We start from the raw sequence: 72,089 nt of genomic DNA on the forward strand, positions 1-72,089 counted from the left end.
AGGTCATATGGAAATAAAGGTCATCACCTCCAATCCAACGATGAGTCCCTTGTTGGCTGGACAGTCCGGCTCATACAGTATGTATGGGCTTCTATAAGGAATGGGTTCCAGGTCATGCAAGGGGATCCATCATGGGTTGAATGTGTGTATATGTTTTCATTTTACCCATTAACCACTCCATTGTATTTATTGTACGCATGTTTATCACACAAAAGCCCCCATTGGAGGCAGTAGAACAGTTCCATAATCAGGCTGTATAATCAGCTGTCACTGCTAGCAGCCGCCCTTCAGCAGGACAGGTTGCACCGCAATCTTTGCCCCTAATTGATTATAAATGCAGTTGTATCTGTTCAATAAAACACGAACAGTGCTGAATGCTACTACAAAACTTGCAGTATTAGGGCTCTGGCACACGGGGGGATTAGTCGCCCGCGACAAATCTCCCTGTTCGCGGGCGACTAATCTCCCTGTGTTGCCATCAGTTGCCATCCCACCGGCGAACATGTAAGTCGCCGGTGGGATGGCACACGCGGCGGCGCGATTTCGGCAAATCGTCGAAAATGCCTCGCGAGGCAACTTCGGCGATTTGCCGAAATCACCTGCGCAGCGTGTACCATCCCACCGGCGACTTTCATGTTCGCCGGTGGGATGGTAGATCGGGGAGATTAGTCGCCCGTGACAAGGGAGATTTGTCGCGGGCGACTAATCTCCCCGTGTGCCAGAGCCCTTAGGGTGAAGACACACAGAGCTACTAGTAGGCTACTAAACACCAGAAAATCCCCTGCCATAGACAATACTGAGAATTGCCTCTGCTAAAACACACGTAGAGACAATTATCAGTAAATGATCAGCATTGTCTATTTTAGTAGCCGTAAGAAGTAGCTGCTACTAGTAGCTCCGTGTGTCTTCACCCTTACGTCAATAGTTTATCTGAAGGGGGCAAGTTATCAGTTAGAGCGGCCTCATACGGCCTGTCTGCTCAGGTACCTCCAGAAAATAATGTCTTGTTTTTCTACTCTGTATAGGACGCCCACCCATGTTATAAAATATCTATCATAGCAGCAGTTTGCTTGTATAATGGCATAAATATGGGCCAAAATGAACACTGGTCAAGTGGACTTGCCGACAAATCTGGATACCTGATGCTGAGAAGATTCAGATTGGAAACCAATGCATATGTACCTAACCACATGGGTCATGTTGTGTGTACCCCATTTTTCTCCAAGCCTTAGAGAGAGTTAGCCTGTGATCCTCTATTTAATGCTTCATTGTACAACGTAATAGTGGTTGAAACATAAGGTCCGTGACACACAGGATATTTTACCACCTTATTTTCTGGGTCCTAAAAGCATTTGCATTTCAAGTTGACTGCCCCCCATGTTGATATTTTGCCTGTGTAGATTCCTATAAAGTACAATGACATATCTGTAGTCACCTTACTAGCAGCACCAAGATGACAGAAGGCCACCAACCCTGGCTCTGTGGATAATGGACACAACCAAAACAATTCCTCAGGTCAGATCACAGATGTTACAGTTCAGTAGACCTTCAGTAATGTGTTCTTTGTGCTAAAGAATTGGCTTGTGACCTGCCTAGTATTGTTAGTGTTGATGGTGGGGTTCCTTCAACAAATGTGGTTACTGTAGGGATGTCCAAGTGGCTTCTTGAACTGCAACCCCATGTGCCAAATGCTTCCAGTCCTACAGCGGGGCTCATCCTAAGCTCCATAGTGACCCCTACTTAGCATTGAAGCCTTTTCATTAGAATTCTCTATTCAAACACTACGGCCACAATGCACTGCCAAGTAGGAGACCATGGGGATGCCCCGTCCCCCGAAAGGCCCTGTATAGTGAGATTGTTCAGGGTTATTTCGTTGCTGTCCCCGTGCTCAGTGACTGTATAGGTGACACAGCAGAACGGTCACTTTGTCACTTAAACAACAAATCCTTACCTCCTAAACTGTACGACGTTCAGTGGCTGTCTCTGCCTGGGAAAGTGAAGGTGCAGGGTAATTACTGGCACCTCTAGGCAGGACAGGGTGTGCCCCTGGGGATGGGCTGTTGAGGAAACTTAATGCCATTTTTTGGTTCACTGCCCAGTGTCAACAGCGGTCAGGTGTTCCCTAGCAACAGAGTTACAGCTTCCTTCTCTGAAACTGGCTGGATACGCTAACCTGGCCTATGGAAAGCTAGATAACTCCGCCTACAGAGCTGACCGCTCATACCTTATTGTGTCGGTCTTTAAGTATTTCCTGTGGCGGTTCCGGTGCAAGCAGTTCATTGGGCGCCCTAACACCTCTGTAGGCAGCATGGTGAGGGCAATGATTAGTGAGTTGGCCAAGCTGTGCGTCCCAGTGCCTAATGGTTAGTGAGTCAGCCAAGCTGCACGTCCCAGTGCCCAATGGTTAGTGAGATGGGCCAAGCTGCGCGTTCCAGTGCCCAATGGTTAGTGAGTTGGCCAAGCTGCGCGTTCCAGTGCCCAATGGTTAGTGAGTTGGCCAAACAGCACGTCCCAGTGCCCAATGGTTAGTGAGTTGGCCAAGCTGCACGTCCCAGTGCCCAATGGTTAGTGAGTTGGCCAAACTGCACGTCCCAGTGCCCAATGGTTAGTGAGTTGGCCAAGCTGCACGTCCCAGTGCCCAATGGTTAGTGAGTTGGCCAAACTGCACGTCCCAGTGCCCAATGGTTAGTGAGTTGGCCAAGCTGCACGTCCCAGTGCCATGATACCAGAGCACACATTAGGCGCCCTTATCCTGTTAGCTGTTGCCTGGCATACTGGTTATTTGTGGTCTCAACTGGGACCCCCATGGGGCCATAGTTCAGGGAACAATATGTTTCTCCCAGGAGTTGTAACATTGTTATTAGACTGAGTTCTTACATGGGACTTGGAGCTTTCTGGACCTGCCAAGCTCACTATTTTGGATTTTGCTCCTTCAGACCCCCGGGAGCAACAAATTCCTATAGATGGAAATAGTTTTGATTTTCCATCGTCCCCGGAAATCCATGGCAAAGGCATAGACTCTTCCTAGGACTGAGACTGCTTTTGCCCATTTGTCAGGTTCTTCATCGGGACATTTGACCAATGGACTGGGGAGGGGGGGGGAATTTTGGTTGTAAGTTGAAATTATTGGCCGGCATGTTGTTATGTTAATTCTTTCTTGTGAAGTTTTTAATAAAAACACATAAAAACCCTACAAATATGTGAAAAGGAGAGACTTTTCTATTCTGAGCCTCCTCTTTGAGGACTAACATGATCAGGGCACCATCAGCTCATAATAAGGTTACAGATCTATGAAGACATTGTTTTATCGGCCATAGAGTTAAGAATATTTATGGCACCAATAAGTGCTCACTAGTGATGAGCGAATCTGTCCCGTTTCGCTTCGCCGAAAAATTTGCGAATCTTTCAAAAGATTAGCGAAACGGCGAAAAATTCGCGAAACGGCAGAAATGTCGCCCGTCAAAAAAAAATGTCGCCCGTGGCTATTATTTCGTCGCACGCTATTATTTTGTCGCCCGCGGCTAATGTTTCGTCGCACGGCTATTATTTCGTCGCCCGCGGCTATTGTTTCGTCGCACGGCTATTATTTCGTCGCCCGCGGCTATTGTTTCGTCGCACGGCTATTATTTCGTTGCCCGCGGCTATTGTTTCGTCGCACTGCTATTATTTCGTCGCCCGCGGCTATTGTTTCGTCGCACGGCTATTATTTCGTCGCACGGCTATTATTTTGTCGCCCGCGGCTATTGTTTCGTCGCACAGCTATTATTTCATCACCCGCGGCTATTATTTCGTCACCCACGGCTATTATTTTGTCGCCCGTGGCTATTGTTTCATCGCGCGGCTATTATTTCGTCGCACGGCTATTATTTTGTCGCCCGCGGCTATTGTTTCGTCGCGCGGCTATTATTTCGTCACCCACGGCTATTATTTTGTCGCGCGGCTATTATTTCGTCGCCCGCGACAATTTTTGGACGCACGCCGAATTTTTCCGCTGCAAATTTTTTCATCCGTTTCGCGAAACAATCCGCCAATGGTGAAACACTGAAATTTGCCGCGAATCCATGCCTGGCAAAACATTTCGCCCATCACTAGTGCTCACTCGGAGTCTCGCTAACCTTGGAGCTGGACGTCCAGACGTATCTGGGTGACAATAAAGGCAACAACCTCATATCTCACTTACAGACAGTGCTATGGGCGTCCCAAGGAGTCCAACTCACAGTCTGGGAACCAGAAGCTTGAATCCTTACCCAGTGGGCTAAACATGTAGGTACATTGGCCACTGCTAGCCACAGGTCCATTAGAAAACACACCCACTGATAAAAACCAAAATAACTGCACTGCCTAGGGGTATGTTTGTGTCGAGACTCCCAAGCTAGCATTAATCTAGATGTGTTAGTATTACTGATTAGCTGCTTCTGATGTCAGAAGATGATCATAAGAAACATTAATTGACATTGCGCCACGGCGGGAGAACTTTGGTACCGTCTAATGTAACAATATAATAGGAAATAATTAATAAACTAATGGTCTTCCTTTCCCAAACCTGTGATCCATCATGCGCTTTCCTGCTACATCATACACCGGAGACAGGGATATTAACCCTGGGGCAGGCTGCATCTAATTAATTACACTCTCCTCATGAACTAAAGCAAAGCCTCGTTATCGGCCATGGACGATACACACAAGGATGTAGTGTCGGTACTGGGACTCAGGTACAGTGGCAGGTATTTCCCATTCACCTTGGGTATCTGGTTCAATTATTGTAAAACATTTACTACTTGGATGAGTGGGAATTTATTCTGCATTGTTCTTGCCCAAACACCAGTGGACAGAACCTCTTCATGACCATTGAAGAATGAATGTGGATTATTACATGAATAAAAGGCACTTACGTCAACAGTCTAGACAAATGTAGACTAGATAAAAAGAATAAACTAAACTTCATGAAAGCAAACTTAAAATCATGACTTTATTGCACAGGTTTGGAGGTAAGCTTCCCAGCCAGTGTTGGACTGGGCCGCCGGGGCACAGAGAAAAAACCCAGTGGGCCCCAGCAGCCCAGGCCCGATCCCCCCAGGGTGCTCCCCCGATCCGCTGGTCTCCCTCCCCTGATGTGCCACAGGCAAGTTTCATTTAGGCGCACTCAGGGAAGGGGGTCGGACAGGTGTTGGGGTGTGTGTGTGAAAGCGGCGGGGGCCATTGGGGGGTGCAGGGGCCCCTGAGGTAGAAGCCCCGGTGGGCCCTGCACCCCTCAGTCTGACCCTGTTCCCAGCTAAAAACACACAAAAAATTAATGTCATTATGTCATTTAAAATGATAATAATTTAATATCATGTTAAATGACATCAATTTGGTGTTTATTCCATAAGGGAAGAAAGGTAAAAGCATTAAGGGCCACACTATGTGACATTACTTGCAGAAAATATTTCTTTTTAAAAAGGACTACAAATACTAGCAAAGAACAAAGTAAAGAGACAAACACAGAAAATGAGGGATTGATTGCATCACTTGCAAAGGCTAATCCCCTATCCCCTATTATATTTATAATAAAATATGTTGGTGTGGTCCTCAGTATATACAATAGGGGGGCTAGAGTTACAGGATCTACTCTGTAGTACTATGATGTCTATACTACTACATTGTAGTAGTACAGACAACTACATATAGTGTATATATAGTATAAACAAGTTGTAGGAGACAGGATATAGTAATTAAGTATTTAAGCATAGGAACAAGGCCCCAAGGGCCTGATGAAGTGAACCCTTGAACTTAGATCACTTTTAGCCAGGTCACTAGTTCTGATTCGCTCTGACTCCTTTTCATCTGTAATGGTGTCAGGGTTGGGGAAATGCTGATTTATTCCAGATATATAAAATGTATAGACCTTCACTTTCCTGAGCTGTCTGTGTTCAGCAGCACTGTATTCATGAAGGGTGGGCAGAGGGAGGTATGTAGGTGCACCCCCATCAGACTGCGGTGTCCAGGGCCACTGGGGATGCCACCGAGGGGGGCCCCACCCCAGTCACAAACCTCCAAACCCTCAGGCACGCCTCCTCCACCCCCCTCAAGCATTTTCTAACTTGTGGCACGTTCTGAGGGGGTGAGGGCTAAGTTGCTAGCAGGGTTCAAGATTGGGTTGGTGGGGCCTACAAGGGCCAGGGCCCGCTGGGGTTTTTCCTGGTGTCCCGCCGACCCACTCCGACCCTGCCCCTACCTACACAGCGTGTACATTGGCTGTACATCCCACATTCATGTCAGTCCTGCCCGAGCTCAGAGTCAGTTCCTTGCCTGTATAACAATGGCTGAGCGTGTTGCTGAGACTGGCCCCTGGCCAGAGCCTCACTACAATGGGATAGGGCAGAGTAATCAAAGAACCAATCAACTGCCCAGATCCAATGTTCCCTAAGCTATCCAGCTTCAAAGGCATCCAGCTTCTCTCTGCTCTTATCAGCCCCATCCAGCTCTGCGCTTGAGAACCCAGTATGATCCCCAGTGCAACATAATGCGCCCGGGTCCCCCCTATGTGCCGTGTTTTCTCTCTTCCCTCTGTGCCCTGTTACCTTAACCCTCGTAGGCTCACATCTTGCCCTTTAGATTCCTTTTAACTTGCGTTTGGTGCTTTGCGGTTGCCTTTATCTCTATTCTCCTTACTCTATGCTGAGCTGAGAGCAGAAACAATAACGTATGAGGCTTATTGTGAGTACATAACACTGCACAGCGTACCCTATACAGCCGGGGTCCCCAACTTGTTATACCCATGAGCCACAATCAAATGGGAAAATTGCTGGGAATACTGCTACAAGGCTCATACACCCCAGCAAGGGCTCATCCTCTGCCATGCCTCTCTGCCAGTCTCTCTGCCATGCCACTCTGCCAGTCTCTCTGCCATGCCACTCTGCCAGTCTCTCTGCCATGCCACTCTGCCAGTCTCTCTGCCATGCCTCTCTGCCAGTCTCTCTGCCATGCCACTCTGCCAGTCTCTCTGCCATGCCTCTCTGCCATGTCACTCTGCCAGTCTCTCTGCCATGTCACTCTGCCATGCCACTTTGCCAGTCTCTCTGCCATGCCACTCTGCCAGTCTCTCTGCCATGCCACTTTGCCAGTCTCTCTGCCATGCCACTCTGCCAGTCTCTCTGCCATGTCACTCTGCCATGTCACTCTGCCATGCCACTTTGCCAGTCTCTCTGCCATGTCACTCTGCCAGTCTCTCTGCCATGCCACTCTGCCAGTCTCTCTGCCATGCCACTTTGCCAGTCTCTCTGCCATGCCACTCTGCCAGTCTCTCTGCCGTGCCACTTTGCCAGTCTCTCTGCCATGCCACTCTGCCAGTCTCTCTGCCATGTCACTCTGCCAGTCTCTCTGCCATGTCACTCTGCCATGTCACTCTGCCATGCCACTTTGCCAGTCTCTCTGCCATGTCACTCTGCCAGTCTCTCTGCCATGTCACTCTGCCAGTCTCTCTGCCATGCCACTCTGCCAGTCTCTCTGCCGTGCCACTCTGCCAGTCTCTCTGCCATGTCACTCTGCCAGTCTCTCTGCCATGTCACTCTGCCAGTCTCTCTGCCATGCCACTCTGCCAGTCTCTCTGCCGTGCCACTCTGCCAGTCTCTCTGCCATGTCACTCTGCCAGTCTCTCTGCCATGCCACTCTGCCAGTCTCTCTGCCGTGCCACTCTGCCAGTCTCTCTGCCATGCCACTCTGCCAGTCTCTGCACTGGCTTCCCCTACCATCCAGAATAAAATTCAAATTAATGACCCTCACATTCAAAGCAGTCCATAACTCTGCCCCACCCTACATCTCTGAACTCATCTCTCACCATCTCGCTTGTTACGCCCCCTACTGACCTGCTCCTCAGCTCCTCTCCCATTCCCCCCTCACACACTCACATACAAGACTGTACAAGGGCTGCCCCCCCCTCCCCCACTCTGGAATTCTGTCCCACGTTCTGTCCGACTTTCTATCAAACTTTCTGCCTTCTAAAGATCTGTAAAACACATTTATTTGGAGAAGCTCACCCTAATTTAGTTTAACTGCTAAAAGCAATACCCTTTGCTACATCTCTCACCTTACTCAATTCTAATCTTGCCCATTCCCACACCTTGTGTCTCAACCCCTTCTCCTTATAGATTGTAAGCTCTTTTGGGCAGGGCCCTCTTTACCTCTTGTATTGGTTAATGGTTGCTTTGTATGTAATTCTGTATGTATAAACCCATTTATTGTACAGCACTGTGGAATTTCTCGGCACTTTATAAAAACATATTATTTGGTGGCCATTTACTATAAGACCAGCTTGTTTGTCGAGGTTGCCAAACCCATTGGACCCACTGGAGCAAGGACCACATCAATGAGCCGATTGTATAGGAAAATCAAACCTGCCCAGTTGGGTAGGGCCTTGGGAGGTCCCCATACATGGGCAGATAAGCGGCCCAATCGGTCTGAAGGACCCATATCAGCAGCTTAAATCTGCCCGTGTATGGCCACCTTTCATCGGCAGGTACATCTGGCAATACTAATTCTGTGGGTACCACTCAGATTGAGTTGTGTGTGGGCAGGATACATCTCTGGCATTCTGGGATATGTAGTTCAGCAAAAGCCGCAAAACTGAACATCACAGATGTGAAAAAGTCTCAAGTGTGCGAGAGCCAAGGGCTGCTTCAGTCTCATTATTCCCACTGTGCCCCATGGATGGTCCCTTTAGGCTGCAGACAATACCTTCTAAAATAACAATGAACAGTGAGTTTAATTGCCCAACTATAAAGCACATCATCAGCAGTTGTAAGAAAGCCAAAGCTCTCACCAAAACACAATGGTGCCCTAATTCGGATGCGGAATGAGCATCTGGGTGCTTCAGGCTGAGGGTTTAATGGCTTTACGGCACCGTTATAAAATGGCAACAAAGAGAGGGAATGGAGTTTCAGACTCTGTGCATAGAATTTCAGGGTGAAATCAAGAAAACGCATTCAAGGACAAGCTGAAGAATGGGATTGTGGGTGGGGGACAGGTGGGGATGTATGTAGGGTGGGGAGAGAACCTTCAGTTCCCAAGATACTTAGACCCAGTTACTGACTGGGAGCAGAGGCACGGCTAGATTCTCATCAGTAACTGTGCAAGCCGTCCTCCGGGCACCCCTATATCCAGTCACCCCCAAAGCTTTCCTTCCCCCCGTATCTCTCACCCCCTGCACATTGAATTGCTCTATGCTACAGTTGTTTCAATTAAATATAGCACAAACATATAAAAGTGATTTGTAACACTCAAACAGTAACAGTCAAAATTGGAATAAAATCTCTTTAAAATAAATGACCAAAGTGATTTTAGTTTTTTTATTTCACAACCTAATGTGTTTGAGTTTTTCTCACGAACTAAACTGTGATCTTGAAAAAAAACTTGATTGAGTTTCATTGTTTTTCTTATGGAAATGTATAAATCAGCCCCCCCATGAACAAAAGTATCTTGCCACCCATTCCAACACAATACCTATACAATGGGAGCATGGAGTTTTATGGAAGAAGCCACACACACCCAGAGCAAAGCCCTGCATTGGAGGAGCAGTGGAGTTGACCATCTGGCAGAGTGACAGACCAGTCTGGTTTGGGTGGAGAAAGCTGTGGCCTTAGTAGAGGACTGAAAATGGTCTGGGGTTTTACAATCTTTTTAAATCTACATCATACAAAGACTTTCCTAACAATTAGGCACTTTTTGCTTTGTGACAACAGCTTGGAAAAGTGCATGATAATGATCCTATACACAAGGAAAGCTTTCTACACAATGGGTTTGCAATTGGAAGATCTTGATTGTCCTTCACAGGACCCTGATCTAAACCCAATGAACACCTGTGGGATAAACTGGATCACTGACTGGGTGCCAGGCCTTTTTGCCAACGCCATTGCCCGATCTCACCAACGCTCTTGTGGCTGGAAGCAAATCCCACCAACAATATTCCCACATCCAGTCAGAACCTTCCAGGAGGAGAAGAGGCTGTTTAAGCAGCAAACGAAGGGGCAACTTCATATTAATACCTTTGGTTTCAAGATGAGATGTTGGCCAGGCATATTGTGCTGTTTATATTGTATGCTTTTCACTTTAGCCATTATGTCCCTTATGTTTTTACCCTCACTGCCAACTCCCAGTGGAGCTTTGGGTAGCTAGTGAATGTCAGCCTCAGCTTCAGAGAGTTCTCCTTTAGGTGTAAATATTTTTTTTGCCCCCATAGTGCCCACGTGCTTGCATCTGTAGCACTGATAAATGCCCCTGAGGGTGGCTTTTGGAGCCCCAAAGTGCAACTCTAAACCAAACCAGTTAGGAATTGTTTGTCTTGATGATCTCTGGTACTTACCTGACCCATTCTCTTCTTAACCCCAAACTCCTGTTATTATAAAGTCATATGTAGAAATGCAGAGTATATATTATTACTATTAGTTTGGTGGGCGTTGCTCCCTCGGATTTCTGCCTCTCTGCCAGTTCCTGTATATAATATTAAGAGTAATGGAGGGCCTAGGCCAGAATGGTTTTGATCTGCAAAGTGAAGGCTGTTATTATGGATATAAATGTAATTAGACAGAGAGCAACCTGCTATCCATAGCAGAACATGCAAAGAAGTGGGGAGGAAAGCAACATACCGGCAGGGGCCGACAGAAATTCTCAGCTGGATAGGGAGCAGCAGGGGAGAGTGAAAGGCTAGCATAGCAGGGGGGCAACGAGACACATAGCAGGGGGGCAACGAGACACATAGCAGGGGGGCAACGAGACACATAGCAGGGGGGCAACGAGACACATAGCAGGGGGGCAACGAGACACATAGCAGGGGGCAACGAGACACATAGCAGGGGGCAACGAGACACATAGCAGGGGGGCAACGAGACGAGACACATAGCAGGGGGGCAACGAGACACATAGCAGGGGGGCAACGAGACACATAGCAGGGGGGCAACGAGACACATAGCAGGGGGGCAACGAGACACATAGCAGGGGGGCAACGAGACACATAGCAGGGGGCAACGAGACACATAGCAGGGGGGCAACGAGACACATAGCAGGGGGGCAACGAGACACATAGCAGGGGGGCAACGAGACACATAGCAGGGGGGCAACGAGACACATAGCAGGGGGGCAACGAGACACATAGCAGGGGGCAACGAGACACAAGCAGAGGGCAAGACACATAGCAGGGGCAACGAGACACATAGCAGAGGGGGCAACGAGACACATAGCAGAGGGGCAACGAGACACATAGCAGAGGGGCAACGAGACACATAGCAGAGGGGCAACGAGACACATAGCAGAGGGGCAACGAGACACATAGCAGAGGGGCAACGAGACACATAGCAGAGGGCAACGAGACACATAGCAGAGGGGCAACGAGACACATAGCAGAGGGGCAACGAGACACATAGCAGAGGGGCAACGAGACACATAGCCAGAGGGGCAACGAGACACATAGCAGAGGGGCAACGAGACACATAGCAGGGGGGCAACGAGACACATAGCAGGGGGGCAACGAGACACATAGCAGGGGGGCAACGAGACACATAGCAGAGGGGCAACGAGACACATAGCAGGGGGGCAACGAGACACATAGCAGGGGGGCAACGAGACACATAGCAGGGGGCAACGAGACACATAGCAGGGGGGCAACGAGACACATAGCAGGGGGCAACGAGACACATAGCAGGGGGGCAACGAGACACATAGCAGAGGGGCAACGAGACACATAGCAGGGGGGCAACGAGACACATAGCAGGGGGCAACGAGACACATAGCAGGGGGGCAACGAGACACATAGCAGGGGCAGGACCATAGCAGGGGGCAACGAGACACATAGCAGGGGGGCAACGAGACACATAGCAGGGGGCAACGAGACACATAGCAGGGGGGCAACGAGACACATAGCAGGGGGGCAACGAGACACATAGCAGGGGGGCAACGAGACACATAGCAGGGGGGCAACGAGACACATAGCAGGGGGGCAACGAGACACATAGCAGGGGGGCAACGAGACACATAGCAGGGGGCAGAGACACATAGCAGGGGGGCAACGAGACACATAGCAGAGGGGCAACGAGACACATAGCAAGGGGGGCAACGAGACACATAGCAGGGGGGGCAACGAGACACATAGCAGGGGGCAACGAGACACATAGCAGGGGGGCAACGAGACACATAGCAGGGGGCAACGAGACACATAGCAGGGGGGCAACGAGACACATAGCAGAGGGGCAACGAGACACATAGCAGAGGGGCAACGAGACACATAGCAGGGGGGCAACGAGACACATAGCAGGGGGGGGCAACGAGACACATAGCAGGGGGGCAACGAGACACATTGCAGGGGGGCAACGAGACACATAGCAGGGGGGCAACGAGACACATAGCAGAGGGGCAACGAGACACATAGCAGGGGGGCAACGAGACCACATAGCAGGGGGCAACGAGACACATAGCAGGGGGGCAACGAGACACATAGCAAGAGGGGCAACGAGACACATAGCAGGGGGCAACGAGACACATAGCAGGGGGGCAACGAGACACATAGCAGGGGGCACGAGACCATAGCAGGGGGGCAACGAGACACATAGCAGGGGGGCAACGAGACACATAGGGGGCAACGAGACACATAGCAGGGGGGCAACGAGACACATAGCAGGGGGGCAACGAGACACATAGCAGGGGGGCAACGAGACACATTGCAGGGGGCAACGAAATACATAGCAGGGGGGCAACGAGACACATAGCAGGGGGGCAACGAGACACATAGCAGGGGGGCAACGAGACACATAGCAGGGGGGCAACGAAATACATAGCAGGGGGGCAACGAAATACATAGCAGGGGGGCAACGAGACACATAGCAGGGGGGCAACGAGACACATAGCAGGGGGGCAACGAGACACATAGCAGGGGGGCAACGAGACACATAGCAGGGGGGCAACGAGACACATAGCAGAGGGGCAACGAGACACATAGCAGGGGGGCAACGAGACACATAGCAGAGGGGCAACGAGACACATAGCAGAGGGGCAAGAGACACATAGCAGGGGGGCAACGAGACACATAGCAGCACGGGACCGGCGGGGTAGGCAGGATTCAACAGAAAACTAGAAAGTAAAGAAGCAGAACATGAGGTAACTGCGAGAAGTATATTACAGTTAGATTTGGGACTTTCTAGAATATAAATGTACTTTCTGATATATTAAATGTCCTCAGTTTCCCACAATTCATAGCGTGGCTGGCAGTTAGAGGAGATAATGGTCAAGCCATATGATAAACAAACTAAAATTTCCTCAACTGCAGAGTAAACCGGTGTGATAACTGTATTCACTGCTCCTCCTGTAGCTGTTCCTCTGGTTCCCCCATTACCCAACGTGCACTGGGGCGTTAGGAGCTACAGAACGACATGCCATGGAGGGGGAAGATATCTGCTTTTTAGTATATTTTCCCGAAATGATGGTGGAAATGAACTTTATGAAATAAATACGAACGACCTGCCAAAAAACTTCTTCAAACCAAAAGCAAAGGCCTTTTTTAAATGAGGTTTTTTTTAAATCAATTCTTATTTTTCTGGTTTTAGCGGGAAAGTGGTTAAATATGTAAAATAGGAAACTCAAGTTTATTGCTTATATTTGCAGAGAGTGATTTCTTTTCATGGTATTACTAGTTTATTAATTGTAATATTTGTATAATATAAATGCATCCAGAATGGTGCTTTGGGTTCAGGGTCGGACTGATCCCTGTTGCCTCTTCCCTTGGCCACCAATGTCCTCCCCTGATGCATTTCACTTATGCGTGCTTAGGGTAGGATGCTGGGCGGGGGCCCCTGCAGGGGGTTAGGGGGGGCGTGGTGGGGGCACCTTGGGGGGTGCAGGGTCCCAGGGGAGGCCCTGCACCCCCCAGTCCAACCCTATTTGGGTTTGCCATTTGGCTACACGCTACATGTGCATAGAGCTATGTAAGAAAGCTGTGAGATGGGGACAATCCAATCACTCTACTTTGAAAATAAGGCTGCTTATACCATGAAGGTCATTTACAACATGGAAGGAAGTATGCAAAGTGCAAAAAAACGATTAAAATTGACCATTTTTGTGCACTGCTTCCTCTGTCCCTAGATTGTGCCAATAAATACACCATTGCCTGTGTTCAGCAGAGCTATATTCATAAGGGTTTGGAGGGGGAAAACACGTAGGCGCAGGGTTGGACTGGGCCACTGGGATACTGGGAAAAAACCAAGCGGCCGAGACCCGATACCTGTTGCCACTCCCCCGGCTGCAGGTGTCCTCTCCTGACGTGTTTCACTTATGTGCGCTCAGGGGAGGACTTTGGAAGGGGGACACTGTGGGGCGGTGTATTTACTAATTGCCCGATATAAGGCAGAAAGGTCAGGGCCAGCCTGCACCCACTGATGCTGCTCCTCCTGCCATATTTGCTGATCCAAGGTGCAGACCTCATCCATTCCCCATGTATGTATTCCCCATATATGTATTCCCCATGTATTCCCCCCCTTCTGCCCAGGGGGGAAAAGAAAATGCTCCAATAGGTTTTGGTCCATCAGCCAGGAATGGTTATAAAGCCATGGGCACCGTCCGTCCTTCCAATATCCCCGATATCTAAGCACAATTCACAAAGGTTGCTTTGATGTTTTTATCCTTTGGATATCAATCTATATATTTTAGTTTAATAACCGATAGAAATCCAGCTTTTATCTAAATATTGACAATCTGGCATTAATATTGACATTTGGCATAGCCAGTACCACATCTGCCGGCTTTCTAACCCTACCTGACTGCTGGATGGACCAAAACCTTGTATTTGCCATGACAGTAATTACACACACTACAGACACAATAAACAGATTTTTTGTACGTAAAATGAATGCATTTATTGTTGTGTTTTGGCACATGAATTCAATGTTGCAGGCACGTTACACTGACCAGATATTAATCCAAAAGAATGGAAGTGAATCATCGCACTTTTTATTCACAAAATACCATTACAATAAATAGGTAGAACAGCTCTCCAAAGTAAGAAATATATTTCAGACTTGACAGGTTATTTAAAGAAGCATTTTCACTTAAAATAGATTATATTCTCAATGGCCTTTATGGTTCGGAGCAGAGACGACACCTTGCTGGGCCATACCATAAACGTACAGGTGGAACAGGTGAGGATCAACCAACATTCACGGAATAAGCTGCTCAGCGATATAGAACTGGCCTGATTTGGTCTCTCTGTAGATTTGTTATAAAAATAACAATTTTTCAGCAAGTTCAGCAAGTAGAACACTATTCAAGATTGTGAGGATGAACCTTCATTGTATTCAGCAGAAGAGTTTGACTTGGCCCATTTCAAACATGCAGAGATATGATAGTTCCATTGTGCCAAAGATATATATCAAGGTAAAATCGTTGGAAAGATGTTTTAAGATCAAGTATTTGCCTTTAGAATTCCTTACTTATTCCGAGCAGAGGCGTAACCACAAGGAAGCAGGTCATGTGACCACTGTAGGCCCTAAAGGTATGGGCGGAGCCGTGGGTCAGCGGGGCACTGACTGATAACTATTAGTTGTTTCCATACACATTCTCATTTGGAAAGTTGGGGAGGCCCTAAATTGAATTGGCCTAGTAACTCCTAGAAATACCAAGTACTAGAGATTGTAGTGTATAAAGCGCTGACATGGCAGCATCATGTAGATTCTAGGTTACCTAGAACCCTAGTTATGGAACATGTTGCTGGCTTAAATATCATATGTAGTGATGAGCGAATCTGTTCCATTTCGCTTCGCCATAAAATTTGCGAAACAACAAGAAAATTTGCAAAACGCAGAAAAATTCACAAAACGCATTCATCGCACGATTTTTTTTGTTGTCCGTGTTTTTTGTCTTTTTTTCACAACCACGCCCAGTTTTGACCCAACCGCGCCCATTTTTGACACGACCGTGCCTATTTTGACGCGCACCTAATTTTTCCACCAAATTCGCTAAACAATTCACCAATGGAGAAATGCATAAATTCGATGCGGATCCATGCCTGGCGAAAAAATTTGCTCATCACTAATCATATGACTATTGGTACATGTATAGTGACCTGGCAATTCAGACTGATATCTATCTGCTGTCGGAACAAAACAAAGGTGGCCATATTGTGTATAGCCCCTTGCACTCACACCATCCATTCATTCAGCCTACCGGCCATATCTGGTTCTAAAGCCGACCCAATTGGCCCTGTATGATCCCCTTTACAGTATAATGTCTCATTTATTTACCATTGATTCCTTATCATAATAAAATCAGTAACTTGATTAGTAAAATATCGATTAAAAAGGTGTTTTCAAATGCTATCTCCCTATAAAGAACTACTAGGGTGGGTTGTCATCTTAGGTCAATGACAAGGAGGTTTAATTGCCCCTATGATTAATCTGCGCTAGCGGTTGCGACTAATCTCCTCAAATGCTTTCCTGCAGGCCAGAAAGTAAACTGCCGATAGGAAAACATATGCGCAGCTTGGACTTTCCGAAGTCGCTTAAAGTTTCCTCGCGAGGCATCTTTGAGGATATTAGTTGCCACCATTAGAGCAGATTAATCTCCTCGCTTGTCATCGCCCAAAGGCACCGCCCATTTACGATCAGTAAGGGTGATACCGTCTTTGCCAAGGCAAGCAATATGGCAGAGTGGCTTAGTTGTGTCAATGCAAATAGGCAGAGGAGGATTATTCTGTTCTCCCCATTTGTTATCTAAGAATAAAATATAACTGGAAACTATAGCCTACCTCCTAATAATCATTAGTTGTGCAGTATGGCATGCATTTAAACAATGGCTTGTACAAACCAATACCCTAACATGCTGATATAAACATGGTTTATATTGTTTTGATCGGAGTTTCATAGGTACAGGCCTTAATACCATCCAATTTTCCAAAATATTGGGTAACACGGAATTAATAAATGAATATGACCAATATAGTTCCGTTTCCATGCTGCATTGTGATCATTACATGGGAAAGCCTAAGCTTTATGACCTTTCTCTGTACAGGATTTGAGGAATCTTAAGGGGTTGTTAATTCTAAAGCCAAACCTGGATCTAGTCAGGCCTCCAATCCTGTCACATTCCTCCTGCCTTGCCTCAATCCCACTGACCTATTGGCTTCTTGTATGGATATTAAAACCCAATAGTAATGACAAGCCAGCATTAGACAATGACTGGGCTCTGCAAAGCTTGAACTACTATCTAAACCAGGGATATCTTCATAGAAACAAGGAGCGGAATCCAAAAGAGAAATAACCATACATTCCCTATAAAGTGCCCTTTGGTGCCAGATTTAGATTCAGTAGTGTTTTGTAGCAATATTTTACTGTTTACCAATTTTTGAGAATACAAACGGTGGTTCCTATGGGCTGTGGTAGCCAAAGCATACTGACTACTTAGTAGCAGAAAATTAAATATACCAGTGATCTAAGAGGGCCTTCTTGTACAATGGCAAGTTCCACAAACAACCCATGATTATCATTCAAAAATGCCCCCGGTGAAATATCCATACATGTACCCATGTCTTTATACTCAAGCTAGTGACTATGGCACATGTTTTGATATTTGATTTTTTTTGTCATGTTTGGCCCAATGCTGACCCTGTAGCCCTTCCCATTCAAGTGAAGTGAAAGCAGGTAGAGCAGGTAGTGGTGAGTTACAGCATCAGTTGTATTGATTAACACTCAGCGTGGGCCTCTACATTCCAAAACTCAGTTGTGAAACAATAACCAGAAAGGAGCTTTGGAACTTTCTGGCTATATTATTATTTTTTAGATGATGAAAGTTCAATGAACAAATCATGAGCATTTCCCCCATCTTTGCTTTTGACGTGACCTATTGTGACATCAAGTGCTGCTGAGAAATCACCCATTGTGACGTTAAGCTGATGGGTAAAAACTATTCTACTGATAATGTATTAATGTACTGAGGAATCAGTGACATTCCATATATATTTCTACACCACTGGGGCTTCCATCCCATAATATCTACTATATCTTTGTACATGTGCATACGTCATTATTTCATTGTATCCCATGTGCTTTTATAGTTCTGCTGTACTACTTACAACTGAGCTCCTATCATTGCTCTGATACAATCATTTACACAAGCTGCTTTTATTGTCCAAAAATGTCTATTTTTGTAGCTGTTAGAATAAATTATATCTTCAGAATAGTTCCATACATATCAAATCTAATGCCCTTATTGTATCTGCTAAAATACATTTAATTACAGCTATCATTTATAAACAAGACTTCCCAAATAAACTGCAACTAAAAGACCCGGCTATCTCTTAAAGAAACATGCTAACACCCCCCCCCCATAATTAACTAATGATCTCCCTACTAATGAGCAAAAGCCTCTCCAGAGCAGGCAGCTACACTGCGACAGGGATACAAAACAGTGCAAACCAGATCCCATCGATGCTTCGAGTGTGAAGCTTGCATAAAATGCATTTTTTAAAGAAATATGTTTTCTTCCCCTTTGTTTTTCGTTTGCCGACAGAAAGAGTTTAAAAGTAATTCCCAAAACTGCCCTTAAGACAAACACAAATGGAAAAAAAAAGGATCTAGCATTTCTATACTATTTTAATCTAGGCTATACTACAAAGTAGACATATTTGTTTGTATCACTAGTCCTTTATAAAAATATAATTCTGAGTAACTTGCACTAAGTGAGATAACATTCTGCCACTAATAGGGTTGCCATCTTTTCAATAGAAAAATACTGGCTGGGATGTGCTGGGGGTGTCGCTGATGTAGGAAGGGTGGGGTATTAATGTAGGAGGGTTGGGGCAATGTTGTAGGAGGGGCAATGATGTAAAGAGGCTGGTTTATAAGGTAAAGGAGTGGGTTCTGGCTAATAGGGCACAGAGGGTAGGGTTGCCATCTTTTCAATAGAAAAGTACTGCCTGGGATGTGCTGGGGGAGATGTAGGAAGGGTGGGGCATTAATGTAGGAGGGTTGGGGCAATGCTATAGGAGGGGCAGGAATGTAAAGAGGCTGGGTGATAAGGTAAAGATGCAGGTGATGGGGTGGGTTCTGGCTAATAGGGCACAGAGGGTATGGTTGCCATCTTTTCAATAGAAAAATACTGTCTGGGATGTGCTGGGGGTGATGTAGGAAGGGTGGGGCATTAATGTAGGAGGGTTGGGGCAATGCTATAGGAGGGGCAGGGATGTAAAGAGGCTGGGTGAGAAGGTACAGGATAGGGTTCTGGCTAATAGGGTACAGAGGGTATGGTTGCCATCTTTTCAATAGAAAAATACTGTCTGGGATGTGCTGGGGGTGATGTAGGAAGGGTGGGGTAATAATGTAGGAGGGTTGGGGCAATGCTGTAGGAGGGGCAGGGATGTAAAGAGGCTGGGTCATAAGGTAAAGATGCAGGTGATGGGGTGGGTTCTGGCTAAAAGGGCAAATTTAGCTGCAGGTAATTGCTAGTACATTTGTATTAGCCATTGTCCAGGGTCAGACTGGGGGTGCAAGGCCCACCGGGACTACCTCCCCAGGGGCCCGTCACCCCCCAAGGTATCTCCGCCGGACATGTCCCCTGCAGGGGCTCCCGCCATGCACCCCTTACCCCCCTGCAGGGGCCCCCACCCAACGTCCTCCCCTGAATGCGCGTATGTGAAACCCATCAAGGGAAGGACATCGGCAGCCAGGGGAAGCAGCAACAGGGTCGGGTCTGGGCCGCTGGGGCCCACCGGTTATTTTCCAGCGGCCCTGTCCGACCCTGCCCTTGTCTGATATTTCACTGATTAGGTGGCAAAATACCATCCAACTGGCAACCCTAGCCCTAAACGGACATGGAATTAATCTAAAAAAATAAGACTGTGCCCAACCGGAACGTTCTGAAAGTGAAAACTAGGGGGTCGGGGTCAGAAGGATCACAGGCAGAAATATGTTCTGAAACCCTACAAAAATAATGAGCAAAGAAGAGATAGCACATTACCCTACCAAGGCTGAAGACACACAGAGCTACTTAGTAGCAGCTACTAAACGCTATAAAATCCCCTGCCATAGACAATACTGAGAACTGCCTCTGCTAAAACACACAATTATCAGTAAATGATCAGCATTGTCTACTTTTGTAGCCGTGACAAGTAGCTGCTACTAGTAGCTCCGTGTGTCTTCACCCTTATGTAGGTTTGGATGCCATTGTTGAATCTGGTGCAGCCAGAATTGGTTGGTTGGATTATTCTATACATGGAAGTTTCCCTGGAAATAAGGGGCCTACAGTATGGCTGGAGCAATTTGTTTAAACAAGACATGATATTAGGTCTATTTTGGAATCAAATTTGCAACTAGTTAGGACAGGGAGATAGTTAGCTGGCTCTTACTCTAACTAAACCTTTTTAACCAGTTAAATGTCATGCTGGAAAAGCTGATATAAATTTGCAGATCATCATACAATTCCCAATGGTTTCTACACTATCATGTAGGAGATTATTAGTGAACTTTCAGTATGTTATAGAATGGACATCTAAGCAACTTTTCAATTGGTCTTCATTATTGTTTTGCATAGTTTTTTAATTACTTGTCTTCATCTTGTGCCTCTTTCCGGCTTTCAAATGGGGGTCACTGACCCCGGCAGCCAAAAACTATTGCTCTGTGAGGCTCCAGTTTTATTGTTATTGTTACTTTTTGTTACTTATCTTTCTATACAGACCTTCTCTTATTCATATTCCAGCATCTTATTCAAACCACTCCCTCATCGCTAAGGTAATTTACATCATAGCAACCAGACTGCTGCTGAAATTCCAAACTGGTCAAGTTCAGTCCGGAGTCAACTACCAATTGACCTTAATTTTTTATGGTTTATGGTTATTTAACTTTTTGTTCAGCAGCTCTTCACTTGGTAATATAGCAGCTATCTGGTTGCTAGGGTCTTTTTTATCCTAGTAACCAGGCAGTGGTTTAAAGGAGAGATAGATATATGAATAGGAGAGGGACTGAATAGAAAAATAAGTTTATAAAATAGCAATAACAATAAAGCTGTAGCCTCACAGAGCAATAGTTTTTGGCTGCCGGGGTCAGTGACCCCCGTTAGCCATAAGTGAATTTTGTTGCGTCAAAATTTCGCTAATTTTTCTGTCGTTTCACAGATTTTTCAGCAAAGCTCATCACTAACCCCCATTAGAAAGCTGAAAAGGCAAATAATTCAAAAACCATCAAAAATAGACAAATTGCAAAGTTGCTGGGAATAGGACATTCTATAACACACTAAGGGGCACATTTACTAATCCACGAACATCCGAAAGCGTTTTTTTCGTAAATGATCGGTATTTTGCGACTTTTTCGAGCGCTCAATACGAAAGTCGCAACAATTCACGAAAGTCGTACTGGCTATGAAAAAGTCGCGACAATTCACGAAATTTGTAATGGCAATGAAAAAGTCGCGACAATGCGCGAAAGTCGTAACGGCTACGAAAAAGTCGCAAAAAATACGAAAAAATTGCAAAATGTTCGTTTTCCAATCCAAATTTTTCCCATTTGGATTCGTGGATTAGTAAATCAGCCCCTAAAAAAAAAAATACGAAAAAGTCGCAAAATGTTCGTTTTCCAATCCAAATTTTTTCCATTCGGATTCGTGGATTAGTAAATCAGCCCCTAAAAGTTAATATAATAAAGGTGAACCGCCCCTTTAATCAAAACAGAGTACAGAATTTTTGAATTTCCATAGATCTATTAACAAAAACTCAGTTCAATAAGCCACAAAGTGATGATTCTGTAAAACAAATTGCACCAAATCACAAACCATTTCTCAACTGTTTGACTTTCCCATTGTGTAAATATTCAATACGCTTTTCCCAATTTGATCTATTTTGACCCAAGATGTTCATAACTATTGTGAAAGGACGCGGGAGACCCATAGAAGCAAATACACGGCTGCCGAGTATCTACCAAATGTGTTCCCTCATTGTGAGAATGTTCCTCGGCTCTACGTTGCTACACACTCACTAAACAACCTGGCAACGAGTACAAAAGACAGATGAGACGATCTACATTCTACGTCATTAATTACATTTTTGTTCCTATCCCCCCCCCCCCGATGAATATTAAATTACATTTTGGGCACTTTTATCAATTGGCACATGTTTGTGTTGCTTTGTTCTTAGGCACATTGTGATAAAGTCAACTTAGTCAGTCCTTCTCTGTGCATTTTGTACAGTAATTTAAACTCTGCAGGAAGCTGGTGGGATTCCTGCCATTTGGTGGTGAATTTGGTTCCCTTTTTGTCGTAATAATGGTACGGAAGGTCTTTCCCCGTGTTGGGATCCCATCCGAAGGGCCAGAAGCCATACAAGTGGATTTCTTCGCAGACTGAAGAGGCAAGGGTGTACATTAGGATACCGGTGCTCAAACGTTTAGGGGATAAGTGCTTGTTCTTCCAGTACCTATAATTAAAAAAGTCATTAGTGATTGTCATTAAAAAACATTCCGTTCAGGATTTGGCTCAAAATCCTTATTTCTGTGCCGCTGAGAAGGAACTAAGCTCTACGGAGTAACCACAACCATCTGTCATGAAATGAAATATCACATTTAATGTGGATTCCAAGCTGAATTTATTGTTGTAGGGGGGCTGGATTCCCAAAAAGCAGTGGCTGGAAGGTCAGAATAAGGATTAGGATTAAGATCAAATTTGGGAAAAATTACTAGAGCTGCCGTAGGCCCTGTGCTTAAGCCACTTTCCGCTTTAGTCTATAGAAAGTCTCAAAAGTCATTTTTTTAAAGGTTTATGGGTTGCGTAATGGTATTCGATTTAATGGCAAGGTCTTGTGAATTTACATGAATTATTATATAATCTTCCATTTTCATTACCTATGGATTTAATCCTCCCGAGCAAGGAAAATTCAGCTTCCCTGACAATAAAATCCCATGCGGGGAAAAATTAAGATAATGCAACGGCAGTGAATGGTATAAATGTAATCCGTGTTAGTATCTAGGCAAAGTCATCTTTTAGCAAATAGGGTTGTTTAATCTTGTTTCTAGACCCACATTGAAATGCCTTGTACCCCGTGCCTGTGGCCACACAGATGGAGCACTGAATGGAGCCCCTCGCCTCAAGGCCGCTGCTGGCCAAATGGATGCCCTAAGCAGAAATTTACTTTTGTGCCCCCTCCCCCAAATATTACGGAAGTAAAAATAAAATAATTAAAAAAAACACCTACTATAGGGGCCCCACACACAGTGCTCCCAATTGTCCCCATAGATTGACTGAACTATCTGGGACAGCAGGATGCGCTATAAAAACCGGCGGGACAGTGTTGGGGGGTATGTTATAATATATAAAAATGTTTTATTTTTTGGAGCAGCTGGGATGGTGCCCCCCTGGGAGTTGGTGCCCTATGCAGACTGAGTACTCTGCTTATAGGGAGCGGCGGCCCTGCCTCGCCTTCAAGTATATCAAGGAATAGTCACGTGATTATGGCTCCAGGACTCGATCCATTGGGATCAACTAAGGGAAAAGCTGAGGTTTGGTGCTGTGTAGCTAATGGGGTGTTTGCAACCTCCTGTGCTACATCTGTACAGCCTAGAATGAAATAATATAAATGCAAGTTATACAGTAAATGGTAGTGTGTTGGAGGATCCTTAATGGAGAAGGATGTGGGGGTTTTTGTAGATAACAAGTTGTCTAATGCCAGGCAGTGTCATTCTGTGGCTACTACAGCAAATAAAGTGCTGTCTTGTATAAAAAGGGCATTGACTCAAGGGATGAGAACATAATTTTGCCCCTTTATAGGTCCCTGGTAAGGCCTCACCTTGAGTATGGGGGGCAGTTTTGGGCTCCAGTCCTTAAGAAGGATATTAATGAGCTGGAGAGAGTGCAGAGACTGCAACTAAACTGGTAAAGGGGATGGAAGATTTAAGCTATGAGGTGAGACTGTCGAGGTTGGGGTTGTTTTCTCTGGAAAAGAGGCGCTTGCGAGGGGACATGATTACTCTGTACAAGTACATTATTTGTTTTGTCAGGCAAATAGAATCCATCTAGACTGTATAACATACAGCAGTGGTTTTCAGGCTTTTTGTGTTTGCCCCTCATTCCCTATAATAAGGTAACAAATAAAAAGTCGTCACCCCATACCTTATGCTAGCTGGCTTTCAGACTGGGTCCTCTATAGACAAGTTTAGCACCCCTAGGGTGCCATTCCTGCAGATTTGGAACTTCTGCCCCCGAGGAGCTAACAGCCTCATGTCTGTCCCACAAACACACACACGCACTACTAGGGTCCATCCTTGTAGATTGTAAGCTCTTTTGGGCAGGGCTCTCTTCACCTCTTGTATTGGTTACTGATTGCTTTATATGTTACTCTGTATGTCCAATGTATGAAACCCACTTATTGTACAGCGCTGCGGGATATGTTGGCACTTTATAAATAAATGTTAATAATAATAATATAATCAAAAGACAACTAAGGTTCCAGCAAGTGTGACTGCACGAGGCGGCAAAGCTAACTGCTCATATGAGACCCAATCCTAAGTCAACTGGAAACAGAATGACAAAATAAAGGGGATCTAAAGCCAAAAAATGAATCATGTAACCTGATATTTTTGAATTTACATTACTATTAAATTTGCAGTGGTCTGTGTGATATATAGTATAAAGCAATATACAGTTTTAGACCGCTGATACCAGGCTTTTGGCTCAACAGCTTAGAGCTTTAGAATATCCCAGTATTTAATATCACACATATTGTTTATTGGGGACGCTCCCTCCGATTTGTCATGAACTCTTTGGATCTGTTAGTCAATAATAACTGTCACTAAGCGTTCGCCAATCTCCATTAGCGCTTCCCTCGCCGTGCCGCTGCCGTGCCATCGCTGACTCAATAAAGGTCAAAAACTGAAATTAAATTTGCTCTCGGAGAGCACTCTAAAAGAAATAATAATAATAGATACATGGCTGCAATAAAAGTTGGCAAATCAGATGGGATGGGGGTTACATTTCCTGATGAAATGCCAAATCATATTGAATCATTGAAGTTGGAACTTGACAACGGGTAACCCTGAACCGGGCAGATAAATTCAGATTATTAATGTGTCACATCAAGGTTTGTCACTCTGTACATCCGGCCGTCACAGGGCTGCATTGTACAACAATTAAACAAGGGGCTCGGAAATAAAAGCATTCAGTCTGTCAGCTTTAACCTGTAATCCTGCCGGGCGGCAGCTGGAATGGCCCAGTCAGTCTGGGAAGGAAAACATACTGAGCTGAGAAACACTAATGTTTGGCACCGATTATTGGATGGAAAATATGGGCCTCGCCTACTGAGGGTACATAGCTGGCAGTCAGTGAGTGAATGGCACTTGGAGATCCTGGAAACCCTTAATTTATCAAATAGTGCCAGGCATATTGTTTTATTCTCAATAGTTACATAGATGATAGATAGATAGATAGATAGATAGATATAGATAGATAGATGATAGATAGATAGAGATAGAGATAGATATAGATAGATAGATAGATAGATAGATGATAGATAGATAGATAGATAGATAATGGATAGATGGAAAAATAGATAGATGATAGATAGATAGATGGATGGATAGATAGATGGATAGATAAATAGACAATGGATGGATGGATAGATAGATAGATAGATAGATAGATGGATAGATAGGTAGATGGATAGATAGATAATGGATAGATGGATAGATGTATAGATAGATGAATAGATAATGGATAGATAGATAGATAGATAGATAGATGGATACATTAATAGATAGATAGATAGATAGATAGATAGACAATGGATGGATGGATAGATAGATAATGGAGAGGTGGATTGATATATTAATAGAAAATGGATGGACAGATGTATAGATAGATAGATACTGCATGGATGGAGGATATATAGAAAGATAGATAGATATTGGATGGATAGACAGATAGATAGATAGATAGATAGACAGACAGACAGACAGACAGACAGACAGACAGACAGACAGACAGATAGATAGATAGATAGATAGATAGATGATAGATAGATAGATAATGGATGGATGGATAGATGGATGGACAGATAGGTAATGGAAAGATAGATAGATAAATAGATAGATATAGATAGATAGATAGATATAGTAGCTCAGTTTTACTCTAGAGAAGGCAAGTTTATGTATGTATAATAAATAAAGGCCACCTTACCTGTTTACATGCTGCATGATGTTCCCCGGCCAGGCCAACTGAACCTTCAGCTGATCTCTGTGTTCCACAAAGAAGTCAACCAGTGTCCTAGTAACGGTTGCAGATGTATGGAAAAAAAACGCTGGGATCCAGAGAATGGCCCCATCAAGCTTCTTCAAGCTCAAAAAGAAATTGTTGCGATCTTGTATAGTGAGTAGATTGTTGTAGTACTTCTCAAGGATGCTCGGATTGAAGGTGGTAAGGTTGGTCTTTCTTCCAACGTCCTTCTGGAAACCCTCGGTCGGGGCGAAGTTGCAGCGGAAGACAAAGTCCGCCTTGTCGATTTCAGCCCCACACTGGCTCTCCGTGAGAATGCCGCTGTTCCCAATGACGGCGCAGACGTTGTAACGTTTATTCATGACGGGAGAGGTGTCGGGGAGCAGCGATCGGAAGTTATTGCTGATGGAGAAAACATATTTGTGACTGGAGTAATCGTAATGCATTAATTGTCCTGTCCTTACACTATTCTTGGTCAAAGAGAAGTTTCGGATGACATCTACGTTCTGTAGGATCTCCCGTCTGAAAAAGAGGGAAAAGTATTGTTAGTTCAACCTGATGAATGTGGTGATAGACAGTGATTGTGTAGGACTAGACAAAGTCACCAAAGTATCTAGGCCAGTGATCCCCAACCAGTGCCTCGGGGGCAAAATGTTGCTCACCAACCCCTTGGATGTTGCTCTCAGTGGCCTCAAAGTAGGTGCCCATGCCTTTTTTAAATGCTTGTTTGGCTCACTAACACGTCTGAGTGTGGCTCATGAGTAAAAAAGATTGGGGATCACTGATCTAGGGCAAGAAATGCAGAGGGAGAGGAGGAATAAAAATCAAAATGGCCAGAGTCATACAATGGTACAATCCAAAACAATCATTTCAAGTTCATCTAGGAGATATGCTTTGTTTGGTTGGGGGAGGGGGGCAACAGTTACTATATTATACTGGTAACTAACAGGGTTGTTCTGGGGGGTGTAGGGCACACCAGGGCTGCTGCCCCAAGGACCCCCACACCCCCCAAGGGGTCCCCAACCTTTCTTACTTGTGAGCCACAGTCAAATGTAAAAAGACTTGGGGAGCAACACAAGCACCATAAAAGTTCATGGAGGAGCCAAATAAGGGCTGTGATTGGCTATGAGGCAGCCTCTATGCACCCTATCAGCTTACAGGGGCTTTATTTGGTAGGAAATCTTGTTTTTATTCAACCAAAACTTGCCCCCAAGTCAGGAATTCAAAAATAACTCCCTGGTTTGGGGGCACTGAGAGCAACATCCAAGGGGTTGGGGAGAAACATGTTGCCCCTGAGCCACTGGTTGGGGAACACTGCCCTAGGGAACCCTGCCTAACCCCCTCCTCCAAGTGTAAATAAATAATGAAAAGCTTTGGGCATTGGGTGAGAGCTATTAGCGGGCGAGGGAGCACCAATGGGGATCGGGTCTGGGCCGGCAGGGCCCACTAGGGCACAGGTTTTTACTGGTGCCCCACCAGCCCAGTCCAACCCTGGTAACTGATGGTTTGAACATGAGCAGCACAATGCAAGCTAAAACCAGGTATGGGCAAGTGGAGGCCCTCAAGATGAACTTCAGCTCCAAGCAAGCAGCAGGTACCAGAAGGCTGAGCGCTTGGAGTCACAGTTCACTGAAATCTTTAAGACAATAACGTTCCATTACAGATTTAACAAGTGGAATATCTATGTTAATAAAGCCACTAACACCTCCCCTGCTTATGGTGCACAGATATAGTTGGGTAGTTTGGTCTGGCCAAAAAGCCCAACACTTCGATACAGTTTAATTTAGCTTTACATTTGGATGTTCACATATCACTAATCGTTTCATTTGGCCCAATTATGAACATATTAATGGAAGTACGAGAACAAATCAGTTCCGATCTGCCAATGGCTCATCCGTGAGAAGAGCAATCGACCAAGCCACTTGTGATCTAAAGGTTAAAAATGGCCCCAAGCTGACCAATACATATATGTATATCTATAGCAACATTTACTGTCCAACTGGCCCCAAGGCAGTTTGAACACTTGAGTCACTGAGGGAGGAGATGGGACTTATTCACCTGTTTTCATTCTCGCACTATGTACATTCATTCATTTAAAAACCACGTTTTTTAACATTTTTGTTAAACGCAGATGCATATTACCCTCCCCCCCTTTAAAACGGTAAAAAATAAATATTAATCTCATAAACAGCGTTCCGGTATATTTATTAATCCCCATTTCATGATCTGTAAATGTATGTTTTTGTGCACCGAGCTTCCAACCCTCCTTAATATATTCTGCCTTAATTCATTTCCCTAATGCACTTTCGTACAGTAAACAGCCACCGGCTGCATTATAACTAATTAACTTAAAATTGCATTTTACGCAGGAATGCAATCACCAGGCAAGCCGGAGTCTTTCCCATAATTCCCGGTTCTGTGGAAGAAGAGGAGTCGCCATGATATTTATACAGCCTTTTTGTAATAGACAGAGGGGCCACGAAGGAAATGCCTCAGCGGAGGAGCAAAAATACATCTTCTATAAAAACCTTATACAGACCTATTGACACAAATCTCTCATCTCTAATGGTTTATCCCAAATTTTCCAAAAATGGCTTTTTTGAAAACTGTGTGTTTACCAAATATATATGGCATCTTATCAGAGAAAAGCCAAGGAGCTCTAAGGCCCAGGACAAGATCTGCATCCCATGGTCCCACCCCAACACTGCCACCATTAGAGCCAGACACAGACCAGCTGACACAGGAAGGAAAAGGAGATGGTCCAATGATATTTATCCTCCTATTAGGAACTGAGCATAAGTACATCTATTGGCCAGCTTCAAACTGGGGTGTGCGAGGCCCACCAAGGCTGCTACCCCAGTGTCCCCCCAAACCCTTTTGGGTCCCCTGCCACCCACTCACTTGCAACCATACATGGAGATGAGGATCAGGTCTTGGTCAACAGAACCGGCGGGTTTTTTCCCAGTGTCCCACTGGCCCAGTCCGACCCAGATACTGACACAGGGGAACCCTGGAGCTAGCACCATCTTGAAAGTAGCATTAGCTCCAGGATACCCACAGGGCCCTGCTCTAATAGATGCAGTGGAGTTACGCCTAAAAACTATGGTGCAGGCATTGTATGTGACAACATCCAAGATATTCAGCACAACTGTCTCTAATTCACAGCACAGTGCAAGGGCAATTAATCGCATTTTAATGCATCGCCCACAATCAGGTGCATCACTGCTTTTTGCCCACAATAACACTGGAATTCTGGGAAAAAAATGCAGCATTTTTGGTCAAAAAACATTGCACTGTGGCTACTGCAGTAACTGTCCCCTTATTCTATCACTTGTTACATTCTAAGAAAATAAAAAAACATAATAACTAAATATTTCTCTGAAAATAGAATTACCAAATAGACAATGGTTATATGGGTACGGGATCCATTATACCAAAACCCCATTGTCCAGAAAGTTCCAAATTATGGGAAGGCCATCTCCCATAGACTCAATTATAATCACATAATTCTAATTTTTAAAAATGATTTCTTTTCTCTTTAATAATAAAACAGTACCTGTACTTGATCCCAACTAAGATATAATTACCCCTTATTGGGGCAGAACAGCCCTATTGGGTTTATTTAATGGTTAAATGATTCCCTTTTCTCTGTAATAATAAAACAGTACCTGTACTTGATCCCAACTAAGATATAATTACCCCTTATTGGGGCAGAACAGCCCTATTGGGTTTATTTCATGGTTAAATGATTCCCTTTTCTCTGTAATAATAAAACAGTACCTGTACTTGATCCCAACTGAGATATAATTACCCCTTATTGGGGGCAGAACAGTCCTATTGGGTTTATTTAATGGTTAAATGATTCCCTTTTCTCTGTAATAATAAAACAGTACCTGTACTTGATCCCAACTAAGATATAATTACCCCTTATTGGGGGCAGAACAGTCCTATTGGGTTTGTTTCATGTTTAAATGATTTTTTTGTAGACTTAAGGGATGGAGATCCAAATTACAGAAAGACTGGATAACAGGTCCTGTATTTTATATTAGAGTGTAGGTTAGTGTGTGCATGAATGGGAAGCTCATTATATCGAGGACTTACCTCTGTCGCGCAAAGGCCGTCTTGTTAAATACCCACTTGGCCGGCTTCTCTTGTAACTCTTGGGTCAGGGAATTAGTAATTGGTACAAACGAAGGGTCCAAGAACTTCATGGCAAATTGAGACCTGCGAATAAATCATCATATTAACCAAGCGTAGAGGGACGGTTCTTCCTCCAGTATTGACGCGCGTTTCACGCAGGACATGCATATTCATTTGGTTTCAGGGACAACACAGCCCTTCTGGCCTCTCAGAGCCGTGCGAGTAACCTCACCAACCTTGGGATTTAGAACTTCATTGATGTTGCCCAGGCAACAGCACCGACGGTATCAATTGTTCTTACATCGGTTCTCAATCATTTAGCATAGAAATATCTGATAAACACATTCATGCAGTCAGAGATAGTCTCCGGGTTCTCAGATGACGGTAGAAGGGGGATTACCTGTCTCCTCCAATCAAAATATTAAGACACATTTCCATGTTTAACTGTTAAATCTGCTGTTACAGGAAAATGTCATTATTTTGATAACTGATGCCGAATGAATGAAGCGGTAACGATACACCGATTTCCTGTTATTCCTAAAGCCCAAATTCATTATGGTATTTGGTATAGTGATGAATAATGTATTGTATAACTGCACCACAGGAATTAGGTTAAAATAATGTTCAAATACACAGCTGCGTCTGCTTCCTGTAGCCTTATAGCGCAAAAAGGCCAGAATAACCCATAAAATATATAGGGAAATATGTACCCCCTACTGTAAATGATAAGGATATTAGCAGTCACTGAGGGGTTCTGTGCCCATATAAAGGCACAAGGCTGCAGGCTGAGTTATACAGGGAACTCTGAGTATCACTCATGTATTATAAGGGATAATGTACCCCCTACTGTAAATGATAAGGATATTAGCAGTCACTGAGGGGTTCTGTGCCCATATAAAGGCACAAGGCTGCAGGCTGAGTTATACAGGGAACTCTGAGTATCACTCATGTATTATAAGGGATAATGTACCCCCTACTGTAAATGATAAGGATATTAGCAGTCACTGAGGGGTTCTGTGCCCATATAAAGGCACAAGGCTGCAGGCTGAGTTATACAGGGAACTCTGAGTATCACTCATGTATTATAAGGGATAATGTACCCCATACTGTAAATGATAAGGATATTAGCAGTCACTGAGGGGTCTGTGCCCATATAAAGGCACAAGGCTGCAGGCTGAGTTATACAGGGAACTCTGAGTATCACTCATGTATTATAAGGGATAATGTACCCCCTACTGTAAATGATAAGGATATTAGCAGTCACTGAGGGGTTCTGTGCCCATATAAAGGCACAAGGCTGCAGGCTGAGTTATACAGGGAACTCTGAGTATCACTCATGTATTATAAGGGATAATGTACCCCCTTCTGTAAATGATAAGGATATTAGCAGTCACTGAGGGGTTCTGTGCCCATATAAAGGCACAAGGCTGCAGGCTGAGTTATACAGGGAACTCTGAGTATCACTCATGTATTATAAGGGATAATGTACCCCCTACTGTAAATGATAAGGATATTAGCAGTCACTGAGGGGTTCTGTGCCCATATAAAGGCACAAGGCTGCAGGCTGAGTTATACAGGGAACTCTGAGTATCACTCATGTATTATAAGGGATAATGTACCCCCTACTGTAAATGATAAGGATATTAGCAGTCACTGAGGGGTTCTGTGCCCATATAAAGGCACAAGGCTGCAGGCTGAGTTATACAGGGAACTCTGAGTATCACTCATGTATTATAAGGGATAATGTACCCCCTACTGTAAATGATAAGGATATTAGCAGTCACTGAGGGGTTCTGTACCCATATAAAGGCACAAGGCTGCAGGCTGAGTTATACAGGGAACTCTGAGTATCACTCATGTATTATAAGGGATAATGTACCCCCTACTGTAAATGATAAGGATATTGGAAGTTTTGTGCCTTTATATGGTCATAGAACCCCTCAGTGACTTCTAATTGCTTTTTAAAAAGTTTTACCGTATCCATTCTGTTTTTACGTTATTCCGTTCCCATACATTTCTCTCCTTTAGACCTTAAGCTTTTGTACAAGTTTCTCTCTACCCTTTAACCTGCTTTCTTTTTGCTCTGCTTTACGTTCCCTGCTATAAACAGGGGAGAGAGGTAATACACAGGTTCTTTACAAACATTAATGATTATATATTTTTCCCACTGATAATTAAACCCACAATATAATCGCCTCCCCTTGTCGGAGTATTGCTGGCGCTGGAGCACTTAGATCTTCCCTGCCGAGGTTTCCCAGCTGTGAGCTTGAATGAGACCCTACCGGGCAAAGCCGCGCTCGCAAAGATCAGACTGGAATCTCTGCTCTTTGATAACAACAAAGTGCTTGTACATAATGTGATTACTTGACACACATCCGCTCCAGAAAGCCAGAAAAAGATGCAGTGGAATAAATACACACGTAATGTGATGGGTTGTATCATTAATACATAAACATTTTAGGCACGGGTTTAAATTCCATTTAGGGATGAACCGGCCCCAGTTGGGGTATCAAGCTCTAGTGAGGGGAGAGCTATCACTGAGAGTAGGGCAAAGGCTCACTGCACTTCCATATATTGATGTTTTGTTGACCATTTGATAGATGTCTGGCTTTGGTCAAAGGCCATCAGTTGGCCACCTTAGATTTCTGGCCTGAGTAGCAAGCTTGGCTACAAGAAGGCTACCAGCAACATTATAGAGCAAGTACCCCAAAGCTCCTACTCATCTGGTCCCAACACAGTAAGTCTCCCATCTGGTCCAAGCCAACATGTGACCACACTAACGTATCTATAGGTCAGATCACCTAAGAGGACATGGAGCTGACTATGGTGGCTACAATGGACAGTACAGTTAAAAAGTAACTCAGGACTGAACCCAAATTAAATAAGTTGTTTTTAAAACCCCTTCAGTTGGCCCCCTTAGCATTTCTGACCGGAGTAGCAAGCTTGGCTACAAGAAGGCTACCAGCAACATAATAGAGCAAGTACCCCAAAGCTCATACTCATCTGGTCATGTTCCAACACAGTAAGTCTGGTCCCGGCTTCTAACTGTAATATTCTGTAGAGTCCAAGCCAACATGTGGCCACACTAACGTATCTATAGGTCAGATCACCTAAGACGATGTGGAGCTGACTATGGTGGCTACAATGGAGAGTACAGTTAAAAAGTAACTCAGGACTGAACCCATATTAAATAAGCTGTTTTTAAAACCCCTTCTTAAATTTTGGATTACTCCTGAAGAAGTAAAGTTCTTGTCATCTGTATCTTTTCCCCTGTTTATGGTGGTTATTCAGAAGGTGGAAGAGGATGGGGTTGAACATGGAGACTCATCAACATCTTGTCAAGGTTGAATGTTCACATTAGTGTTTACTGATATTGTCAGATAGGATGTGGGTAGAATGAAAAGAAAGAAGAGCAGAGAGCAACAGGCAAGGTCTAACAGGAATGCTCCAATGAGGAGACAGCTGGGATCATTTATCAAAAGTGGGCAAATTTGGCAGCAGGCAACCAATCTGTGATTTTTCTTTTTTAGACAGCTGCAGGTAGAATAATGAATGCAACCCTCTGATTCGTTGCCATGGGTTACTGCCCATTGGCAAATTTGATGACCCCCCAGTGAGTGCCAGCTCTCAGGCTAAGGTGGATAGCCAGCCAAATAGCCAGGTAGATATATGTGTTACAGTATTGCAATCACAGCATCCCATGTAAGTTGGATAGGTGCTTTGATTGGGTCCTATGCAGTGACCCCCATAAGATGTAAATGCAGGATATTGTAAGTAGATAAAGGCACATATGATACTTGAGTTGAAAATAAGCGCAAAAGTCAAAAATAATCCTACTTATTGTCTACTGTTTGTCTTCCTATGGATAACTGAGCCTAATGTGAGTAGACTGGGGTTATGATTAAAAGCAGTGGTTACTAAATCTGCTAAACATTTGAAATCGACCTGCATTTAGGCCTTTTAGGACTTTCTGCAAAATCAGAAGACAGGAGGACTGTTAATTGGCTCTCAGTCTTAAAAACTGTAATATCAAAACCAGTAAATTCTATAATATACAAATAAGGGCAGGAAACATTAGAGAGCAAATAATCATGTTTTGGACAGGGCTGTGACACTAAATGCATCCCTTCTGGCATTCTTATTCGCCATATTACTTATTAACCAGAATACCTGCAGCAACACTAATTAAAGAAAGGAATCCATATCATTTGGGCGATCTCTGTGTACGGCCACCAGGGCTGTATTTATTTTAAGCATTATTGGAGACCCAAGGCCAGGAATATAGCAAGGCTACATGGATTGAAAGCTGCATAAAGGCCTATGGGCTGCCCCCTTACTTGCAACCTGCACCATGCATGTATAGAAGTGAGGCCCATAGGGTATAAAACTGCAGTAAAATCACAAGGAAGTTAGAAGCTGATTGGTTCCCAGTGAATTCTAGTGCTATTAACTTGGGAAATGATGGTCACAGCAGCTGGAATCCTTAGCGCACTTTCTGCTGCCATTTAATGTGCCAGGGAATGGCTGAATTTTATATTTCTATATACTGTATATATTAGCATGCAATCACTGGTCGCAAGTAAATAAATGATGGTTTTATTTCATATACCGCCAAGGTACGTCTTCACTTGCTTCAGAGCAGTAGTCAAAGTCCCACTAGCCCAGGGATCCCCAACCTTTTATACTCGTGAGCCACATTCAAATGGAAAAGGTGTTGGGGAGCAACACAAGCATGGAGAAAGTTCCTGGGGGTGCAAATAAGAGCTATAATTGGCTATTTGGTGGCCCCTATGTGGACTGGTAGCCTATAGAAGGCTCTGTTTGGCTTTACACTGGGTTTTATGCAACCAAAACCTGCCCCAAAGTCAGATATTCAAAAACGAGCACCTGCTTTGAGGTCACTGGGAGCAACACCCAAGGGGCTGGAGAGCAACATGTTACTCACGAACCACTGGTTGGGGATCACTGCACTAGCCTATAACAAGCGTCAGTAGTTTAAACATGGTGTAGATGTATAGTTGTCCAAAAATATTTGCCAAGTTGTAAAAAAAAATGTAATGTTTCAGAACAATTAAGCTTCTGAATTTCCTAGTCCAGTGTATGAGTAATTAGTCCCGGAGCAATTTTCCTGGACTTTCAGGATAATCTAGGACAGGGGTCCCCAAACTTTTTTACCCACAAGCATGAAGAATGTACCTGGGGTACCGAATAAGGGCTGGGCTTGGCTATTTGGTAGCCCCTATGTGTTTGGCATAATGCGTGGTTTTTATGCAACCAAAACTTGCCCCCAAGTCAGGAATTCAAAAATAACTCCCTGGTTTGGGGGCACTGAGAGCAACACCCAAGGGGTTGGGGAGCAACATGTTACCCCTGAGGCACTGGTTGGGGATCATTGATCTATGAGAACATATATGCATTCTCCCAAAATCTAATCCTATCTGCCCCTTCCCCCAGTCACTCCTCCAGGCCAACCTAACAGTTTGGGAACAGCACTATAGCAGTTATATCGGTGTAGCACTCCGACTGTTATATCAGGGATCGTTTTGTGTGTTAATATTCAGGATTTTATTAGGACTATATCAGGATACATGGAAACATTTAGCCTATTTATATACTACTACTGCAAGAATGCTGAGAAGGTGTCTCCTGTGCCCAGAATAAGCTCATTTGTTATTGTCTAATGCAAAGCACATAGGAGATATAAATAAGTAATATGAATATACAGAACACAGGGATGGAACCTGCAGCCCCCCCAGATGTTGTGAAACAAGCAGGGGGCACAAACAGACCCTGCCTAAACATTGGGGTAGTTGTAAGAAGGATATTCCTAAGCAATCTGTTTAACCTGATGTATATGTTTCAACTGCTATGTAACTGTGAAACAAATGCTTTATTACATTAGTTATATACTGTTCTTGTAATAACAATGTTTGTGTGAGAGTGTTTGTGTGAGTGTGTGTGAGTGTGTGTGAGTATGTGTGAGTGTGTGTGTGTGTGAGTGTGTGTGAGTGAGTGTGTGTGTGTGTGTGTGTGTATATAGATAGGTAAAAAATAGACTTATACAATTACTTAGTAACATAGTTGCTAAGTGTATCATTCTGTTCCCCATTCACTATACATATATAGAGGTTTTATTATAAGAACAGTAAATGCTTTTGTAATGAAGCCTTTGTTTCTTAGTTACAGAGAAGCTGAGGTTCAAAAGAGACATCAGGTTAAACCATTTATCCTGACTACAGTTCCAGCAGCATTCTGATTTTTTTATAGAAAGAGAGAAAGAGAGAGTGAGAGAGAAAGTGACGCACTTATTTGGCTTAAAAAAATAAGAAAGACGTTATTAATTATGATTTTGGACAAACACTTGGACGTTTCTCAGGCAGGTCCGGATTAAGGCCCAAAACAGGCCCTGTATTTCCAACCCTCCCAATAAATAGTGTCTATGGCATCTTATAGCAGCTCCTTTGGCCTTTGCCATAACCCACAGATTGCCAGTGCAGGCCTGCCCTCAGGTAACCACCTAATATATATATATATGTGTGTGTGGGATAACAAAAAGGTTGTCACTCATGTATAATAGTTAAAAGGTGCAATACCCAAAGGTAACTGACAGTAAAGTGACAGTTGAAAGGAATGTACACACAGGGCTTATGTGGAAAAATGTGCATTTATCGGGGAAACCAATGTTGGACTTGGGGGTCCAGGGCCCACCAGGGCTGCCACCTGGGGGTCCCACACCCCATTCCAGAGCTGCAACATCCCCTCAACCCCCACCTTGTACCGCACCTGTTGCCTGGGGGCCCCACAAACCTAGTCCAGAGCTGCAACATCCCCCTCCCCCAATGGGAGCCAGCGCTCTCACTGATTGGTGGGAGCAGGTTTGGGTCAACATGGGGTTGAAGGCTCAGTGGGTTTTTTACTGTTGCCCCAGTCCTACACTGGGGGAGACTAATGTTTCAGCTAACCCACTAGCTTATATCAAAGTGATATTTTTCCATATATACCCTGTTAGTGCATTCCTTTTAACTGTCACTATATATAATCACAGTATGGTAAAAAAATATAATTAACCATATTGACGGACCACATATTGACTATATACAGTATATATATATATATACTATATATATTTTATATTTTATTATATATATATATATATATATGTATAGTCCCAAAAGTTACAGTGCTAGAAGGCCTTTTTAAACAAAAAATGATTTCATTTACAAGCCCAATGTTTTCAGTTCCCAAGTGTATATAAATATATATATATAGTCACAGTTTGGTCTTTCACTTACATAAGGAAGGTAATGCAGCACCAGTATCAGTAGGCTACAATGGCAATAATGTTCTGTGGCCCAGTTGGCCCAATTGGCACATAGACAGCTTCATCTGCTAAATCTCCCCCTTTATGTCTGTGCTTTTAGCCTTCCCAGGGTGCTGGGTGCCACTCACCGCCTGCCCAGTAGCTCCCAGTACAAATCAGCACCTGGACAGCTCCCCCCTGCGAGTCCCATTAGCGCCGCAATGTAACATCAACTGCGCCTCCCCGTTTAAATAGCCTTTGACTCAAGATCACTGGGGCTTTTGTAACCGACACATCCCAGCAGGTCCCAATAGCCTTAGTTTACGTATTCTGCTTTTGGGGGGGTTGCTGGAAGTTGTAGGAAAACTGAGGGTGCTTATGATATATTAAGAGCGACCATTAACCCTTTATGTGTCATATGCTTTTATAGAAGAATCAATAAGGTTCTAGATCTTCATGCCAAGGGATCTGATTGAAACCTTGTAAGGGGAATAAGAAGGGGGTCTTTAGTATGCAGTACGCATGCGTCAGGCCGAGGGCCACAGAATATAGATTAGGCACCATTAAAGTGAATGCGAGCAGCAGGGCCAAGTGTAGCAATGGCTCTCAGTAGCGATGAATATCGCAGCAAAGGGGGACTAGCAGACAGTCATCAGCAATGAGCCAACCAGTAGCCACCAAGGGGAGACTGATAGCCACCAACCCAAACCCCCCCATGCAGCCCTACTCACCGAAAGCCAGCATGGAACATGTACATACGGGGCCCCCCAGCACTGGCATATTTGGGGGTGGTGAAGATGTTCTCCTTCTTCAGGGAGACGTAGCTAATGAGGGAGAGGATGAGCAGCGCGACGCTCAGCATGACCAGCCCCAGCACACTCGCCACCCGGACCATCTTGCAGATTCTCATCCCTGGGGGGGAGGGGGGGTGCCCGACGCTGCTCTCAATGCGACATAAGAAGTGGGTCGCACAGGAGAAGTCGCAGCCGATATGAATGGGAGGATAATCCACATACAGCGAGTAAAGGAGATTTAAGCAGAAAATGGAGGGCTGAGCCGCAGCCGAGTGGAAATGGCAGCTGGTTGCGTTAGTGATACGTGTGAGCTCATATGCCCCTCATTGTGCGGCTGGGCTGCCCTCCCACTGGCATGGGGGCCCCCTGCTACCGCCGCCGGAGGGTCGCTCACTGGGGGTCGGGCTCTATAGGCAGGGGCGCAGGGAGGGACAACAAGGGAGCCAGGAGGGATCCCTCACTGCCGGCCGGGCTGTCCGTGTGTATGGGGGGGGGGCTGTACGTGCGTATGGGAGCAGCTGCCGGCAGGGATGGGATTCTCCTCTGCAATCTCTGCCTTAGCTCTCTCTTCCATTCACTACTTGCCAGCACTCTCACACTGACTGTCTCTCTCATGGCTGGTCAGCCTTCAGCCTTAGAGCTGTGTCTGTGCCACAGCTCTTACAGGGGATGCTGGGAATTGTAGTTTCTCAAAGACTGGCATGAAGTGGGGCCTGCAGTGCTCATAGGAGCAGTTTACTACTTTACTACTTTACTTTCCCTTTACTACTTGCCAGCAGTCTCACACTCACTGTCTCTCTCATGGCTGGTCAGCCTTCAGCCTTAGAGCTGTGTCTGAACCGTAACTCTCACAGGGGATGCTGGGAGTTGTAGTTTCTCAAAGGCAGAAGGGCTAGCATGAGGTGCGATAGCTCTCCCTCAGATCTCTCTTCTTTTTACTCATTGGCAGCACCCTTAGGGTGCAGAGGGAATTCTCAGTATTGTCTATGGCAGGGGATTTTCTGGAGTTTAGTAGCCATGAAAATGTAGCAGCTACTAGTAGCTCAGTGTGTTTTCACCCTTACACTGACTGGCTCTATCATGGTTGGTTATCCCCCAGCCTAAGAGCTATGTCTGAACCACAACTCTCCAAGAGGATTCTGGGAATTGTAGTTTATCCTCAGCTGGAGGGCTGGTATAATGTGGGACCTGCAATGCTCATAAGAGCGGCTGGAGGGGACTCTCTACATTAGCTGTCCCTTAGCTAACTGCTCACTTTACTTTTGGGCAGCCTTTCCTATACTGGCCGGCCCTGTCAGAGTTGGGCAACATGCAGTCTGAGAGTTGCTGCTCAGTAAGAGCCAGAGGGCTGAAGGGTTAATATTCCTGGACTCCCACAACATACTTTATATTTGGAGAGGATGACATTTGTGGCTACTGATATGCAAGACTTGCAAAGGGAAAGTAAAGAATCTCCACTGATTGTGCCCCTCAGCATCTCTCCCTGCTCCCAGCATCCCTCAGCAGCTAGGAAGACTAGACATCTGTCGGATTATAATCAGTTAGAACGTCAATGTCAGCCTAATTCACTGAACATCAGAATCAGAAAAAGCCTGAATCAATGACACATATACATACATAGTACAGGTATAGGATCCATTATCCAGAAACCTGTTATCCAGAAATTTCTGAATTAAGGGAAGATCATCTCCCATATACTTCATCATTAAATCTAATTTTTAAAAATGATTCCCTTTTCTCTGTAATAATAAAACAGTACCTGTACTTGATCCCAACTAAGATATAATTACCCCTTATTGGGGGCAGAACAGCCCTATTGGGTTTATTTAATGGTTAAATGATTCCCTTTTCTCTGTAATAATAAAACAGTACCTGTACTTGATCCCAACTAAGATATAATTACCCCTTATTGGGGCAGAACAGCCCTATTGGGTTTATTTAATGGTTAAATGATTCCCTTTTCTCTGTAATAATAAAACAGTACCTGTACTTGATCCCAACTAAGATATAATTACCCCTTATTGGGGGCAGAACAGCCCTATTGGGTTTATTTCATGGTTAAATGATTCCCTTTTCTCTGTAATAATAAAACAGTACCTGTACTTGATCCCAACTAAGATATAATTACCCCTTATTGGGGCAGAACAGCCCTATTGGGTTTATTTAATGGTTAAATGATTCCCTTTTCTCTGTAATAATAAAACAGTACCTGTACTTGATCCCAACTAAGATATAATTACCCCTTATTGGGGGCAGAACAGTCCTATTGGGTTTATTTAATGTTTATATTATTTATGAGTAGACGTAAGGTATGGAGCTCCAAATTACAGAAAGACCCCTTATCCGGAGAAACCCAGGTCCTGGGCATTCTGAATAACAGGTCCCATAACTGAACATGGTCTTTAATACTATATTTTTGAATGCACTAGGATAGGGATCTAATATCTAATCAATATTGCACTAGCAGCTTGTTGGGTCTTGTTGCCACATAGTAGAAAGAATCCTTAGAGATAGGTTATGTCACGAGCCTAAAAGGCACAATGGCCTAAAATGCAATTACTGGGCCCTAAACAGAATCACTTCTGGGCCCCCCAAGGCAGGGGCTGCCAACAACAAGGCTTTGGTATCAACATAATACTTCTTCGACATCTCTTGTTGTGCCCTTTAAGCAAATCTGATTCCCACAGAGATCTGCAGGAATAATTCGATCTACTTGTCCGTAGATAGAAGTGTCAGTCCAAAGGGCAGAGAATGTGCTGGCGGCTGAGATCAAAGGAGGTGGAAAGGCCAAATTCAGTAGGACAAGCAGCGTCTGAGGAAGGAAAGGCAGGGACCGCCTGGCGGGGTTATTAAAAGAACCCCCCAGAATATAGGAATCGCCTACAAAGGATCTGCTACAAAGGATCAGGTTTGGGACGCAGCTACAAAGGATCAGGTTTGGGACGCAGCTACAAAGGATCTGCTTTGGGACGCAGCTACAAAGGATCAGGTTTGGGACGCAGCTACAAAGGATCAGGTTTGGGATGCAGCTACAAAGGATCTGGTTTGGGATGCAGCTACAAAGGATCTGCTTTGGGACGCAGCTACAAAGGATCAGGTTTGGGACGCAGCTACAAAGGATCAGGTTTGGGATGCAGCTACAAAGGATCTGGTTTGGGATGCAGCTACAAAGGATCTGGTTTGGGACGCAGCTACAAAGGATCAGGTTTGGGACGCAGCTACAAAGGATCAGGTTTGGGATGCAGCTACAAAGGATCAGGTTTGGGATGCAGCTACAAAGGATCTGGTTTGGGACGCAGCTACAAAGGATCAGGTTTGGGATGCAGCTACAAAGGATCTGGTTGGGATGCAGCTACAATGGATCAGGTTTGGGATGCAGCTACAAAGGATCTGGTTTGGGACGCAGCTACAAAGGATCAGGTTTGGGATGCAGCTACAAAGGATCTGGTTTGGGACGCAGCTACAAAGGATCAGGTTTGGGATGCAGCTACAAAGGATCTGGTTGGGATGCAGCTACAATGGATCAGGTTTGGGATGCAGCTACAAAGGATCTGGTTTGGGACGCAGCTACAAAGGATCAGGTTTGGGATGCAGCTACAAAGGATCTGGTTTGGGACGCAGCTACAAAGGATCAGGTTTGGGATGCAGCTACAAAGGATCTGGTTGGGATGCAGCTACAATGGATCAGGTTTGGGACGCAGCTACAAAGGATCAGGTTTGGGATGCAGCTACAAAGGATCAGGCTTGGGACGCAGCTACAAAGGATCTGGTTGGGATGCAGCTACAATGGATCAGGTTTGGGACGCAGCTACAAAGGATCAGGTTTGGGATGCAGCTACAATGGATCAGGTTTGGGATGCAGCTACAAAGGATCAGGTTTGGGACGCAGCTACAATGGATCAGGTTTGGGACGCAGCTACAAAGGATCTGGTTTGGGACGCAGCTACAAAGGTTCTGGTTTGGGATGCAGCTACAATGGATCTGGTTTGGGATGCAGCTACAAAGGTTCTGGTTTGGGATGCAGCTACAAAGAATGGCTTATATTCTCTATATTCTCTGGAAGTGTAAGGGCAGAGGTCAGGGGGCAACATGTTGCTCACCAACCCCTTTGATCCCAGTGGCCTCACAGTAGGTGCCAGTTTTACATTTCTGGCTTGGAGACAAGTTTTGGAAGCCCCGAGACACAGTTTTACTCCAAGCAGAGCCTCCTGCAGTACCTGTACTTGATCCCAACTAAGATATAATTACCCCTTATTGGGGGCAGAACAGTCCTATTGGGTTTATTTAATGTTTATATTATTTATGAGTAGACGTAAGGTATGGAGCTCCAAATTACAGAAAGACCCCTTATCCGGAGAAACCCAGGTCCTGGGCATTCTGAATAACAGGTCCCATAACTGAACATGGTCTTTAATACTATATTTTTGAATGCACTAGGATAGGGATCTAATATCTAATCAATATTGCACTAGCAGCTTGTTGGGTCTTGTTGCCACATAGTAGAAAGAATCCTTAGAGATAGGTTATGTCACGAGCCTAAAAGGCACAATGGCCTAAAATGCAATTACTGGGCCCTAAACAGAATCACTTCTGGGCCCCCCAAGGCAGGGGCTGCCAACAACAAGGCTTTGGTATCAACATAATACTTCTTCGACATCTCTTGTTGTGCCCTTTAAGCAAATCTGATTCCCACAGAGATCTGCAGGAATAATTCGATCTACTTGTCCGTAGATAGAAGTGTCAGTCCAAAGGGCAGAGAATGTGCTGGCGGCTGAGATCAAAGGAGGTGGAAAGGCCAAATTCAGTAGGACAAGCAGCGTCTGAGGAAGGAAAGGCAGGGACCGCCTGGCGGGGTTATTAAAAGAACCCCCCAGAATATAGGAATCGCCTACAAAGGATCTGCTACAAAGGATCAGGTTTGGGACGCAGCTACAAAGGATCAGGTTTGGGACGCAGCTACAAAGGATCTGCTTTGGGACGCAGCTACAAAGGATCAGGTTTGGGACGCAGCTACAAAGGATCAGGTTTGGGATGCAGCTACAAAGGATCTGGTTTGGGATGCAGCTACAAAGGATCTGCTTTGGGACGCAGCTACAAAGGATCAGGTTTGGGACGCAGCTACAAAGGATCAGGTTTGGGATGCAGCTACAAAGGATCTGGTTTGGGATGCAGCTACAAAGGATCTGGTTTGGGACGCAGCTACAAAGGATCAGGTTTGGGACGCAGCTACAAAGGATCAGGTTTGGGATGCAGCTACAAAGGATCAGGTTTGGGATGCAGCTACAAAGGATCTGGTTTGGGACGCAGCTACAAAGGATCAGGTTTGGGATGCAGCTACAAAGGATCTGGTTGGGATGCAGCTACAATGGATCAGGTTTGGGATGCAGCTACAAAGGATCTGGTTTGGGACGCAGCTACAAAGGATCAGGTTTGGGATGCAGCTACAAAGGATCTGGTTTGGGACGCAGCTACAAAGGATCAGGTTTGGGATGCAGCTACAAAGGATCTGGTTGGGATGCAGCTACAATGGATCAGGTTTGGGACGCAGCTACAAAGGATCTGGTTGGGATGCAGCTACAATGGATCAGGTTTGGGATGCAGCTACAAAGGATCTGGTTGGGATGCAGCTACAATGGATCAGGTTTGGGATGCAGCTACAAAGGATCAGGTTTGGGATGCAGCTACAAAGGATCTGGTTGGGATGCAGCTACAAAGAATGGCTTATATTCTCTATATTCTCTGGAAGTGTAAGGGCAGAGGTCAGGGGGCAACATGTTGCTCACCAACCCCTTTGATCCCAGTGGCCTCACAGTAGGTGCCAGTTTTACATTTCTGGCTTGGAGACAAGTTTTGGAAGCCCCGAGACACAGTTTTACTCCAAGCAGAGCCTCCTGCAGGCCACATGGGGCTACCAAATAGCCAATCACAGCCCTTATTTGGCCCTCAAATAACTCTTTTTAAACTTATGTGGCTCACCATCATTTCTTACATCTGAGAGTGGCTAGTAAATACGGTTGGGGGTCTCTGGGCCGAGCAATAAAACCAACTGAAATAGCAGGAAATATCAAGGCAGAGGGGGAACGTCTGTCCCGCACAGGTAGTACCTGCTACAAAGCCAACAGTTGCAAATGTTGTAGAAGACTTTTTCTTACTTGATAAATCATAAGGATGTTGGACATTCTGGGATTCAGACCAAAAAGTTAATGGTGACATTGAGTTTGGGGAGCGGGGAGGGTGACTATAAGGCGAGTTCCTACACCCTAAACATCCTCTGCTTAGAAAAATGATTAAGAAGCGTTACAGCGAATCAGAAAAAAAGACAAGGATTTCTCCACTTTGTCACTTGGACACCCTAGTTGGACAGTCTCTAAAGAAGCATGGGGCTATCAGGCACTATTGGGCTTATTTAGCAATTTTCGAGTTTGTAAATTGGAGAGTTTTTTTCTCTACTTCGAACAAACTCCCATTTTAAAAATTTCGATTGTTTGCTTAATAATTAAAAAATCCAATCTGAAAAAAAAAAACAATTGAATAAAAAAACTGGAATATCTCAAATTGAAAATGTGCTGTGACTTTGCCTGGGACAACTCCCATTGACTCCTACATAAACTCAAAGGTTTTTTCGATGCCGGCGTTTTACATTCAAGTTTTTGGATTTTTTTGCACTTAGCAAATTATTTTGAACCCAATATTGGGAATTTTTTGCGCAAAAAAATAAAATCGTGGTAAAAAATTTGAATTCAAACGTTGATAAATCTCTTGTAAGCAAGATATCTTGTAAATGACAAATAGATCTGACAAGGAAATATCATGGCCGGAGTGTTTCCCTGGGGAGAGGAAAGGTGAGGCAATGTCATGGCTACATACGTGAGTGCTGTTTAGCGACGTGGTGGAACCTCTTATATATATCCGAAAGGAGTTCAGAAGGGAGATATTTATCACAAGAGCGGGGAGGCTGAAACTAAAGGGCACAAAGTGAGCTGTGAGTAACAAAGGAAAGGGAATCTAAACAGAGAGATCCATGCACAGCAGAGTAGATGTAGTAACACAGTGATCCCCAACCAGTGGCTCAGGGGCAACATGTTGCTCCCCAACCCCTTGGGTGTTGCTCTCAGTGCCCCAAACCAGGGAGTTATTTTTGAATTCCTGACTTGGGGGCAAGTTTTGGTTGAATAAAAACAAGATTTCCTACCAGATAAAGCCCCTGTAAGCTGATAGGGTGCATAGAGGCCCCTAATAGCCAATCACAGCCCTTATTTGGCTCCTCCATGAACTTTTATGGGGCTTGTGTTGCTCCCCAAGTCTTTTTACATTTGACTGTGGCTCACGAGTAAGAAAGGTTTGGGGACCCCTAGTCTAGAGCAGTGATCCCCAACCAGTGGCTCAGGGGCAACATGTTGCTCCCCAACCCCTTGGATGTTGCTCTCAGTGCCCCCAAACCAGGTAGTTATTTGAATTCCTGACTTGGGGGCAAGTTTTGGTTGAATAAAAACAAGATTTCCTACCAAATAAAGAGGGTAGAGGTCCCTGCCCCGTAGAGCTTACAATCTAAATAGAAGAAAGTGGCAAATAGCAAAACAGACAAATAATTTTCGGATAGATTTTACTAGTTTTGTACCTGTCAAAAGTTTGGATAAAATGAATTTATAGCAGGAAAGTCTACAGAATAGAAAGTGAATTTTGGAATAACATTTGCAGAGCAAATCTAAATGCCATTTGTAGTCAGTGTTACTGTATATACATCTAGGGGAAGATGTATATACAAAAAAAAAATGGCAAGAAAACGCAAGCGACTTTTCAAGTTTTGTTTTTTGGAATTGTAGCTTATTTTACACATTAGAACTGCTTTCAGCTAACCTATTGTTTCTCCTACTCCCATGTAACTGGAGGAGTCCCAAGCCGGACTTGGATTTCTTACTATTGAGTGCTATTCTGATACCTACTGGGAGCTGCTATCTTGCTCCCTTCCCATTGTTCTGCTGATCGGCTGCTGGGAGGAGGGGGATATCACTCCAACTTGCAGCACAGCAGTAAAGTGAGAATGAAGTTTATCAGAGCACAGATCACATGGCTGTGGCACCCTGGGAAATGAAGAATATGGCTAGCCCCATGGGAAAAACAGATTACAATACAGGATTCTGCTGGAGAAGCTCTATCAACTGATGGGGTTTGGAAAAAACATGATTCCCCGTGACAGTGTTCCTTTAATAAAGGAAGTTTCAAAAAATATTTCTCACATCTAGGAAACAAAATGCCAACTTGATTTTTAATGAATCTGCCCCTTAGAGTCGGATTAGGAAGATCTGAGCCTCAGTATTGGGCCATAAATCCTCTATTGTGTTATTTATTAAACAATTTAATCCAGTTTTTTTCTTACAATAATCATAAATAATAAATTTTAGTTTTTGATTTTTGAAAAACTTGAACACGAAAGAGAAACCCAATTATAGTAACAAAAACATGTTCGAGTAAAAAAGAAAGATTTATTTTGGAATTTTAATTAATATTTCAGCATTCTCATTTTCGTGGTTTTAGTTTTTGAAACACGCCAAATGATTTATTAAAAAGTCTTTTATAAAGAAGCACGTATGAAAAAATACACGGAAAAAAACACACATTTTTTGCATTGTCACAAATGAGAGGGTAAAAAAAAGCCTGAAAACCCCCAAATCCTTGAAGAAAAGAAAGATCTTCCAGTTGTAAAATGGACGCCTGCCATTGACTTCTTACAAATTTTTCACAGTTTTGTCGCACAATAAGGGGCATATTTACTAAAATGTGTTTTTTTCTGGCCTTGAAAGTTGACATGGTATAAATTTGAAGTAACTACGATCATTTCTGTAGTTATAAAATGTCTCGACTTTTATCATTCGTACGAAAATATCCCAATTGCGTTACAAAAGTCCAGAATTTTTCAGACTGTAAAGTTCGTAAACGCCACAAAAACATTTCTGGCTTTTGTAGCCTTCCATAGGACTCAATGGCACTCAACAGATCAAACCTGGCGAAAATATAATCCCGATAAAAGGGGCGAAATGTTTGTGTTCGATTTTTTTGATGGAATTTACCGAAAACCACTAAAAACTTTTACTGAAATGTTTGTGTACATCCCGAAATGTTCTGTAATTTAGAAAAAATACGAATTTATCTCAAAATTGTTTAGTAAATTTGCCACTAAATCTAAATTGCATTTCGGCGCAAAAAATGACTGATAGTGATGAGCGAATTTTTTTGCCAGGCATGGATTCACAGCGAATTTCTGCATTTCGCCATTTGCCATTGTTTCGCAAAACTTCTGTGAAAATTCACAGCGGAAAAATTTGTCGCGTGTAAAAAAAATTCATTGCACGTCAAATTGGGTGCGGTCGAGCCAACATTGGGTGTGGTTGAAACAAAATTGGGCCACGTCCGCATCAAAAAAAAGGGTGCAAACGCGTCAAAAAAGTGTGGGCGACAAAAAAAATTTGGCGACAAATGCGTTCGTGAATATTCCTGCCGTTTTGTGAATTTTATGGCGAAGCAAAACAGGACAGATTCACTCATCACTACTAATTGTGAAAAAAATATGAAAAAATTATTAGAATTAGAGCTAACCCAGGGACTGCCGTTTCTCATGCTTTGAATGAAATAATAAAAGCTAAGATTTCAATTTGTATTCATTTAAGTGGGAGCGACTGAAGCTTCATTTTGTGCCGCCCCATACGCAGCGCGGCCGCGATGTGTCAATATGTCTCCAACACGATGAGCTCGGAGCCCACTGATGAGTCCCACAAGCCTTTCCCCAGGAACACAGATATAAGTTGGCACATTATTTTTCACATTTTGCGCCTGTAGCGATTGCCTGGACGTCAGGAAGAATCTGTTCATTAAAAGTAAAGAATGTGAGAGAAGAAATTGGGACGGGATTTTTAGAAAACGGGTTTTGTTGCTCTGTCCTTATTTCTGTTCTTATTTTTGTGGTTCTTTCTGGCTGAGTAAACCCAGTGGCCGAGGCAGCCAATATATTATGTGTATAGTAGATAAGTTGCAAAGAATATGAAATGTAGGGGCCCATTTACTAACCATTGATTGTTTGTTTAAACTGAATTTTTTACTGCAAAAAGATTTTCGGAGATTTACTATGCGTCTACACGGTTCCAAATCCAACAATTCACCAGGTTTAACTTGATGAATTCATGTAGAAGTCAATGGTAAAGGTGCCTTCCCTTTCCTTTAAGGAGAAGGAAAGGTAGAAACTAAGGGGCACATTTACTAATCCACGAATCCGAATGGGAAAAAATCTCGAGAACGAAAATTTTGCGACTTTTTCGCCGCCGTCATGACTTTTTCGTATTGAGCAATTGTAAATGGCGGAAAAACCAATCCAATTTTTTCGCAACAGCGACGAAAAAGTTGCGGAAAATGTATGATAAAGTCATAACGGCGACGAAAAAATCGCGGGACATACGAAAAAGTAGCGACGGCGACGAAAAAGTCACAAAATACCGATCATTACGAAAAAATGCGTTCGGGCACTTTCGGTCCGTTCGTCTATTAGTAAATCTGCCCCTAAGTAAGCTTTATCAGAAAGTCTATGTAAATACAGCCATAAACACTCACAGTAACACTGCACTGAGTCCTCTATCAAAAAAACACAGGATTTCTTGTCTCCTTTTTTGTGAACATGTTCTTCAGTATCAGACTTCCTCTCTTTTGGGCTCCTTCAGGTTTTGGGCTTGAGTCTGCTCAGTTCTCTCCTCTCACCCTCCCATAAGAATGCATTAGAACTGTGTGATCTGAGCTTCCAATGGCTACCACTGCAGCAGGAAGCTACCAAGACCAAGCTAAAATGGCAGCTGCTATCAAAGGGAGCTTCTAGGGCTGCTTACTCAGGTCTTTTGTCTGGAAACTTAAGATTTTGTCTGAAAACGTGACTTTTTCAAATTGTAGCAGCGACAATTCGATAAAGACTGGATTATAACTGCAGCAATTCAAAAAAGCTCGTTTTTTTTCCAACTTTTCTCTCAGCGACTTTTCCTTGTGACTTTTTTTTAGTAAATATTAGACATTCGAGAAAACGATTTTAGTCGAAAAATGCGAAATGATGGAGTTCTAGTAAATGTGCCCTGTAATGTTTAGTTCAAATAATCAACATAAATATAAAAAGGCTTGTGAACCAACACCGGCCTCAAGGGCCACATGCAGTAATCAGTAATGAGAACCCGAAACACAAAAGCATTTTTGCATAAGAAAAAAAATGTAATTCTAAGCAACTTTTCCAAAGTTATTTGTATATACAGGTATGGCATCTGTTATCCAGAAACCTGTTATCCAGAAAGCTCTGAAGTACATAATCAGCCTGTAGCATCATCCTCTATGACAGCCAACCTTATTTTCTGCTTGATAATTTGAGACAACCCCTAAGCTCAGCTTCTGGGCTGCCCAGAGCCCACTGAGCACGTGCAGTGTCACTGACACTCCTAACAGATGGTGGCCCCCTGTGACAACTTTGAAGGTCTGGATTATAACTACTATAGAGATGCTGAACCCTTAGACTGGTTCAATAAGTTCAGTATATAAAATATTTCATTTCTAACCATATTCATTTTTAGAGTTTAGTTCTCCTTTAAACTCAAACAATCATTTGTATGCTGCATTATGACCCATTTTAACTTTTTGCTACACCATACACCAAATCCATACATTCAGACTAATTCTGGTGCAAATGCCACCCCTGCCCTTTCCCTAGCAACCAAGGCAGATGGAAAGATGAAGAGGAAAGGGGCCTTGATAGGCAGATAAATGATAAAAACATATTAATAACAATAAAAATCCAGCCTATGGATGAGTCTGCTTTCTGGTTGCTAGGGTCAGTGCTGTCGTGGTTACTAATGCCCCGGGAAGGGCTCCCACATTGTGCCGGGGACAGAGCTAAACTGGACAGTCAATGAGGTCACAAACTGGCGGACGCGGTTAGTGACCCCTCCAGCTATGGGCAGTGTTGCTTAGCAACCACTCGCCGGAGATTCTAATCTCTCTCCTCTTCCCTGTCTGTATATTTGTAGCCCGCAGTCTCGTGCAATCAATTTGGCCTTTTATAATGCACTCGCAGATATTTATAGGGTGTTTTTATTCCACTTTCTTGCCTGCATTTCTATCTTTGTTCATCAGGGAATAAAGCCTTGGAGTAACATCACCACTGAATTTAATTATTTTGGAATTTCTGTCCTGTTTAGCTGTGTGATTTCACTGTCTGCCCCCGGATGTATTATCCATTATATAAACCTCATCTAGGCTGCCCCCCCCCCGACATACAGACACACAGGCAAGCAGCCCCCCACAGCCCCTTGCACAGACCCAGCTCTCCAACTTATTTACCCTTATATACCTGCACACCCAGGGGTACAAGAGGGGCAACGAGCAGCAGGATAGCACCCCAACACTTCTTTTTTGGGGGTGCCAAATTAGCATTAGAGAGAACACAATGAGAAAGCTTAGCTGAGACACAGTAAACAGAAGCACCAAAATAATAAACCATATACGGGGCAGACTGTCCACCGGGACACTGGGAAAAACCCCGGTGGGCCCCGGCCCTAGTGGGCCCTTGCAGGCGCTCCCTCAGCAGAACGTTCCTCCCCTGACGCGTTAAACTTATGCGCGCTCAGTGGAGGACGTTGGGTGGTGGACCCTGCGGGGGGTTAGGGAGGCTCAGTGGGGGCCCCTGTGGGGGGGGGTTAGGGGGTGCGGGGATGTGGCTGGCAGGGGCACCTGCAGGGCCCCTCACCATTAGTGATGGGAATTGCTCATTACTCCTGTGGTTTACCTGCAGACCGGGTAAGTTTGGGGTGAAGCCTGTACCCATTTAGGGTTCGGTGGGTCAGGAGATATACTGACTAGCTGCAGAGCACAGTTAAGGTCCCCATACACGTTAAGATTCCCTGGGGCCAAACGATCGAATTATATTGGCAGCAATGGGGCAGTTGGTTTGGGGGACCGCATCTACAAGCCGATGCGGCCCCCGATCCGACTAAATCTTTTAACCTGCCCGATCGATATCTGGGCCAGATATCAGTTGGGCAGGCCCCTCGTTTCTGCCCCTACACGGGCCGATTAGCTGCTGAATCAGTCCAAGGGACCGATATTAGCAGCTACAATCGGCCCGTGTATGGGGACCTTTACTAGGCATTGCAGCTGGTCCTCCTATCTCCCTGACAATGCTCAGTGGGATAGTGCTATGCCAAGCCCACCCACAGGTTAGGTGCAGGAATAAAAGTCCCTTCTCAGTTTCAGGTCAGCTTGGGCTTAGGTTTAGGCTGAGGAGAGAAAGGTTAGGGCGGACAAGGGTTGGGAAGTGCCTGACCTGGGCATCACTACTCCCTGTGTCCTTATAGTTCAATTGCTGTGTTTTGTTCTTGCTTTCCAGTAAAGAACAATGAAGGTTAATGGAGGCTTAGCCTCCCCAATAGGAGGCTGACAACCATATATGAGTACAGTATGTATGTATATCTTTATTTATGAAGCGATACTTATGTACGTAGCGCTGTACAGCAGAATAGTATAGTATATAAGTATAAAGTCAGAAGTTCTCCCTTAGAAAGTCATCTAATAACATTGATCATAGGAGTCACAGTGCACACAAACAAGCCAAGGCACACATACATGCTAGGCCCCATCAGCCAATGAATGGGCAGAGTTCTGTCTTTTACTCCCACACTACTTCCTGTTACAGTTAGAGCTGCATCACTTCCTGTCAGCTGATCTCTGAGGGAGCACACAGCCCATCACTAAATGGCGGCTCAAGGGAAAGGATATAAAAGGGCAATATTTACTGATATATATATTCCAGTTTGGGGAGATTCTTTAATAGGCCACTTAACATAATATAAACTGTCTGTTGGTTACGTATTCATTCTGGGGGTAAAATTTTCATTTAAGAAATCTGATATAAAAAATGTAAGTAATTCCAATATTAGTGAATATTTTTGTGGGCAAATGAGCTCTGCAGTAAAGGTCAACTCTTAATCCTCAAGGGAAATTCACGGGACCGTCTCTGGGTATTGTTTTTATTGCAGCTAAAATTCTTCAATTAAGGTGCCAATACATCATTACAGTTAAGTAAAAAAAAAAAAGTTTACGCCACAAAATCTTATGAGATTGAAAAAAAAAAACAATTTAGCGAAGGCGCCAGTTGGAGGGAGATTCCGTATAACGAGCAGGAACTATATTTTTTTATGAAAGAGGTCATTTTTAACCTATTTGAAAATGAGTTGACAGGGTGGGTGCTGCGGGGACGGAGCGTGATGTTCATTATGTGGGTCCCCGGGGGGCTCAGTAATATTACCACTTGTTCTACAGCGCGCTCTTCCACTCATCTTTTCAATTAAAAAAAGGCCCAACGCTCTATTAACCTCTTGACTCATTTCCCATTTCTCATACCCGTATAGGACAGTGACTGTAACTGTATATTAATAAAGGCATATATTGCCGCCCGCGTCGCCCTCTTTTATGTCATCTTAAAGATAAAGTAGCCATTTTTCAACAAAAAAAAAAGCCTTGATGGTTTATCAAATCAGTGACCTCCGAACAACCTTTTAATGGCTTCCTACCGGCACAATGGTGGGAACATCTCCATCTTGAAATACGTTGAAAAAGTTGAAAAATGAACATTTAATCCATCTGCCACTGTACCTGAATGGGCTGTACCACTGTTATTCTTGAGGGGTAGGGACGGAATAATCAACAATTCATTTCTTGTCAGTCTGGTATGAAATAATAATTGATTTTTTTTATTCAACACTTTTCAAAATTGTCACATTGAAAAATGAACATTTCATACTGTGGAATTTATCTTCAATGAAAAAAGCATAGACTCTAGTGATGAGCAGATCTGGGCCTTTTCGTTTCGGTGAAAAATTCGCTAAACGGCAGGAAAATTCACGAAACGACAATCAGCAAAACGCGTTTGTGGATGACTTTGCTGTTGCCTGGGTCACCTATTATGTTGTGACCGCGCCCATTGACCCAATGCGACTTTTTTCGATGTACGTCAAATTTTTCTGCGCAGAATTTTCGTGAAACAATTCGCCAGTGGCGAAATGCGGAAATTCACTGCGAATCCTTGCCTAGTGAAAACATTTGCTAATCACTAATAGACTAACTGGGCAAAGATTAAATAAAGATGGAAAGCACTTTTAATACAGGTATGTGACCCGTTATCCAGAATGCAGCTTAGCGGCCCGTGTATGGGCACTATCGACGGGCCTGCCCAACCGACATCTGGCCTGAAATTGGGCAGATCTTGATCGGGCATGTTCGATTTTTCTGACGGATTGTGGGCCGCATTGGCTCGTTGATGTGGTCCGCGAACCGACGGCGCCTATGTGGAATTTTGCTGGGAATCCATGCCTGGTGAAAATATTCGCTCTTCACTAGTTGTCATAATTACAGTCTATGTGAAGGATAATATTACTACACAGAGCTGCTGTACAATCACAAGCATACACTAGCTCTTTTAAATATGCACTCAATCTGAATGATATCTGAGCCATTTTATTATATTTCTCACTAAAGGCTCCCACCTTGTCTCCAAAGCACATTTCCCAGCTGAGGGCTGAAGTTCTGCCGCTGCAGAAGAACTCCAAGAGGACCTTATTTTCAATGACAATATGACATGGGGAGGAGTGATAAATCCTTAATAAAGATGTTAGATGATTTATAGATGTGTGGGAGCCGGAGATGTGCCTGAGCATGAGAGGAGCAGGATATTACATGACTGACCGTCGGCTGAACTCCGGGTGGCCCTTAGCTGATGATTAGGTGCCCTGTAGAATATCTCCGGCCGTTGGGCTGGACAGTGGCCGCTGATTGCAGGGAAGAGTAATGATTGTTTTCTGTGCAGTTTAGGGGCCGCCTGACACGTTCCAATTCAGCAGAGTTATGGCCACAGATGATTGCCGATCCCTCTATTTGCATTTGCCCATTAGGAAGGTTTGCAGGTTCAGGGCAAAGGGTAAACGGAGCAACAAAACATAAAGATTTTTCATATTTCTGATATTATCCTCTCTGAGGTGAAAATTCAATTTTTTTGCCTAAAAGAAAAAAAAAGATACACAGTGCCGCTTTCCTTCTGGAACCTTTTTTTATTTTTTACCGCATACTTGTGTTATCTAATGGCGCCATTTACAGACGCAGCCACTTGTGTTATCGCTCTAAAATGGATGCAACGGAGAGAACATATTGATGCAATTGATGAAGATTATTGTGTCCAGACATGGGGTTGGGTATCTGCGGGTAATCATGTTGCCAGTTTATGGGTACCGTGCCTGGTCTATTGCAGGCTCACCCCCCTGGGCATGGCTAAAAAAGAATAACTTGCAGGTAATGGCGGGCAGCAAGGATGGCAAAGGAGCAGTGGGTCCAGTTGGGACATATATCTGCCCAACTGGACCCGTGCAGGACTCCTACCACACATTTGCCAATCCATTCATTCCTTTTCAGAAAAATAGTGCACCTATTGAGGCAAGGGAACCAAAGAGCTACTGTCGCCCTGGGTTACTGGGCTGTTTCAGTAGAGACCCCAGACGTGCACCCTATGAATAGTAATATGAACAATATAACAAATTAATGGAAATCTGAAATGAAAAAAAGTATATACCATCAAGGCTGGTCTGTATAAACAGAACCCCTGTTGGTATTGGGCAAAATTTGAATAAAGTCATACCGAGTAGAATGGGAGACCCGGGTGTATATACCCCGAGCCTATCGCTAATTAGCAAGAAGTCCCAACACAGTCAAAACTTGTTTGTGCCAATAATAACTCACCGTGTGTTGAATGTGGTCCGGGTGCTTAAAGCCCCGAACCTGTAGCCAAGGGTGGTAAACCATACAGCAAAAGAGACGACTCTAAGCACGCCGGACGGATATCCACTTCAAATTTCAGCTTTATTGATACCATTAAAAACAGCACGCCTGGCGCGTTTCGTGCGCAAGCACACTTAATCATAGGCATCACTCGTATGCAAGCTCTGTTTTAATGCGTGCACCAGAAATGATGCGACTCCCACTCTGAAAATACTAGACACAACTCGCGCCTGAGTTGCCACAAAATGCACCAGATGCAGTTGTGATGGCTGCCATTTAGTGGCGTTATGGGGGGGAAAATGCTCCATTATGGCTAAAAAACACATGGTGAAATTTAACTTTGAACACTGCACTTATGGTTCAAAATAACCCCCTATGTATGTGACCGCAGTCATCCAAAAATAGTTCCTTACATAATGGAAGTAAACTCTAGGCAGGTCACAATACTAATATAGGAGACATATCCTATAAAAAGTAAGAATGTACCAGTGAATTATACTCCTCTAGATATAGAAGGATTGTGCTTAAAAAGTTGTGTCTCGCCCATCTGTGCCACTTCCTGCTGGCTGAATTCTCTGGATGTGTAGGGGGCCGGTGGCACTGTAGGATAGGAACCAATCAGCAGCTAGGCTGACCGGATAGGGAACTGAAGCCTGCCTGTGCTTGTGTGAGTGCAGGGCTGTGATTGGCTCTCCCCTTCCTACTGTGCTTCTGGCAGGGACCGTTAGGACACGCCCACTCTTCATTTCACACTGGGCGGAGAACTGATAGGATCTATAGGGAGCTCCAATAAAGGGGCCATTGTTACAGATAGGGTTAATGTTTAGCCCAAAGGGAAACCAGCACCGGATATTATTCATAATTGCCTACAAAATTAGGGTTTTCCCATTTATCCAATATGTCTCCTTTAACATTCATTTCACATTTTCACTGGCTATAATGTAAAGTATGAATGGGATTGCTATTAAAATCAGCGTTTGTCAATTTCTATTCTCTGGCCTTGAAACAATGCAGCAGAAGCCAGCTGATTAACAGCCCTGGAGGGAATCTGACTTGGGTTCAAGAGAATGGAAATGGTACGTTTCAATTACAAATATGTGTATGAATAATTGCAAAACCGTGGATCATGGATATATTTAGAGACCTACTTGTTGGGGGTATAGTTTTCCTTTGACAAATAGTGGAAAGTTCCTTAGAATCCCATTTAATTTCACTGTGCAAAAAAACAGTTTTTGGGTGCAGTTCCCCTTTAACGGATTCCTGTGCTTATTTCCATAGAGTATTTGAAGTTCATAAGACATGAATATAAAGAAGGCCTCATTTCCAAAGCTGGTGATTGGCAACAAATGGCTGTAAATGTGCGTCTGTAAAACTCCCAGTTCTGCGCCCGTCCCACCGCTCTGTGTATCTGGAAGGAAACAATATGCACATTGCTTCAGCCCATTACATCCAAAAGACGGGAGAAGTCATCTATTTTTCATTCACACACAAATCAATACTCTATCAGACTGTTTTGGGCTCCCAGAGGACTCGGCTCATATGGAAGAGTTGATATCATAAAAAGGGTGTTTCTAATAGAAATCAGAAGATTAGTGAGCGCGGATTGGAGACACTATATCATAGCTGACACGGAAACAGGGAAAAGGCTCACAGGGCTGGAGAGCAAGAGATTTTCTGCATATAAAAGGACTGGGAGCGTGCCGGACATTCTGAAGGGCTCCTTTTATAGGCAACCTGGGTAGCTCCAATAACGTTTTCTTCTAGGAATGAAATATATTGTGCCATGTAACCACGGGGAAGTGGCAAAGTGGCTTCAGGGGAAGGGACATTAATACAAGGATTGCGTTTAGAAAAGAAATGGCAGTGGGATTTAGGGGGTCTGGTCACAAAAAGGATGGGGTCAAAAAAGTTTCGTCGTGCAATGCGTGGGGCAAGGGTGGGCCAAGCCGAATGGGCACCCTAGGCAAAACGGCCACCCAACTCGCCTTCTACCAACACCCCACTTGTGTGCGAGAGAACAAACACGCTCATGGGTAATTACGTAGTGGGGAGCGGTAATGGGGTGCCGGGGTTCAAGAGAGTGTGGAGTAGGGATAGTGGGAATAGTATGGCAAGATCATGTCAGGGATTACATTATATTACATTACGACCCGCCACCACTATAGGGGCCCGTGCCAACCTTTGGTAATAGACCATCTACGGCTTTTCACCCTTTTCCAATGGGATTTTCAGACCTCCCTGATAGATATCTGGCCAATCCCTGAGAAGATATCAGTCAGCCAGGTTGTTGTTTTAGCTCCACACAAGAGTCAGCTCTGATTGCACTGTATTGTTTTCCTTTAGAGTGATGTTTTGCATGATTATAATAAAGTTCAGAGAATCTGTGTGGCATACTAGAAGAGATCAGTCAACCCCAACCAGTATCTCATCTCAGTATTTCAACCTTCCCCTTGGAAGTTGCTCCCAGTGGCCTCAGAGTAGGTGCCATTTTTACATTTCTGGCTTGGAGGCAAGTTTTGGAAGCCCAGAGACACTGTTTTAGTCCAATTAGAGCCTCCTGCAGGCCAGCAGGTCCCATGGGGCTACCAAATAGCCAATCACAGCCCTTATTTGGCACCCCAAAGAACTTTTTTCTGCTTGTGTGGTTTACAAGTAAAAAAAGGTTGGGGTTCCCTGCTATAGATTAAATGCTGGAGAACGCAAAGGATGTGAACTTGTTTGTGGTCAACTGAAAATAACTTTCACATTGAGCTAGATGTTGATATAATGTGGGGGAATCCGTTATCAGGGGTCTTCCCCAGTGTCAAACTCGGACTCACTCCAGGGACCCACCAGAAAACCTTAGACCCTAGGCCTGCTTTGCAAACAATTTTTCCTCCTTTCCTCACCCAACCTTTTTATTCTCCTGGTCTCTTTTATTTACATGCTAGCATCTATTCCTCCATCTATTTCTACTCTGTGTTCCCATTCACAAATAGGGAATGATAATGAAGCAGGCCAAATGGTCAGGAGCAGGAGGGCCCACTGACACCTGAGCCCACGGGGAGTTTTTCTGGTATCCTGGTGGGCCAGTCCGACACTGGTCTTCCCTTTGTATTATCTGGTTTATCTGATGCTGGGCTTCTTTCTAATACAACAAGTAGGTCCACAGACTCACATGGAGCTCCTTTATTATCTAAAAAAGATTATTTACTCTGTCCCCTCCGATTGGGTATCCTACCTAAACAAACCAAGACCTTTCTAATTTCTGATTTTTGGAGCTTCAGAATAATTTCCTGTAGAGCAAGTGACCATAAAATGAAGACCAAGCAGATTTCCACAAAAACGCAGTCAAAGACCGCTCTGTACGTGTGTTTGCCTTCCAAAGAGCGTCTGATTTATCTTCTTGTTGTATAGCACGGGTCATTCAATAAAGGTTAACACAACAATAAATGGGTACTGGGAAATGTGTTTGGGGCTAAACAAAGAATGAAACACTCCTCAACTCATTAAAGCTGATAAACCCAATTTTCCATCTCTCTGAATCCCTATTATCTCACGAATGCCAGAGGGCGTGGGCGAGAGGCCTCATAATGAGTTTTAGCCTCTGAATACTGTAGGTGATCGGGGCTGAAGGGACATGTGTCAGAACAAATAACATCAAAAAAACAGAGCAAGGGAGATGACAATATTAAGTTCATTGACACTTTGTTTCTAGTAATGTCGCTATGGGCAATTATCTTGAGACTGGACATCGGGCCAGAAATGGGAGGATTTGTTTCATTCACACGCGGGTTTTTTATTAAAAAAATAGGGATGTTTATCAAGTAATAAACAGGGTCTCTGGAAAGCGACCCTTACTAAAAATATTACTACAATATATCACACACACACACAAAGGGCAAGGCAGGCAGTTAATAATTAGTGTCCCCAATTAATTTATTTTTATGGGATACAGTAGAATTCCCTAGAAATTTAGAGTGTTGCAGCTAAAATAGAAAATAAAAATTGCCAAAATTGCCCCCGTTAATGTCCATTGGGAGCAAAATAAAAGTGTTGGACCAGTAAGAAATGAAAACTTTGAATTAAAGTACAGGTATGGGATCCCTTACCCAGAAACCCATTATCCAGAAAGCCTCGAATTAAGGAAAGCCCGTCTCCCATAGATTCCATTTTAGACAAATACTTTTATTTTACGGAAACGGATTTCCTTTTTCTCTGTAATAATAAAACAGTACCTGTACTTGATCCCAACTAAGATATAATTACCCCTTATTGGGGGCAGAACAGCCCTATTGGGTTTATTTCATGGTTAAATGATTCCCTTTTCTCTGTAATAATAAAACAGTACCTGTACTTGATCCCAACTAAGATATAATTACCCCTTATTGGGGGCAGAACAGCCCTATTGGGTTTATTTCATGGTTAAATGATTCCCTTTCCTCTGTAATAATAAAACAGTACCTGTACTTGATCCCAACTAAGATATAATTACCCCTTATTGGGGGCAGAACAGCCCTATTGGGTTTATTTCATGGTTAAATGATTCCCTTTTCTCTGTAATAATAAAACAGTACCTGTACTTGATCCCAACTAAGATATAATTACCCCTTATTGGGGGCAGAACAGCCCTATTGGGTTTATTTAATGGTTAAATGATTCCCTTTTCTCTGTAATAATAAAACAGTACCTGTACTTGATCCCAACTAAGATATAATTACCCCTTATTGGGGGCAGAACAGCCCTATTGGGTTTATTTAATGGTTAAATGATTCCCTTTTCTCTGTAATAATAAAACAGTACCTGTACTTGATCCCAACTAATATATAATTACCCCTTATTGGGGGCAGAACAGCCCTATTGGGTTTATTTCATGGTTAAATGATTCCCTTTTCTCTGTAATAATAAAACAGTACCTGTACTTGATCCCAACTAAGATATAATTACCCCTTATTGGGGGCAGAACAGCCCTATTGGGTTTATTTAATGGTTAAATGATTCCCTTTTCTCTGTAATAATAAAACAGTACCTGTACTTGATCCCAACTAAGATATAATTACCCCTTATTGGGGGCAGAACAGCCCTATTGGGTTTATTTAATGGTTAAATGATTCCCTTTTCTCTGTAATAATAAAACAGTACCTGTACTTGATACTCCGAATCCCGAATGGGAAAAAATCGGATTGGAAATGGAAATTTTGTGACTTTTCTGTCGCCGTCGCGGTTTTTTGTATTTTGCGCTATTTTTTCGTCGCCTCACGACTTTATCGTATTTTGCGCAACTTTTTCGTAGCTGTCGCAATTTTTTCGTATTGAGGAATTGTAAACGGCGGGAAAAAAAACCAATCCGATTTTTTCGCGACGGTGAAAAAAAGTCGCGGAAAATATACGATAAAGTCATAACGGCGACGGAAAAATCGCGGGACATATGGAAAAGTTGCGACGGCGACCAAAAAGTCGCAAAAATACCGATCATTACGAAAAACCGCGTTCGGAAGCTTTCGGTCCGTTCGTGGATTAGTAAATGTGCCCCTAAATCTGCCTTCAGGGATTAAGGAAGAAAGGGGGGAGCTCAGGGTTAAAGACAGAAAACAAGACTCACTAGTGTAAATAATATTTCAAGATTAAACAAAGTATATGGCACAGTAGAAAAGCCCATAGAACAAAGGTCCAGGTGCACCAGTCCCAGACCTTTAGCTCAGGGAGAGGACAACCAGCGACAGCAAATGGAGGACATCCAGGGACTTTGAAGGACTCCACAAGGGCCACAAAAATGTGTTACAAGTTCAACATCTCTGGTGGCCTTGTGCATTTCACTTAGTCAAGTGTTGGATGGTATCCATTCTCCAGGATTAAAGGAGAAAGGTAGGAGCTCAGGGTTGAAGAGAGAAGCCAGGACTCACTAGGGTAAATAATAATTTAAGCACAATTTAAAGCACTTTTTAAACAGCAAAGGAAAGCCATGCAACAGATATAGCAATAAACATTGTCCATCTAAACTTTTTCATGTAATGAACCTGTAATCACATAACCATGACTTCAGTTCTCAATAAACTTGAACGAACACAACTCAAAAATATATCTGATCTTCCATACTCAATAATATTCATCAGGAGCCATTGAATTTACCAGTTATTACTCAGGACTATATAAGGAGAACAAAGGATCTGGTTGACCCCCCAGCAAGACAATTCAAACTCCAAACAGATTGTGCCCTGGTAAGAATTGAACTCAATACCCCAAAAACTAGTCCATTGTTATCCTTGGGGTTTGGCACTAAGGCGCCACCCAGTTTCACATAATTTTAGAATATAGTGGGAGTGCTGAGAACCAAAAGCTGTATTTTTTTTTTTTTTATTCTTCAAATCATACAAAATGGGAAAGATTTATAGCACCCAGAAGCAAAAAAATCCTCTGTCAAGCACATAAGCACATAATGACCCAAAGTGTTAACTTTTCCGACGAAGGGCTAAAACGTGGTGCTTTGAGAGATAAATAAAAGCACTTATCAGAACAGAACATATCTGAAGTGAGATAGGAAAGTAAATATAACTGCTTCACAGCATGGAAAAATGGACCGTGCCTGTGATGAGGAACTGTTATTTGCTTCTGGATACGAATGGATAAAAATTCCCACGGGGCCTGCTGGGCCTTGCTGAGAGGTAGATGGCACATTGCTCATTTTAAGTGCTGGCAAGATAGAACACTTTCCTTCATTTTTATATGAGACGTTCCAGTTACAAATGGCTCTTAGCTTCCTACATAGCAGATGCAGAAAATAAAACATCGACTGATGATGAATGGTTTAAAGATACCTATATGTTTCAGCTTAATTGTTTTGCTGTTGCGTATAGCATGGTAACTGAATGGAAATATAAGCCAGGGGGCCATTTATGATAATGGCACTGCTGGCACAGAAAGGAATGGGGGACTGCTGTTTGGTTTCATTTCCCAATAGAGGTCTTTAGCTAACTGACGGGATCCATCACCGAAATCCATCACCTGGAGCAGGACAGGTAACCCTGAGTATATTGCAATGGCGGAAAATCCTCAGCTGCATTCAAAAGGGGGATTTGCCCTATATATTAAAGCAGACATAGCTTTTTTCATGACTGAACATCAAGTTCTATTCACCAAATCTAAAGGTCCCCATACATGGGGCAATTCTAGCTGCCGATATTGGTCCCTTAGACCGATTTGGCTGCTTATCGGCCCGTGTATGGGCACTAATGACGGGCCTGCCCGACCGACATCTGGCCTGAAATCAAATTAAAAATTTTAGCCGGATCGGGGACCGCATCGGCTCGATGATGATGTCCCCGAACCGACTGCGCCCATTACTGTTGTTTTAATTCGATTGTTTGGCGCCAGCGCCAAATGACTGAATTAGCCTGAATTCTTCGGATATTGCACACCCATAGGTGGGGATATTGGGAGAAGATCGAGGTTGCCAAGCCAGTGGATCTTAACGTGTATGCCCATCTTTAGATTCAGTTCGGAACTGACTGTACGCCAGCACTTTGTGCAGGATTTAGATTCAACCAAAGATGTGACTTTCAAGCTCTGGACAATTCAGTTTTCTATTCACAAATGTTGGCCATACACTGAAAGTTTATACTTGGACTGGTGATATCAAGTGACAAGCGGATCTTTCCTTCATATGTTCACCTTGAGGTGGTCAATATTGGGCTGATACGATAATTTGGCCAATGCAGGCCATCAGGACCATTGGGGACCCTGTCTGCATCCCAACCAGATTTTTAAATGCTTCCAGTCGACATGCAGCCAATTTTTGGCCTATTATCGGTCAGACAGGCCTGAGAGCTCCACACAGAGGCAGATAAGCTGCCTACTTGGTCTGAATGGGCCGAATCAGAAGCTTAAATTTACTGTCTACCTGAAGAGCTGATTTGTGCAAAAGTGTTTCCACGTGGAGAAGGTTTCTGTTGAGCAGAGTTGCCTGTTGGGTACAATGCGAGACAGATGTTCTTGGATTGGGGCAATGGCAAACAGAGTGGTTTCAAGTTTTTTTCAAAGCTTGGGTGAATTTTTTAACAAGACAGACATGAAAGTTGTATATTTTTGCAATTTCATGTGATTCACACAGGAAGCAATGGGTAGATGGGTGGGAAAGGATGGAGGGGATTTCAAGTAAATCAAGTAAATAAACTAAAAGAAATCCTGTGCACACTAACCTATGCCAAATAGTGAATAAAGAGCCTATGATAAACAATAGTGAGCCTATGATAAACAAGAAATATTGTATCCCTATATACTATATCCCTATAAAAGACCTAAATAAAGTGCATGATTGTTATAACATAAACCTCATATTAAATCTGACATTCAGAGGGACAAGCACCAGTAACAACCTGATTGCTATTGGCATATTCATCCATAGACTAACACACATAATTCCTCTGTCTCATCTTAATTTCCATTTCATACGTGTGCAGCAAACCTGGCCCCTGGAGCTCACATTCCTTTGTACCTTCCTTATAAAGTTCACAATTAAAGAGATCATTTTTCTCTGCCCTTGTTTGTTATAAAGGCTATTTACTCCTGCGCTGCCCCAGGCTTCCAATGAATGGCAAATGAACGCCTGCAGGCACCAGCGGGGCTGAACACGCAACATAAATATATAAATAAAACCAAAAAAAAATAGAAAAAAAGAGCATTCTATCTGCAGGTATTAACTCTAAAGAGCAGACGTCACCAGCTAATGAAAGGTTAATAATGGTCGGCCGTTTGATTGATCCTGCATGATAGTAAATCATTAACAAATACGGCAATGAAATGTTATATGTAACTGTATGTGATATTATAGCAGGATCAATAGAAATGGTAAAATGAGCTTGGATACGATCGTTAGGATGGTGGTAACATATTCCGTAGAGATGTCCAACGAATTGTGGGGGAGAACCAGCGGCAACAGAAACAAAAGAATAAGGAACAATGGAACCAACATAAATCAACACATGAGTTTATAGGGAGCTGCCGCCGGAGATTATAAATAATTACCATCAAGAGCCTTTTAAAAGGGACGAGGGTTCATTTTCAAACCCAAACACAGCGTGCAACGTGCAAAAAGAGGCTGCAATCTGCCATTTTCTTGCACTTTGCAATCTGCATTAAAAAGTCTTCAATTGGAATGAAAAGTTGGTTTGAATGGACCCTATGACAGAGGGCACACAGGCACCTACGTCTCTAACTATGATGTGGTTTGTCAGATGTGGGCAATCAATCCAAAAGGTTGTGGTGTAGTGACTTGGGATGCCAGGTAAATCAGAAGGCAAGACCCTAAAACAGGGGGCCCCAACCTTTTTTTACTTGTGAGCCACACGCAGATGTAAAAAGTGTTGGGGAGCCACACAAGCGTGAAAATAGTTCTTTGGGGATGCCAAATAAGGGCTGTGATTGGCTATTTGGTAGCCCTATGTGGCCTGTAGGAGGCTCTGCTTGGAGTAAAACTGTGTCTTTGGGCTTCCAAAACTTGCATCCAAGCCAGAAGTTTAAAAATGGCACCTACTTTGAGGCCACTGGGAGCAACATCCAAGGGGTTGGTGAGCAACATGTTGCCCCCTGAGCCACTGGTTGGGGATCACTGCCCTATGCCATCACAGATGAGGTTTAAGGTCCATGCAGTTGGCTCCACCATGATCTCCTACTACTGCATGATGCTACTTATGGATTTGTTTCCTTGTTCTTCTAGCTCAGGGATCCCCAACCTTTCTTACTCGAGAGCCACAGTCAAATGTAAAAAGACTTGGAGAGCAACAAAAACATCATAAAAAATTATGGTGGTGCCAAATAAGGGCTGTGATTGGCTATTAGGCAGTCTCTATGCAGACTCTCAACTTACAGGGGGCTTTATTTGGTAGTACCTCTTGTTTTTTATTCAACCAAAACTTGCCCCCAAGTCAGGAATTCAAAAATAACTCCCTGGTTTGGGGGCACTGAGAGCAACATCCAAGGGGTTGGGGATCAACATGTTGCCCCTGAGCCACTGGTTGGGGATCACTGTTCTAGCTTGTTCAGTGGGTGGACTCTCGCATTTGAACAAACACCATTATTATACTTTACCATAGGTGAGTCAAACCTCGCTTCAGAAAGATCCAGAAGAAGACATCCCAAAGTAGGACAACTTAGCCAAAATCCTTCTTGACCACAAATGGTAAAAAGTATGGTAACGATTAAATAAATTTCTATATGTGTATACACACACACTACATGGAGATATTTTGGAATATTACTGTATATAGAACCTGCTGTTTTCTTTCGATAGTACCATAAGCTTTTATAAGAAACGGTTAAAAACAACTCATGGTTACAAAGTTTCTCAGAGGGTGAAGGAACATTTTGAGCCAGTGCTGACAAGAAAGAAAACATATTATTTCCTTGTTGGAGATAATGGCCACTGAACAAAGTCCTGTGAGAAATTCAGGTATAGATCGGAGCACCTTGTTGCTTGGAATGGAAACAGAATAGATGCTCTGCTAAAGAACGGTATAACCCTGTGGTCTTAATGAGGAGCAGGATTGAACTTGCTCCCTGCTATAGAGATGTTGTGTCTTTATAGAGCGCTTGCCAATTCTTTTGTCTCCAGTGATTCCCCGAGTGAGTAAGAGGCAAGAGAAGGCCAGAATTCTCTAGCAAACTCAATTCACACAGTTGACTTGTAACATTATTTTGTGTTTTAATATAGAAACCAGAGTTTGTTTAAGGGCAAGGCTTTGTAAATAGTACCACACTGGTGTTTTCTAGGAATCAACAGACTTAAGCTGTCTGACTAAACCTGAGTTTATCTAAGGGCCATGGCCCATGGGGAGATTAGTCGCCCATAGAAAATCTTGGGTACCGCAGGTGACTAATTTACCCAAAATGCCTTCCTACTGGCAATAAAGTGAATTGTTGGTGGGAAGGCATATGCGTCATTTTGTTTTCCAAAGTCGTTCAGAGTCTCCCCCTGCAGGAGGAAAATGAAGAGCCGCATATGCCTTTCCTCCAACAATTCACTTTATTGCCGGTAGGAAGGCATTTTGGGGAAATTAGTCACCCGCTGTACCCAAGATTTACCATGGGCGACTAATCTCTCGATGGACAATGGCCCTTAGATAAACTCAGGTTTATGCCTTTCCACCAGTGATTCACTTTATTGCCGGCAGGAAGGCATTTTGGGGAGATTTCACTGCGGTCGTCTATTCTCCCCAGGGTCGGACTGGGCCGCCGGGAAAAATCGCGCTCAGGGTAAGACATTGGGTGGGGGGCCCTGTGAGGGGGGTTAGGGGGGCCCCTGCAGGGCCCCTGGGGCGGGAGCCCCGGTGGGCGCTTCACCCCCAGTCCGACCCTGATTCTCCCTGTGGGCCATGGCCCTTAGCCTGTGCAAATCTGTGTTTAACTTGGGTCCAATTTTTAAAAACCCGCACCAACATCGAGACCTGACTGATTCAACTACCTGATCCGAACAGCAACTGCCTTATCCACAACCCAATACCTGCTGGCCACCATGAAACTGGAATTGGCTCAAACCAAATGTGATGTCATCATCAGGAAGCAGGGTGGAAGAAAACAGGAAAAAGGAGTAAAGCAATAAAATGAGTTTACCAAAGGATGACATGGAATTTGTGTGAGTATCCCATTAATAAAACCTCCAGATATAGGTGTTTGACCCAATGCAAGATGTAGTGTGTCTGACCAAACCTAAAGGGCTGATTCATCAAAGTAGGAGTTTGAATCCCGAAATGGGTAAAATTCGGATTGGACTGTTTTATTATTACAGAGAAAAGGGAATCATTTAACCATGAAATAAACCCAATAGGGCTGTTCTGCCCCCAATAAGGGGTAATTATATCTTAGTTGGGATCAAGTACAGGTACTGTTTTATTATTACAGAGAAAAGGGAATCATTTAACCATTAAATAAACCCAATAGGGCTGTTCTGCCCCAATAAGGGGTAATTATATCTTAGTTGGGATCAAGTACAGATACTGTTTTATTATTACAGAGAAAAGGGAATCATTTAACCATTAAATAAACCCAATAGGGCTGTTCTGCCCCCAATAAGGGGTAATTATATCTTAGTTGGGATCAAGTACAGGTACTGTTTTATTATTACAGAGAAAAGGGAATCATTTAACCATGAAATAAACCCAATAGGGCTGTTCTGCCCCCAATAAGGGGTAATTATATCTTAGTTGGGATCAAGTACAGGTACTGTTTTATTATTACAGAGAAAAGGGAATCATTTAACCATTAAATAAACCCAATAGGGCTGTTCTGCCCCCAATAAGGGGTAATTATATCTTAGTTGGAATCAAGTACAGGTACTGTTTTATTATTACAGAGAAAAGGGAATCATTTAATCATGAAATAAACCCAATAGGATTGTTCAGCTCCCAATAAGGGGTAATTATATCTTAGTTGGGATCAAGTACAGGTACTGTTTTATTATTACAGAGAAAAGGGAATCATTTATCCATGAAATAAACCCAATAGGGCTGTTCTGCCCCCAATAAGGGGTAATTATATCTTAGTTGGGATCAAGTACAGGTACTGTTTTATTATTACAGAGAAAAGGGAATCATTTATCCATTAAATAAACCCAATAGGGCTGTTCTGCCCCCAATAAGGGGTAATTATATCTTAGTTGGGATCAAGTACAGGTACTGTTTTATTATTACAGAGAAAAGGGAATCATTTCTAAAAATTAGAATCATTTGTTTAAAATGGAGTCTATGGGAGATGGCTTTTCCGTAATTTGGAACTTTCTGGATAATGGGTTTCCAGATAACAGATCCTATACCTGTAATATAAACCATTATATGAACAAACAAAGTGTACTCTATTTATACGGACACAATACCTATATCTGGAGGATATATTAAAGGAATACTCACACAATCTCCATACCATTAGCTGCTTCCAGATATTGGGTTCTTTTCCACCTGTACAGGAGAGCGCAGCCAGTAACCTGACTTCCTTGGTATCTAATGTGAGTTTGACATGGAACTGATACAAGTGCTGTAGTCAAATTATGTCAATACCCCTTTAATACATTCCGCTGATTTGTATAAATGCAGTTTAAGTACCTCAAGTTGCATTTAGACAGAGCAAGGCTTTTTATCGCTCTTTCCTACAGACGTGTGACTCCATTCACACTACAGTGACTAGGTGTTAAGAAGGTAAAATACTAAAGTAGAGAAAGTGAAAACAGAAAAGCCATTCTGTTAAGAAATTGTGATTTGTATTGTTGTCAGAATGGGGCTAAATGCAAGGAGGGAGATGGATTTTCTGTGTTTGATGCCAAAAGAACAAGGTTTTTGTATTTTAACTTACTCGCTTGAACTAAAACTGCCAACAACTTTTAGAGAGAAATTATAGCTAAAGAAAGATGGTGGCCGGAGCTTAGCTGCTACCATTGTCCGAAGCAGTTGCAAACACAGATCTGTGTCATACAATAGAACAAACGACTCAAACTGTACTATTATCACTTTCTGCAGATCAACCATAATATCTATTAGCCACTGCTTCTTCCCCACCTATTTAATCCCATATAAAACTAAGTAACTGGGATTTTGTAGCAAAAGAGAAAGTTGAAACCAGAAATCCAAAACAGGTAAAAGATTAAGAGGAAAAAATATCAAATAATTGAAGAAGGGCTGGACAAAAAGCCAAATATTGGAGAAAGGGAGAGAACAAGTAAGCCATGTCCTATGGCAAGTGGGCAGAATCTCTTACCAGCTTCCCTCACAAACCCAACAATCAGTAGCAGTTCCATGTCCATGTACTTCTTATGTGAGCTTTCCTACCCCATGTTTTGGAGATTTAACATTAAACCGCACAATCAACACATGTCGGTGTCGCTGCATTAGGAAAGCACCATAATTCTGCAGGAAAGAATTGTAAGTGGCTGAGCTGCGTGTAATGGGGCATCTTAGTTCCAGTTTGTGCAGACACAAGCACCATGGGGCAGGGAAGGCAAGTAGAATCCTTAGGGGAATCCTTGGGGAAGGAAAAGCAAGGGAAGATCAGAAAAGAAAGGAAAAACATGAGAAAAGAAAGTATGAGAGCACAGAAGATAAGGGGTGGAAGACACAATGTTTCAATAAAAGATAATACTGGTAGGGAAAAAGAGAGCCCAAGTAATGAGAAAGAAAAGGGAAAGATGGAAGAATATAGGAGAGAATGAAGAGACTGGAGGGGATAGAAGCATGAGAACGAGGGAAATGTGTAATATATAAGTTTGTAAAATAGATAGGTAGGGAAGAGACAATAACAGTTGACAATGAAAGACAATGGAGAGAATTGAAGAAAAAGAAGTGAGAACAAATTAGGAGGGGTCAGAATAAGATAATAGGGGGGAAGATGCAATCAGAAAGACATGGACTAAAAAAAGGGTTAAAGAAAGAGACAAATCAATTGGGTGGATTTAATTGAGGAGAAAAAGAGAGACACAAATGAGGGGAGAAATGTGAAAACCAGAAAGGCAGAAGAGAACCAATAGGAGAAGTAAACAGATTAATAGAAGGAAAACACAGAAGCTGAGGGAACTGGAACAGCAGGCAATAACAGGGATTTGGCGTAGAGACAGGACCCGCTGAAATAGGGAGAAGTCCAGCACCACATGTATCACAGCTGATATAACATGGGCCTGTGCCTCAGGTCTCTTCAATATCTATTAACCAAAAGAGGGAGGAATGGGGATGATATGAGAGAAGGGAAATACTGTAGAGCAAGAGAATGAGAATTCAGTCGCAGGGGGAGAACATGGGAAGGGAGAAATAGAACATCATGCATTAAATAGAATATATAAATTCAAACATTTAATTGTAATCTTTTATCCATTCAACAGTTTGCCCTGTCTAGCACTTAATAAAAGTGTTTCTCTTTCTATCAATTAAGGAATGTAAGTTTCCTATCCTGGTCTGAAAGGTGCTCTATGGCACAAATGAAAGGGATGGGCACAACCGAAATCGTTTTTGTTCAGTTGATTCTTGCCATACCATTGTCATACCATGTCAATTTGTCTTCCACTGGCATCAAATGAGCCTATCATGGGGTCTACTTGTGTGGCCAAGTTGCGTTTATGTCAGGCCAAAGATCAGTCACACATACTCCTATTCAGTATATACTTGGCCATCTTAAAAAAGCATGAGAGATATCGTTTTTTATGCCTCAATGTTCAAAGGTTTTGTTGGAATCATTTTATCCATACAGAAGAGCTAAGCATCCTATGTAAACAACTGTGATTGTAAAACAGTTTCTTCTGTGAGAGATATAACCCAGCGTTATGCTTATTAAGCTTGTCTATGGAAATAAAGTCACTTCTCAAGAAATGAAAGGAAGGACAAGGGACAGAGGTTGTAGAGTATGAACCAACTATTTTACGCCTCATCAAAAATGATTGATGGATTACCCTGATGCTTAAGTGGCCATTCACAGCACAGCCTTAAAGGGATAGGGTCATGATTGATTTTTATGGGGTACTTTTTATTTCTAAATTACACTGTTTACATAGCAAATAATTCACTCTGCCATTTAAACTTTTATTCTTGAGCCAACAAATGTATTTGTAGCTGTAATATTGGTGTGTAGGCGCCATCTCAGTGCCTTGTGCCTGAGTCTGAGCTTTCAGCCAGCGCTACACATTAGAACTGCTTTCAGCTAACCTATTGTTTCTCCTACTCCCATGTAACTGGAGGAGTCCCAAGCCGGACTTGGATTTCTTACTATTGAGTGCTATTCTGATACCTACTGGGAGCTGCTATCTTGCTCCCTTCCCATTGTTCTGCTGATCGGCTGCTGGGGGGGGGGGATATCACTCCAACTTGCAGCGCAGCAGTAAAGTGTGCCTGAGTCCCTGAGTCTGAGCTTTCAGAAGGAGCCAGCACTACACATTAGAACTGCTTTCAGCTAACCTATTGTTTCTCCTACTCCCATGTAACTGGAGGAGTCCCAAGCCGGACTTGGATTTCTTACTATTGAGTGCTATTCTGATACCTACTGGGAGCTGCTATCTTGCTCCCTTCCCATTGTTCTGCTGATCGGCTGCTGGGGGGGGGGGGGATATCACTCCAACTTGCAGCGCAGCAGTAAAGTGTGCCTGAGTCTGAGCTTTCAGAAGGAGCCAGCGCTACACATTAGAACTGCTTTCAGCTAACCTATTGTTTCTCCTACTCCCATGTAACTGGAGGAGTCCCAAGCCAGACTTGGATTTCTTACTATTGAGTGCTATTCTGATACCTACTGGGAGCTGCTATCTTGCTCCCTTCCCATTGTTCTGCTGATCGGCTGCTGGGGGGGGGGGGGATATCACTCCAACTTGCAGCGCAGCAGTAAAGTGTGCCTGAGTCTGAGCTTTCAGAAGGAGCCAGCGCTACACATTAGAACTGCTTTCAGCTAACCTATTGTTTCTCCTACTCCCATGTAACTGGAGGAGTCCCAAGCCAGACTTGGATTTCTTACTATTGAGTGCTATTCTGATACCTACTGGGAGCTGCTATCTTGCTCCCTTCCCATTGTTCTGCTGATCGGCTGCTGGGGGGGGGGGTATCACTCCAACTTGCAGCGCAGCAGTAAAGTGTGCCTGAGTCTGAGCTTTCAGAAGGAGCCAGCGCTACACATTAGAACTGCTTTCAGCTAACCTATTGTTTCTCCTACTCCCATGTAACTGGAGGAGTCCCAAGCCGGACTTGGATTTCTTACTATTGAGTGCTATTCTGATACCTACTGGGAGCTGCTATCTTGCTCCCTTCCCATTGTTCTCCTGATAGAGCTTTCCATAAAAAAAGCACATGCTTTGTGCTAACACGGTTCAACCATGGTACAACTTTCCTCCAATGCAG

The 72,089-nt window shown here is 43.7% G+C and overlaps 1 protein-coding gene across 1 annotated transcript; it reads right to left on the bottom strand.

Annotated features, from left to right (window-relative positions):
* Positions 1-14,844: 14,844 nt before the first annotated feature.
* On the bottom strand, positions 14,845-38,543 carry st8sia3 (ST8 alpha-N-acetyl-neuraminide alpha-2,8-sialyltransferase 3). Its single transcript, NM_001197196.2, is given in 4 exon segments — positions 14,845-22,408; positions 26,158-26,715; positions 30,295-30,417; positions 38,365-38,543. Coding segments are annotated over 4 exon segments (1,143 nt in total). The 3' UTR covers positions 14,845-22,125.
* Positions 38,544-72,089: the final 33,546 nt, after the last annotated feature.

Source organism: Xenopus tropicalis, chromosome 1 (genome assembly GCF_000004195.4).
Source record: "Xenopus tropicalis strain Nigerian chromosome 1, UCB_Xtro_10.0, whole genome shotgun sequence".
NCBI classification, from domain to species: Eukaryota; Metazoa; Chordata; class Amphibia; order Anura; family Pipidae; genus Xenopus; species Xenopus tropicalis.